Genomic DNA, 72,089 nt, shown 5'->3' with positions numbered 1-72,089 from the left:
TGGGAACGTTATCCCGGCTATGGGATCCTGCCAGCTCCAGGTGACACACAACACACACATGGCCACATTCTCATTCGAAATAGTCGGATCATAAAAGGACTCCCTGCTCAGCGCACAGGCGGGCAAGGTTCTCCACCTCGTGCAACGAGTCCACGCTCTGTCTCCAGAAGGCACATCTGACTTCCCGGGTGCAGAATTCAGGGCACAGCTCCAATCGCTCCTCGTCCACAACCAGGAGGCATTCGAGGGCATGAGAACACTGCCCTACATCTACAGAGTACGGCTCAAACTGGACGCCACCCGGGTCATTCACGCACCTCGCAGGGTCCCAGCGCCACTCAAAGACCGCCTCAAGCAGCAGCTGCTGGATCTCCAGGACCAAGGGATGCTGTCCCGGGTCACGGAACCCACGCCATGAGTTAGCTTCATGGTGTGTGTTAAGAAGCACTCCGGCGAGCTCCGGATCTGCATTGATCCAAAAGACCTCAACAACAACATAATGAGGGAACACTACCCCATACCCAAACGGGAAGAGATCACGAGCGAAATAGCCCGGGCTAAAAACTTCACAAAACTGGATGCCTCGAAGGGTTTTTGGCAGATCCAACTGGATCAGCCCAGCCGAAAGCTGTGCACCATCAACACCCCTTTCGGCAGGTTCTGCTATAACAGAATGCCATTTGGCATCATCTCGGCATCCGAGGTCTTTCACAGGATCATGGAGCAGATGATGGAGGGCATCAAAGGGGTGCGCGTCTACGTGGACGACGTCATCATCTGGTCCACCACACCACAGGAGCACATCAGTCGTCTCCAGCGTGTCTTTGCACGGATACGAGATCAGGGCCTGCGCCTCAACCGAGCCAAGTGCTCTTTTGGCCAAACTGAGCGAAGGTTTCTGGGGGACCACATATCCCGGTCAGGTGTGCAGCTGGATGCCGACAAAGTGACAGCTATTTCAGCCATGCAGCAGCCGGCAGACAAGAAGGCAGTGTTACGCTTTCTCGGGATGGTCAACATCCTGGGGAAGTTTATTCCCAACCTTGCCTCGCACACAATGGCTCTTCGCCACCTGGTTAAGAAGACAACGGAATTCCAGTGGCTGCCCGCACACCAGAAGGAATGGGAGGAGCTCAAGGTCAAGCTCACCACCGCCCCGGTATTGGCGTTCTTCGACATTACTCGAGATACAAAGATTTCGACTGATGCCAGCCAGTCCGGCATTGGGGCGGTACTCCTGCAATGGGACGACACTGCTTCATGGGCCCCGGTCGCCTATGCCTCGCGGGCCATGACCCCCACAGAACAGCGCTATGCGCAGATTGAAAAGGAGTGCCTGGGTTTGTTGACCGGCATCGACAAATTCCACGATTAATGTGTATGGTCTTCCGCAGTTCACTGTGGAGACCGACCATCGCCCCCTGGTCGGCATCATTCAGAAGGACCTCAACGATATGACCCCTTGCCTCCAGCGCATTCTGCTCAAGCTCCGGAGGTACGACTTCCAACTTGTCTACACCCCGGGAAAGGACCTCATCATCGCGGATGCCCTGTCCAGAGCAGTGAACACACCGCCCGAATCGGAGGGGTTCGTTTGTCAAGTCGCCGCACATGTAGCCTTCACATCGGCCAATCTGCCGGCTACTGATGCACGTCTGGTCCACATTCGCCGTGAGACTGGGGCTGACCCCCTTCTACAACGTGTGATGCGCCACATGACGGAAGATTGGCTCAAGGGGCAGTGCCCACAATTCTACAATGCCCGGGACGACTTGGCCGTCATTGATGGTGTCCTCCTAAAGTTGGACCGGATTGTAATCCCTCACAGCATGCACCGGAGTTGAAAAGTGCAGGCTGAGGGCCCGAGAAGCTGTGTACTGGCCGGACATCAGTGACTACATCGCGAACATGGTGCTCAACTGCCCCACCTGCCAAAGGTTTCATCCGGCGCAACCCCCTGAGACACCTCAGCCCCATGAGTTGGTCACGTCCCCCTGGGCAAAGGTTGGTGTGGACCTCTTTCATGCGCTCGGCAGGGACTACGTCATTATAATTGACTATTTTTCAAATTATCCGGAGGTCATACGCCTGCAAGACTTGACATCATCAGCTGTCATCCGAGCATGCAAAGAAACCTTCGCTCGCCATGGAATTTCGCTCACCGTCATGTCTGACAACGGGCCCTGTTTTGCGAGCCAAGGATGGTCTTCTTTTGCCGCTTCATACGACTTCACACACGTGACATCCAGCCCTTTGCATCCCCAGTCGAATGGCGTCCATATCGTGAAGCGGCTCCTCTGCAAGGCTGCTGATGCCGGATCTGACTTCTGTTTAGCCCTGCTGGCCCATCGCTCGGCCCCACTGTCCATGGGCCTCTCGCCAGCCCAGCTGTTGATGGGTCGCACCCTCAGGACCACTGTACCGTCCATTCATGTTCCTAAACCCGACCATGCTCCAGTACTGCAAAGGATGCAACAGCAACGTGCTCAGCAGAAGGTGGCAGATGACGGTCGGGCAACTGATCTTCATGCCCTGGCGCCTGGAGACAACGTCCGCATACACCTACCGGAGGGTGGCTGGTCGGCAACTGCCGAGGTTCTCCGCCGCGTGGCTCCCCGCTCATTCCTGGTTCGCATGCCTGATGGCTCCATTCGCCGGCGTAATCGGCGGGCCCTTCGTCTGGTTCCACGCTCGCTACGAGATCATGCACCGGTGCCACGCCCTCCTGTTGTCCCTGATGTCGACTTTGTTGAGCTTTCTGCCCTGCCACTCTGCCTATTCCTCTCTCGCCCGTGGCCAGGCCCATTCCTCAGCCGGTGGATCCTGACCCACCCTTTAGGCGGTCAACCCGAATTCGTCGCCCACCTGAGAGACTTGACTTATGAGCCTGTTAGCACATTGGACTCACTGAATTGTTTTACAGAACTGTTAACGTGTTTCTTTCTTGTCGTTCCAGAAGTTCTCTCTCGTTGTTTGTTGATTGCACTTGTTCTGTTATTGGTACAACCTCGTTGCTCTGTTGCACCTGACACCTTCCTCTGTATATAGTTTAGCCTCATGTACATGTTGTAAATATTGCACACACACTCAGATGCACTCAGTACACACCAATATTTATTACCATGTCGGCACATATCCTTGTGAAAAGGGGGGATGTCATGATATCCACATTAACATATCATGGTGCAATCACACACACACACTGATGGACATGTAGATGGACCAGCCAATACACACACAACATCGCAGCCAATCACCAGTGAGAGCACACGCACTATAAAACAGGGAACACCACAGTTCCCGCACATTCTACCAGGAGAGAGCTCAGAGCACAGAGCTCACAGCGTGCCACTCAGACATACACCATGTGCTAAGTGCCTCACTAAGATAGTGCTAGGGCTGGGTCCACAGGTTAGCTGGTGAAGTACGAACCACAGCCAGAAGTTAATAGTTATTATTGTACAGAATAATAAAACAGAGTTGTACCATCTACAACCGTGTTGGTTTGTTTGTGTATCGGAACACCCAACACGACAGACATGTGACACCGACAGTGCTCAGTCACCTCCCAAATAAGGCATCAACACTTCAAGCAGCCCTTCCTTCATCTGTGGTTTCTGACCTTTGTCCTGGCCGAGGCACAATTTTCATTCTTACAATGAGACATCAACAAAACCGCATTATTTCCTGGACCAGACCACAGTGATCCATAATTAGACTAAGGATTGTTTTTTGTCCTTGAGATACCCTCAATTACAACTCGAGTGAGATGATTGGTAGTACAAAGACTTTAATTAGCAGAGAACCAGACAGCTGCCGAGAAGTGTGCTCACTGCACGCTGCCCACTGAACATTACCTTATATACGGCTCCCTGAGGGGGCGGAGCCAGAGGCGGAATCCTCCAGGGTTCCAAGCCCGGTCTTAAAGGGATCATTACATTAAGGGTACAGTTATCATTCATCACTGTCCTCTCAGAATAGGAGACCCAGTCTGAGGTCTTCTCTCTGGTAGCCTGCAGCCATTTTGAGGGATTCTTTAAGTGCAGTTTAAGGGTTTTTTTTACAAAAAAAAATGTAATCTTTAAAATGGTCTTTCAAAAAAATGTGTAATATCATAACTGCGCACCGTAACACATGACTGAAAATTATGGTTCAGAGGGACCAGCCCAGCAGGGTAATCTGTGTTTAGGAGTACAGTATCCATCTTGTAGTGACAGGAACAAAATCCAAGTCTACCCGATTTGTCCAGTCCCATTTCTATCCCCCTGTCTTCATCGCTCCACAGCATTAGGCATTGACAAGATAGAGAACATGGTATTCAACAACCCATTCAACATTCCATACAATGCTCACCTAATCAGCCTTATGCATTCCCTTTGTGCCTGGCTTTCAGGCTCCTCTATTTACCTCAATATTCCTATGCAGAGCTAGCTCTGTGGTTGCTAAATGGCTGGCGATGGCTGCTGACGTCTCACCGAGGGTTATAGTAGATGGCCTTGTAGGACAACCCTGAGCGATTCCATGCCTTGAGATCCTAGTTTCAGACTGCACCACCTTAGCATGGGCACTGTTGTATCTGTCCAATTCAGACACTTCAACCAGCTCTATAATTAAAGTTTACCTAAGTGTCTTTATTTATGAGTAGAACCAAGTAGGACACAGATATAATGCAACACACTTTATTAAATATAGTTAACCCATAAATTACCCACTATACATACAAGAAAAACCCAGGATTCGACTATACTTCCCGTAAAGGTGATTTGGTAAGCTGCAGATCTGATCCCTGAGTCTCTCTGGTTCCTCTTTGTAAAGGTGATTCTCGCTGGCTGTGCCTTGCTTGCCTCCTTCCTTCTGGTCTGGCCAAGGTCACTTCACACATTCGAGTCTTTTGCTTCGAGTCTTGTGCTTTGAGTCTTTTGTTCCCAGTCTTAGCTTCCAGTCCTTTCTCTCCAGATGACTGTAATGCCTTTTTTTTTTTAATCCCCCTGTCGCCACCCACCTCCTTTCTCCACCTGCCCTGGTCTGGTTGATGATCTGTTCACAGGGCACCTGAGCCCGCCTGGGTGGAGCGATGATTGCTTAATGGGTTACCAGGAACTGTGGACAATAAGCCAATGCATCCTATGTAGGTGTGACTATCCCTTGATGGGATAACATGAACAGTGGACAATAGGCCAGTGAATCTCAAGTAGCAATGGTAATTATTTGCTGGGTTATTCAGGGGCTGCTTTAGACAGGCCCAGCAGCTTGCCTGAGTTCTGTATATTCGGATTCTGCAGGCTTCTGCAGACAGTGGTTTTTAAAGTGCCCAATTCTTTTATTTAAGATATCCAATTTAATCGGCCTTAATTTCCTCCTATAGCACCTGGGTCGTTGGCTGACTCAGAGACAACAAGAAGGGCACTGATGGAGCAGCAGGGGCATGAATACTTTTATCCTGAAAGAAGAGGCCTGGTTCATGGCCACTGCCACTTCAGGGCAACACCTCATGATTCCTTCTAATTTGTCAGTGGTTAAATTGTTGTGAGACCCTGCAGATCCTTTTGCGTACTGGCATCCATTGCCATGATGTTAGCCGTCTGATCCTGCATGACAACAAGCAGGTATTTTGTGACAGTCTCAGTTTCCACTATAACATTCAGATGATGTGTGGTTCATGCTGCAATGGAAGCTCAGACCCTGGTTGGGTTTGCAACTGTTCTTGTGAGGTTAACCACCATTTCCACACTGTAAGCTCCAATCACTGGGTGAAGCCTTGTGCCAACATGGATCTGGACTCTTCCACGTTCCTTGTTGGCATCACGTAGCTCTCTGACAAGCCTGCTGACATACCAGGCATTTCAATGTGCATGCTCAGCAGTCTTTTTGTGAATGATGCTCCATTGAGTCCTCATCCAAGTCCTCTGCAGAAGAATTTGTGTGACCTTGCTTTCCAGGGGAGCAGCCACATGTGCTATCCTTTCCTCTTGGCCTGGCTGTGGCACAGTCTCCCCCAGTAACTTATCACGTGCAGCTCCCTCCTCAGTGCTACCCTCACAATTGTGCAAGGTGCTAGAGTCTGAACCGGTGTCTGTGAGTATTAGATTAAGTGCCGATCTTCCTTCCTCCTCAGTCTGTTCTGCCTGTGAGCCTTCAGCCTCAGCCAGCACTGGCTAGGCCAAGTAGCAATTCTTGCGTATCTGAAAGCATAAAATTACAACGGGAGCATTGGGGTGAGGAAAAGAGTGTGAAGCAAGAGGAACATGGTTCCATTTACAGGTTGTATCTCATACTACATTGTTGGCTGAGGATACAGTGACATTTAAGAAATTGGATTCAACAGAAACATGCTGACATTGTTGATGGTTTCAGTGACACCGTTGGCCACAGCCTAAGTGACAGTTGGATCAATTATTCCCAGTATTGTCTCCTCCTTGTAGTGGGGGTGAACATAAGCAGCAAGCCCCCCACCAGTTATCTGCTGTGGCCATTTATTATGGGCCAACTTATCCAGAATAAAATAAGTGATATTTGTCATTGAGTGTCATTCAATGTATTTGGGTGTGCCTGCCATAGTTGAATGGTTGCCACTGCGTGCAGGCTGTGAAATATGAATGTGAGGCTTTGAGCAGTACTATATGTAAAGGGGTGAGGTAAAGACATTTATGTTAGGTATCAGTCGAGGGTGATATTGACTGTTGTTAGGCTAATGGTAGGAAATTACATGTATGTAGTATGGACAGAAGAACCAACAAATGGGTGGCTGGGGATGGTGGCACTGTTTATGGAAGCCATGTTGGCTGGGGTTTGTTGGTTATATTGTTGTGTTTTTGTTTTTGGTGACATTTGATGTTCACCAGCCTAGTAGCATTGTGGATAGCACACTTGCTTCACAGCTCCAGGGTCCCAGGTTCGATTCCGGTTTGGGTCACTGTCTGTGTGGAGTCTGCACGTTCTCCCCGTGTCTGCATGGGTTTCCTCCGGGTGCTCCGGTTTCCTCCCACAGTCCAAAGATGTGCAGGTTAGGTGGATTGGCCATGATAAATTGCCCTTAGTGTCCAAAATTGCCCTTAGTGTTGGGTGGGGTTACTGGGTTATGGGGATAGGGTGGAGGTGTTGACCTTGGGTAGGGTGCTCTTTCCAAGAGCCGGTGCAGACTCGACGGGCCGAATGGCCTCCTTCGGCACTGTAAATTCGATGATGTTGAAGATTGTTAAAATTATAAATGCCTCAATAAAATATTTTCTTTAAAAAAAGAATGCACTCACTGACCTTGACCACTCATGTGAGGTCATTAAACTTCTTGCAGTGCTTCATCCACGTCAACCATTCTGGATTGAAATCAGAGATTTCTTCACATCAAAGGCAATCGATTCTCAACTCTGATCTTTCCCAAAATGCTGTGAATGCTGGAGCAATTGAAACTTTGAAAATTGTGATCAATAGACTATTGCTGTGCAAGGATATCAAGGGATTATTTTTTGTTCATTCATTTTCACTGTAGCCATAATGGGGATGTTGACATCGCCTTGCTTCTACACCAATTTTCTTCAAGCATTCCGCAGTCCATATGACAATGTTATCCACCCATCCAATTTTTCTCTTGCTCTTCTATTTTTACCCTCACTTTCTCCTTCAATAGTTACCAGGACAAAGCTGTTGGGTCCTAATTCCAATGTATTTGGCTATCTTTCTCTCTCCAACTGTACTCAGCAACCCATTTGATTCCTGAACTGATTCTCTTGATCTAACCCGCTCTTCCTGTCCATCCAGTTGATTCAAAAGCTGTTCTCTTTGTCTCAACCTCTTTCTTCAGACTCCAACTCGTGCATCCACAGAGTGCAAAACTCCACACTTGTTTTTGTGTTTAGCGTGTTCAGCAATCATGGATTCGGGCAACAGCTTCCGCAGTAGTTAAATGGAGCTCTCTGAGTCCTCTGCTGAATTTTGTCAGGGGGTAGTCTTCAGTGCTGTGAGCCATTGATTGGGATGCACCATAGTTGCAGTACGGTTCCTTGCAAGGCCCCACTGTGCCGATTTGGTGCACAAAGGCCCTATACAATGCAGGAGGGCCTAATGTTGGCTAGTCCACACTAGTGACTGTGCTGGACATTATTTGAGCTTCATTTTAATACTTTTGGACATCCAGGGGCTACTTAATGTACGTTTTTAACAGTACTACTGTTTTGAGGTGTCCACATTTGTTTGAAGTAACATTTTCGGATTTTTGCAGTAGCCATCTTTTCAAATGGTCCAATTTGAACCCCTGCCTTAAGAGGACTCAGTTACAACTCAACTTGCTAGTCCTGTGAGAAGAATGCATGGTAAGGAAGAGGTGTCTGCTAGGCTGACATGAGGCAGCCTTCCCTTTGTTTTAAAAGTCATCACAATTCAAGACCTATCAGCTTTAAAGGAATAAGCAAACATTTTAGCCAACAGCTTGAACCCAACATGGCTTCTTAGCTTGGTATTTGTTGACAAAATCTTGGGCGAGATTCTCCGACCCCCCGTCGGGTCGGAGAATCGCCGGGGGCTGGCGTGAATCCCGCCCCCGCCGGTTGCCGAATTCTCCGGCACCGGATATTCGGCGGGGGCGGGAATCGTGCCGCGCCGGTTGGCGGCTCCCCCTCCACCACCCCCCCCCCCCGCCCCGCGCGATTCTCCGGCCCGAATGGGTCGAAGTCCCGCTACTAAAATGCCTGTCCCGCCGGCGTAGATTAAACCATCTACCTTACCGGCGGGACAAGGCGGCGCGGGCAGGCTCCGGGGTCCTGGGGGGGGGCGCGGGGCGATCTGGCCCCGGGGGGTGCCCCCACAGTGGCCTGGCCCGCGATCGGGGCCCACCGATCCGCGGACGGGCCTGTGCCATGGGGGCACTCTTTTCCTTCCGCCTTCGCCACGGTCTCCACCATGGCAGAGGCGGAAGAGACTCCCTCCACTGCACATGCGCGGGAATGCCGTCAGCGGCCGCTAACGCTCCCGCGCATGCGCCGCCCGGAGATGTCATTTCCGCGCCAGCTGGCGGGGCACCAAAGGCCTTTTCCGCCAGCTGGCGGGGCGGAAATTCGTCCGGTGCAGGCCTAGCCCCTTAAGGTTGGGGCTCGGCCCCCCAAGATGCGGAGCATTCTGCATCTTTGGGGCGGCGCAATGCCCGACTGATTTGCGCCGTTTTGGCCGCCGGTCGGCGGACATCGCGCCGATACCGGAGAATTTCGCCCCAGGTCTCTGATTTACAATTAGGTTTGCCAATGCCTTGATCTATTTTTTTTTAAATAACCGTTTTATTGAGGTATTTTTTGGTATTATAACAACACAATAAACAATGTACATGAAACTATAAACATAGTGCAAAAGCCATCTCCCTCCCTTACAGGCCACACCTTTATTAACCCCCTACTCTAAGCTAAACTAACCCCCCCCCCCCCCATTCTGCTGACGATTAATTTTCCGGGAAGAAGTCGACGAACGGTTGCCACCTCCGGGCGAACCCTAACAGTGGCCCTCTCAAGGCGAACTTGATTTTCTCCAAACAGAGAAAGCTAGCCATGTCCGATAGCCAGGTCTCCAACTTCGGGGGCTTTGAGTCCCTCCAAGCTAATAGCATCCGTCTCCGGGCTACCACGGAAGCAAAGGCCAGGACGTCTTCCTCTTTCTCCTCCTGGATTCCAGGGTCTTCCGACACCCTGAAAATTACCACCTCTGGACTCAGCGCCACCCTTGTTTTTAACACCGTGGACATGACATCTGCAAATCCCTGCCAACATGCCCAGAACATGTGGACATGGTTCGCTGGTCCTCCCGCACATTTTGCACACCTGTCTTCCACCCCAAAGAATCTGCTCATCCGGGCCACTGTCATGTGAGCCCAGTGAGCGACTTTAAGTTGTATCAGACTGAACCTGGCACATGTTGCGGACGCGTTGATTCTGCTCAACGCGTCTGCCCATAGACCATCCTCTACCTCTCCTCCCAGCTCCTCCTCCCACTTGTGCTTCAGCTCCTCGGTCTGCGTCTCATCTGACCCCATAAGTTCCTTGTAAACGTCCAAGACGCTCCCTTCACCTACCCACCCACTGGAAACTACCCTGTCCTGAATCCCCCTTAGCGGTAGGAGCTGTTTACGTAGGAAGTCCCGCACCTGCAGATACCTGAATTCATCTCCCCTCGCCAACCCAAACTTCTCATCCAGCTCCCTCATACTCGGAAAGCTTCCCTCTATAAACATATCCCCCATCCTCTCAATCCCTGCTCTCCGCCATATCCAGAACCCCCCATCCATACTTCCTGGGGCATACCGGTGATTATCACAGATTGGGGACCAGACCGATGATCCCTCTGCTCCCACATGTCTCCTCCATTGCCCCCAGACTCTCAGGACTGCCACCACCACGGGGCTGGTGGAGTACTGTGCTGGCATGAACGGCAGAGGCACAGTTACCAACGCCCCCAAACTGGTGCCCTTGCATGCGTTTCGCCTCCATACGCTCCCATGCCGACCCCTCCCTCACCACTCACTTCCTGATCATGGCTATATTCGCCACCCAGTAATAGTTACTAAAATTTGGCAGCCGGTGACCCTGTTGGCTGATGGAAGGGTTAATTCTGACTCTTTCTTATCAAGGAGCAAAAACCTTTTGAAATTGCTGATAGAAACAGAGAGCCCAGAGTATTCATTGGCACCATTCCACTATTCCTTCTGTTGTGTAATTCTTCTGAAACCTAGCTCAACACCACTTTAGAGACAGAATAAGAAAGACTTTGGCTGCACTGTCAGCACTCGAAGAAATCCGGACTCTCAAGGGATAAGAAGCCTTCATGCAGTCTTCACTGCTTTTTGTATGCATAAAATATCTTCCTTGTTAGGTCACAACTGAACGGTTGTTCAGTTGTGACCCCATGGTTACAAATTAAAAATTCAGAACCTGAGATATTTTATTTAAATTGTTTTATACCTCAAAATCTCCCAAAGTTAAATAAATTACTGATTGCACCTCTTGTTGTAGCTGATCTAACCTGGATTTCATTCTTGGATATAAATTTGGTGTTCATAATTCATTTGAATTTGTCCACTGCCTCTATCTTAATGCTTCCGATCTTTACTTTTCCATCGCATTTAGAACCATAACATCGGTCTTTGCCCAATTTTTGTTCAGTTGTGTCTTTTGACTTGGCTTGCAAAAGTCTCTAGCTCTTATTTTGTTCTGGCTATCGGTGTAGTGTCATGTACATACCTGGAATTCTATATGCTATGACCTTCTGTGCTGCAGCCACATCTCTATGTATCGAAGGTGGGGAAGTATAGTTGAAGTCCTCTTTGGGCTTGCTTGAATTGAATGACAGAATAGGCTGCAGGGTCTGAATGGCCTATACATCACTTAACACAAAAAGATGACTTTCTCTATTCGTATTGTGCAATGTAGAGGGCATTCTAAATTAACCTCATTATACACTTCAGCAACATTCTAAATTACCCATATTGTATACTCGAGGGAATAAATTACTGTCACTGCATCAGAGGAAGCTTTTTAAATTACTCCCATTATATACTTAACAGAACAGGCGAGGAGTTCAGTTCTACAGCAGTGAAACAACTGGAATGCTTTTATTTATAAAAGTTTTGTTTTAATTTTTTTTTAAATTCAAGAACACAAGAAATGGGAGCATATGGTCATCAAGCATGTTCTGCAGTTCAACTCCACTTTCCTGCCCGCTCCCCATATCCCTAAATTCCCTGAGAGAACCAAGGATGTGGGGCTGGATTCTCCGATCCCCGACGCCGAAATCGCGGTCGGCATGGAATTCGGCGTGAGGCGGAGAATCCCCGACGACGACAAAATTGGGGGCACCGCTGCTTTCATGATGCTCCGTCCCCTGAATCCGTATCCGCAGCCTGAGGCCCGCCCCGCGATGCTCCATCCCCTACTGGCCGAGTTCCCGGCGGTGTGGGTTACGTGTGGTCTCATCCGTCGGGAACTCAGCGTGGCGGCTGTGGACTCGGTCCAGTGCTGCCACAGTCGGGCGAGGGCCGATCAGCGGGCAGGGGGAGCATTATTTGGGGCGGGGGCGGGGGCGGTCCGGGGCGCACGAGCCACCTGAAGGGGGGGACTATTTTGCGTGCCGGGTCCACGGGCTGCGTCCACCATGAAGCACGGCCGGTGCAGGCCACCACCGTGCGCATGCGCGGCCACGGACCCGGCAATGCTCCAGGCCGTATCAGCAGCTGGAAACGGTGGCGGTTCTGCGCCAGTTTTCCTGGAGTAAAACACCACCATTTTCACACCGGTGTGGGGACTTAGTCTCCCAATCGGAGAATCCAGACCCTGATGTTGCCAGCTTTACATGTATTCAATGATGTAGCATCCACAACCCAATGGAGTAGAGAATTCCAAAGATTCACCAGACTTTGAGTGAGGTAATTCTCCCTCATCTCAGTCCTAAAGGATTGGTCCCTTATCGGCCCCTTATCCTGAGATTGTGCTCTCATGTTTTAGATTCCCCGACCAATGGAAACAAACTCTTGGCATCCTATCAAGCCCGTTCAGAGTTTGCATAGAATTTACAGTGCAGAAGGAGGCCATTTGACCCAACGGGTTTGCACCGGCCCTTGGAAAGAGCACCCTACTTAAGTCCACACCTCCACCCTATCCCTGTAACCCAGTAACCCCACCTAACGTTTTGAGGGGCAATTGTATCATGGCCAATCCACCTCACCTGCACAGTTTGGGACTGTTGGAGGAAACCGGAGCACCCGAAGGAAACCCATGCAGATGCGAGGAGAAAGTGCAAATTTCATACAGACAGTTATTGTTTCTATGGATTTTATTGAGATCGCTTCTCATTCTTCTAAACTCCAGAGAATATAAGCCCAATTTGCTCAATGCCTCATCATAGGACAACTCCCTCATCCCAGGGACCAATTTAGTGAACCTCTACAAGACTCCATCCAATGTAAGTATATCCTTTCTTAGAGACCAAAACTGCACACAGTTCCACATATGGTCCCACCAAAATCCAGTGCAACTGGAGCAAGGGACATCTTTACTCTTGCACTTTAATTCCTTTGCAATAAATGCCAACATGCCATTTGATTTCCTAACTGCTTGCTGCACCAACATGCTAACATTTTACATTCCTTGTCTGAGCATACAGAAGTCTCGTTGAACATCAACACTTAGAAGTGTCAACCTTTAAAAAAAATATTCTGCTTTCTATCCTTGCAACAAAAGTGAATAACTTCACACTTCACTATAATATACTCTTTTTACCCATTCATTTAACCTGTCTATATCTCTTTGCACCTTTTGTGTCCTCCCCACAGCTTACCTTTCCTCACAGCTTGGTATCATCTGCAAAACGTAGGGTGGTACAGTGGTTAGCACTGTTGCCTCACAGCAGGTTCAATTCTGGCCTTGGGTGATTGTCTGTGTGGAGCATACCCCTGAATCCCTTTATTCTTTAGAAAGGCATCTATCTTTTTCTTAAAAACGTTTAAAGAAGGACCCTCAACTGCTTCACTGGGCAAGGAATTCCAGAGATTCACAACCCTTTGGGTGAAGAAGTTCCTCCTACACTCCGTCCTAAATATACCTCCCCTTATTTTGAGGCTATGCCCCCTAGTTCTGCTTTCCCCGACCAGTGGAAACAACCTGCCCGCATCTATCCTATCTATTCCCTTCATAATTTTATATGTCTCAATAAGATCCCCCCCGCATCCTTCTAAACTCCAATGGGTACAGACCCAGTCTACTCAACCTCTCGTCATAATCTAATCCCCTCAACTCTGGGATCAACCTAGTGAATCTCCTCTCCAGTGCCAATATGTCCTTTCACAGGTAAGGAGACCAAAACTGAACACAATACTCCAGATGCGGCCTCACCAACACCCTATACAATTGCAGCATAACCTCACTAGTCTTGAACTCCATCCCTCTAGCAATGAAAGACAAAACTCGATTAGCCTTCTTAATCACCTGTTGCACCTGCCCACAAACTTTTTGCGACTCGTGCACCAGCACACCCAGGTCCCTCTGCACAGCAGCATGTTTTAACATCTTACCGTTTAAATAATAATCCATTTTGCTGTTATTCCTCCCAAAATGGATAGCCTCACACTTGGCAACAGTGAATTCCATCTGCCAGACCCTAGCCCATTCACCTAACCTATCCAAATCCTTCTGCAGACTTCCGGTATCCTCTGCCCTTTTTGCTTTACCACTCATCTTAGTGTCGTCTGCAAACTTTGACACATTGCACTTGGTCCCCAACTCCAAATCGTCTATGTAAATTGTGAATAACTGCGGGCCCAACATTGATCCTTGAGGGACCCCACTAGTTACAGGTTGCCAACCAGAGAAACACCCATTTATCCCCACTCTCTGCTTTCTGTTAGTTAACCAATCCTCTACCCATGCTACCACTTTACCCTCAATGCCATGCATCTTTAGTTTATGCAGCAACCTTTTGTGTGGCACCTTGTCAAAACTTTCTGGAAATTCAGATATGCCACATCCATTGGCTCCCCGTTATCTACTGCACTGGTAACGTCCTCAAAAAATTCTACTAAATTAGTCAGACACGACCTACCCTTTGTGAACCCATGCTGCGTCTGCCCAATGGGACAATTTCCCTCCAGGTGCCCTGCTATTTCCTCCTTAATGATAGATTCCAGCATTTTCCCTACAACCGGAGTTAAGCTTACCGGCTTATAAGTACCCGCTTTCTGCCGACCTACTTTTTTAAACAGTGGTGTCACGTTTGCTACTTTCCAATCCTCTGGGACCACCCCAGAGTCTAGTGAATTTTGATAAATTATCACTAGTGCGTTTACAATTTCCCTAGCCATCTCTTTTAACACTCTGGGATGCAACCCATCAGGGCCAGGAGACTTATACAGAACCTATAATGAGTCACTGCTTGGCTTAGCTTCCTACTACAGCAATTATCACCTATTGAAGCAACCACTTTTAGCTGATTGACAGATGACTGCTACTTTAGGCACCCTGGGCGGGATTCTCTCAGCCCGGGTCCGGGCCGCAGAATCCCCGCGACCGGCGCGAGTCGCGCCACATCATCCCGACGCCGGCACGCGTTCTCCACAGAGCGGAGAATCGGTGCCATTGGCGCCGGTGTGGTTGGCGCGCCGCCGGTCGAGGGCCACTCTAGGCAGCCGGCCCGACGATTCTTGGCCCGGGATGGGCCGAGCGGCCATCGTAAAAAAGCCGAGTCTTGCTGGCGCCGTCTACACTTGCTCTCAGCCGGCGGGAACTCAGCGTGGAAGGGTCAGGGGGTGGCCTGTGGGAGGGAGTGTAGGGGGGGTCCGACACCACAGGGAGCCTCCGATGTGGCCTGGCCCTCAATCGGGGCCCACCGATCGGCGGGCCGGCCTCTCTGGCTGGGAGCCTCCTTTCTTCCGTGCTGGCCCCTGTGCCATGTTGCATCTGGGCCGGCACGTTGAAGGAAGCCACTGCGTATGCGTGTTGGCGCCGGTGCCACTGCTCATGTGCGGATCCCGCGGCGCCCAGTTGACGCCGGGATCAGCAGCTGGAACGGCGTGAACCGCTCCAGTGCCGTGCTGGCCCTCTGTAGGGGCCAGAATTGCTGATCCTGAGGCCGTGTTGATGCCGTCGAGAAACACAACGGCGTTTCCGACGGCGTCAACACTTAGCCCCCGGATCACAGAATCCCACCCCCTGTTCTGTAAAGATCAAGCTATGTGCTGAGGCCTCTACTCACAAAACTGTTGATCCAGCCAAACAGCTTTGTATTTCTTTAAAAAATACACACGGAATTCCAGAACTTTGAGATTGTGTTTATGGAAGGGCAGTATCAGAAATACCTGATGGATCAATAATCCCTTTAATGGAAAAATGAAATTTAACTACAAATTAAAGCAACTAGCAATATGCAGAAAATTCATTGTGAATGACACCAATGTTCGGCTTTAAGTAACTCCAGATCCTGTCAATTCAATAAAAGTTATTACTGGGGTAATTAAATACCATCCAATTTGTTATAATTATAAAGTAACAGTGACCTAGAAATTGGCCGCTCAGATTCTGTGTTTCTGGGTGCCAAACTGACAGCATGGCCAGCAGGAAAGTGCACACATGCTTCTGGCACACTTAAAAGCCAGAATAATTCATTTAAATTAGGGTCAGAAGCTGAACTTGCACAGCATAACATAGCACTAACTGACAGGAAGACACTCTTAATTACCTAAGTTGCGAGGAGCAGAAGCAATTCTCTCAACCTCATGTTAAATAAACATAGGCCGCTCACATCCCCTCACCCTCAAGTTAACAATCTCCCCGACCTGTGCATCAAGGCATGACTTATTCCCTTCCTTCTTAAAACTGAGTAGCTAGGATGCCACTAGAGTAGTTTTACATAAATTATTTTATTAAGGATTGAGATGAATTATAGGGTGTGTACTGAGTAATCATTATTAACCATTAAACATGTATTTTTAGGACATAGCAGTAATAAGTAATCGAATGGGATTTAGGATAGCTAACTTGACCACAAGGACATTACTTCTGACATCTTGGGCGGGATTCTCCGACCCACCTTTCCTCACCTTCCTGATAGCTGCAGCAACTAACAAATTGTCAATGATGCTTTCAAGCAGCTCATGCACAACTTTCTGGCTCCCTGAAAATGAAGACCATCTTGAAATATCATATCCGACCAACTTTTCCGAAATTATTCTCATGGAATATGGGTGCTGTGGCTTGGACAGCATTTCTATTGCCCATCCCTAATTGTCCTTTCTTGAACTGCTGCAGTTCATGTGGTGTATGTACACCCACAGTACTATTAGGGAGGGCATTCCAGGAATTTGACCCAGCGCTGGTGAAGGAACAGCGGTATGGTTCCAAATTAGGATGGTGTGTGGCTCGCTGGTGTTGGTATTCCCATACATCCTCTGCCCTTGTCCTTTTAGGTGGTAGATCCACAGGTTTGGAAGATGTTGTCAAAGGAGGCTTAGTGAGTTGCTGCAGTACATCTTGTAGATGGTACACACTGCTGCCCTTCTGGGTCGGTATGGAGGGAGTGAATATTGAAAGTAGTGGGTGAGGTGTCAATTAAGAGAGCTGCTTTGTCCTAGATGATGTCGAGCTTCTTGAGTGTCGTTGGAGCTGCACTCATGCAGGCAAGTACACCATTAACCTCACACCCTGCTTAATCACACACCTCCATCACTCATCTACCAAACCAAAAATGTCTATCAATCCGGATTTAAACCGAACACTCACTGCATGGCCAGTTTCTTGGCACTGCTGCAAGCCTCACACCCACATCTCATGCCTTACATACACTGACAGCTAATCAACCATGACAACCACATCAGCTGAACAGATTGCAGTACAGATTACAGGATGAGATTGGGCTGAAGGGGAGGCAGAAGGAAGGGGGACAGATCTTCGTGGACATCCTAACCTTCATTGGGGAGACAGTGCTGGCCATTATTTTCTTATTGAAATCAATATTTATTTAATGCATCAAGACATGTTTAAATTACTTCATAATACACTGTAACAATTACTAGTCATGCCTGTCATCTCTGCTTCAACCACTCATGACGTGAGACTAAGTGGTCGCTCCATTCCCTCCTTGATGAGTTTTTCTGTAAGGTTCTAATCAGTTATGAAGATGTATAACCAGACCAATAGAAGCATGACACCATAGACAAATCCCATAATTGAGGCCATTGCCAGCAATGGAATTTTTGAAAATGCTTGTATCCCATGGCTAATCCTTCTTCGTAGACACCACTTTTATTTCATTCCATAATTTCTTCTGATATAGATGGTGTAAGCGTGAAGCTCTCACTTCCCCTTCCTCCGTGCAACATAATGTATTTTTTCCTTTCAGGCACCCACGAAGAGTAGCCAGGCAAGGTAGTGGAGGCTAAGAGAGTGATGGGAAAGGCACAGCATTGCCACTTGATTTTGTGTTCACAGCCACCCGCTCAGGTACTGACACTGTGCATATATTAGAGGATGGTTTTGCTGCAGAGGGCGAGTTGGCCATGAGCAGCCTGCAGCTAGAGCACAGGGCAGGGATAGCACAGATGCCAGCTGGATAAAAGGTGAGAGCACACCTGGAGAAAGTCGTCAAGGCAGAAACACGTCGGGGAGGCTCAATCCAATTTTCCACACGCTCAACCCCTTCTCCGTGTCTGCAAAGTCACCTCACTAGTACTGCACAGATCCTACCCAAAGAGTCCACAAAGGTTGAGTGGATTAAAATGTGGCAGATGGACTATAATGTGGGGAAATATGAGGTTACTCAATTTGGAAGGAAAAAAACCAAAAATTTTTAAATTGAGAAACTATTAAATGTTGGTGTTCAGAAGAATTTGTATGTCCTTGTATACCAAACACTCAAAGTTAACATGTACAGCAAACAATTAGAGAGGCTAATGACATGTTGGTGTTTATTGCAAAGGGGTTGGAGTACCAAAGTAAGGTGGATTTGCGAGAATTATATAGGGCTTCAGTGAGACCAAATCTGGAGCATCCTGTGCAGTCTCTGTATCTAGGGAAGGATGTACTTGCCTCAGTGGAAGTACAATAAAGGTTCACTAGATTAATTCCTGGGATGAAAGAGTTGTTCTATGAGGAATAAGTGAGTAGAATGACTTTGGATTTTAGATGGATGAGAGGTAATCTTACTGAAACATGTAAGATTCTGAGAAGGCAAGGCAGGATAGATGCTGAGAGGCTGTACCCTGTATCTGCCCTGGTGGGATTTGAACCCAGGTCTCCAGAGCTTTACCCTGGGTCTCAGGCTGACTAGTCCAGGCGACAATACCACCACAACACTATGTGTCACCATGGTCCAACCATCCCTGATGCTTTTGCCATATGTACGGCACACCCACACTGACACATTTCTCAGCTTGGGGCACTGTGAAGGCTGTGCCCAAAGCTCATAGAAGCACAGTGCGTGTCCTTTGCAGGCTTTGGAGATTCTGTAGCACTGGCACCAGTGGTGTGACAGAGCACTATTTCACCACCAAAATGTTTTACGGTTGCTGAATCGCCTGGGCCGCCAGAATTTCCCGGGACGCCGGTCCAACGCCCTCCCGCAATTCTCCCAAGCGACGGGAACGGCCCGGTCGAGTTTCGCGGGCCGCAGGCCTGGAGAATCGCCGGAGACACCCAAGATGGCGATTCTCCGGCACCCCCGCTATTCTCAGGCCTGGATGGGCCGAGCGGCCAGGCCAAAATGGCGGGTTCCCCCCGGCGCTGTCCACACCTGGTTGCTGCTGTCGTGAGCGGTGCGTGAACGCTGGGGGGGGGGCGGCCTGCGGGGGGGCGAGGGGGGATCCTGCACCGGGGGGGTACCTGAAATGTGGGGTGGCCCGCGATTGGTGCCCACCGATCGTCGGGCCATCCTCTCTGAAGGAGGACCTCCTTCCTTCCGCGGCCCTGCGAGATCCGTCCGCCATCTTCTTGCGGGGCGGACTTAGAGAGGACGGCAACCACGCATGCGCGGGTTGGCCGGCGCCAACCCGCGCATGCGCGGATGACGCCCGTTATGTGGTGCCGGTCGTGTCATCTATGCGGCGCTGCCTTTACGTGGGCGACAAGACCTGGCGCGTGTAGATGACGCGGCCCCGATCCTGGCCCATTGTCAGGGCCTGAATCGGTCGGGACCGGGGCCGTTTTGCGCCGTCGTGAACCTCGACGGTGTTCACGACGGCGCGGCCAGTTCGGCGTGGGAGTGGAGAATCCCGCCCATGGTACTTACTATTTTCCCGGATGAAGGGGGAGGGAATGGGGGAAAGCCGAGCTTCACATGTGCATGGTTCACAGAGGCAGCAGGCAATTTAATCATCAACTTCCTCAAGTGAAATCAAATTTTAGCATCCCTGTGATGCAGGCTTCCTCATGTTCAGGATGTCATTGATTGCTCCTACGTTATACTGAAGGGCTCAACTCAGCATGCTGTCACCTTCATCCATACACTCAATGTCCAGGTGTTTTGAGACTACATTAAGGTGTGTGCAAGATTCCAGGGCAGCTACCACGTCTATTTCATGCCAGGGAGTTCCCAATGCCCTCAGCTATTTCAGCCACCAACGCAGGTCTTTGGTTGGCTCCTTGGGGAGTAAGGGATACCCATTAGGAAATTGACAGAAGGGCAGCACGGTGGCACAGTGGTTAGCACTGCTGTCTCACGGCGCAGAGGCCCCAGGTTCAATCCCGGCTCTGGGTCACTGTCCGTGTGGAGTTTGCACATTCTCCCCGTGTTTGGGTTTGGGTTCCACCCCCACAACCCAAAGATGTGCAGGGTCGGTGGATTGGTCACACTAAATTGCCCCTTAATTAGAATAAATGAATTGGGTACACTAAATTTATTTTTAAAAAGAAATTAACAGATGACCCCCTTTCGGTTTCCACATCCGAAGCAGATCGCAAATACAAGAGCAGTCATGTTCTCACCATTGAGCAGGCCATTGGCATTTCAAGGATGACATTTAGGTGACTTTTAAAAAATAAATTTAGAGTACCCAATTCATTTTTTCCAATTAAGGGGTAATTTAGTGTGGCCAATCCACCTACCCTGCACATCTTTGGGTTGTGGGGGTGAAACCCATGCAAACACAGGGAGAATGTGCAAACTCCACACGGACAGTGACCCAGAGCCAGGATCGAACCTGGGACCTCGGCGCCGTGAGGCTGCAGAGCTAACCCACTGCGCCACTGTGCTGCCCCTGATATTTAGGTGACTTGATCACTCAGATGGAGCTGTGCAATATTCCCCAGCAAGGGCTTGTTGTTTTGCGGCACATCATTACGCAGTGGAGGTGCCTCCAAGTTGATGATGAGAGGGCCTAGGCAAACCTGCTACCTTTGAAGAGGAAGACAATGAGGAGGAGGAGGAAGCCTCTGTATATTCTGCTGATTCTGAAACGGAAAAGGATGGGGAAGCCACCAAGGCAGAGCAGCTGGTAGACAATGCCGTGTACTGAGGTTTAACACAGTGCAGGAGGGGATCATTGCCAGAAGGGTCCTCGTTCAAAATAGATTTTCATAAAGTCCACTGATACAACACTTGCCATCAGCCAGATCTTGACATACTTCTACACATAGACCCTTGTTAATTGATACCACAGTTACTCAAGTGACTGCCCATTTCCTACAAGGGAGGAAATAAATATGGCTGCTCCTGTCTCCATCATAAATACGGGCCTCATCATATTTCAAACACTCATGGCAATAAGGCTGTCACAACCTGCCCTTGACCATGAATGCCATTGAGAGTAAGGGAGGTGGCCATGCTGTGAACTTGTTCATAATTAAGCCATACTCACAATGCAGAGATTGACACAACTTAAGACTTAAAACCCTGGCACGCCGATAACAAGTTCACGTGTATCATACTTATCGATACAGCATCTCACACATGATGATGACACAATTGCATCATTGTAGCTCCTTAAAGTAACTTTCGCAGCATTCATTTCTGCCAATGGTTCTGTTTAAAAACTGGATGTCACATGCATCATTCCTGGCTTCCATATATGCCTCTGCAAACAGCACAAATCACATCCTGTAATACTTGGAATGCCAATGCTGCCACTGTATTGGGCATGTGGTGGTCACCACTGTTTGTATAATAGTTGTATTAGAGGTAATACGGTAAGGCTCCTGTACTACAGGTACGGGGGTAGATGCTTGCCTGCTGGTTCCGCCCAGTAGGCGGAGTATAAATGTGTGTGCACACTGAGCTGCTCCCGAGCAGCTGCAGGAGGCCACACATCTCTGCTTAATAAAGCCTCGATTACTCTCTACTCTCGTCTCGTTGTAATTGATAGTGCATGAATTTACTAAGCAGAGATATTACAGCGATGGAACTACGCATCAAGCCAGTTCGCCTACAGCTGCACCCTCAAGCAGCCAATGCCACGGCGGCCTTCGACCAGTGGTTCGCTTGTTTCGAAAGCTACCTCGGATCAGCGACTGAACAACCCGCGGACGCACAGAAACTCCAGGTCCTGCACTCACAGGTGAGCTCCGAGATTTTTCCCCTTATCCGGGTTGTGCCCACTTACCCTGAAGCTATGGAGCTTCTGAAAGGACACTATATCCGGCCGATCAACAAACTCTACGCCAGGCACCTCCTGCCGACGCGGCAGCAGCTCCCCGGTGAGTCATTAGACGATTTCTGGCGTGCCCTGCACATCCTGGTGAGGAACTGCGACTGCCAGTCAGTTTCAGCCACTGAACATACAGAACTTTCAATCAGGGACGCTTTTGTTACGGGCATGGGGTCGGCCTACATCCTCCAGCACCTATTAGAAGGGGGTACTACCGCTCGACCTCGCGGCAACCAGGCAACTCGCAAACTCGCTAACGGTAGCCTCCCGTAACGTACAGTCATACGCCCCCGACCGCACGGCGCCCTCATGGACATCATGGGCCCCACCAGCGGCCGCCCCCAGCCAAACCCAAACCCAAGCCTGCGCCGCGCGGCAGCCAGCCAACCCTGGGGGGGCCCAAATGCTATTTCTGCGGGCAAGCCTGGCGCGGTGTGCAATCTGCAAGACCTGCGGGAAGAAAGGACATTTCGCTGCTGTGTGCCAGGCCCGGTCGATCGCTGCTGTATCTAGGCCCAGTGTTCCTGCACCCCCGCTTGCGACCCGTGGGCACTGCCATCTTCATCCCCACAGGCCACGTGCGGCTCGTGGGCGCTGCCATCTTCAGCACCATTTTGGACGGCGCCTCAAGACCCCTGCTCATCGGGAACTTCATCTGGCCGCTCACCACCTGCCACCGCCGCCGACTAGCCCGGGGCCTACCAACACCAGCCGCAGCTCGCCTCCATCACTCACCAGCCGCAGCTCGCCTCCATCACTCACGACCAGTCCCGGCCGCACAACCTCGCAAGCACGACGACGACCGTGAAAGTCGATGGCCACAAAGCATCCTGCCTTCTTGACTCCGGGAGCACGGAAAGCTTCATCCACCCCACGACGGTAAGGCGCTGCTCCCTCGTGGTATACCCAGAGAATCACCCTGGCCTCCGGATCCCATTCCGTGGAGATCCGGGGGCACTGCATCGCCACCTTCCCCGTCCAGGGCGCAGAGTTCAGCCACTTCCGGCTCTACGTCCTCCTCAACCTCTGCGCTGCCCTGTTACTCGGCCTGGACTTCCAGTGCAACCTCCAAAGTCTAACTATAAAATTTGGCGGACCCCTACCACCCCTCACCGTTTGCGACCTCACGACCCTTAAGGTCGACCCACCTTCCCTGTTTGCAAACCTCACCACGGATTGCAAACCCGTTGCCACCAGGAGCAGACGGTACAGCGCCCAGGACAGGACCTTCATCAGGTTGGAGGTCCAGCAGCTGCTGCAGGAAGGCATCATTGAGACCAGCAACAGCCTCTGGAGAGCCCAAGTGGTTAGTAAAGACTGGGGAGAAACATAGGATGGTCATTGACTACAGTCAGACCATCAATCGGTACACACAGCTCGACGCATACCCCCTCCCACGCATATCTGATATGGTCAATCAGATTGCACAGTACCGAGTCTTATCCACAGTGGACCTGAAATCTGTCTACCAACAGTTCCCGATCCGCAAGGTGGACCACCAATACACGGCGTTTGAAGCAGACGGTCACCTTTACCACTTCCTTTGGGTCCCTTTCAGCGTCACTAACGGGGTCTTGGTCTTCCAACGTGAGATGGACCGAATGGTTGACCGGTACGGACTGGGGCCACCTTCCTGTACCTAGATAATGTCACCATCTGCTGCCACGACCAGCAGGACCACGACGCTAACCTCTTCAAATTTCTCCACACTGCTAAACTCCTTGACCTCACGTACAATTAGGAGAAGTGCGTGTTCCGCACCAACCGCTTAGCCATCCTTGGTTATGTTGTGGAGAATGGAATTCTAGGGCCCGACCCCGACCGCATGCGCCCCCTCATGGAAGTCCCCCTTCCCCACTGCCCCAAGCCCTGAAACGATGCCTGGGGTTTTTCTCGTATTATGCCCAGTGGGCCCCTTACTATGCGGACAAGGCCCGCCCACTCATCCATGCCACAATTTCCCCCCTGACGGCTGAGGCCCGCCAGGCCTTTAACAGCATCAAGGCAGACATCGCTAAGTCCACGATGCACGCGGTCGACGAGACCCTACCTTTTCAGGTCGAGAGCGATGCATCGGACGTCGCTCTGGCTGCCACCCTCAACCAGGCAGGCAGACCTGTGGCATTCTTTTCACGCACCTTCCATGCCTCTGAAATTCGGCACTCCTCCTTCGAAAAGGAGGCCCAGGCCATCGTGGAAGCTGTGCGGCATTGGAGGCATTACCTGGCCGGCAGGAGATTCACTCTCCTCACTGACTAACGGTCGGTTGCCTTCATGTTTAATAATACACAGCGGGACAAGATCAAAAATGATAAAATCTTAAGGTGGAGGATCGAGCTCTCCACCTACAATTACGCGATTTTGTATCGCCCCAGGAAGCTCAACGAGCCGCCCAATGCCCTATCCCGAGGTACATGTGCCAGCGCACAAGTGGACCGATTCCGGGCCCTACACAATGGTCTCTGTCACTCAGGGGTCACCCGGTTCTTTCACTTCATAAAGGCCCGCAACCTGCCCTACTCCATTGCGGTGGTCAGGGCTGTCACCAGAGACTGCCAGGTCTGCGTGGAGTGCAAACCGCACTTCTACCGGCCAGACCGAGCGCACATGGTGAAGGCCTCTCGCCCCTTTGAGCGCCTCAGCATGGACTTCAAAGGGCTCCTCCCCTCCACTGACTAAAACACGTATTTCCTGAATGTGGTCGATGAATACTCCCGATTCCCCTTCGCCATCCCATGCCCCGATATGACGTCTGCCATGGTCATTAAAACACTCAACGGCATCTTCGCCATGTTCGGTTTCCCCGCTTACGTCCACAGCGACCGGGGATCCTCCTTTATGAGTGATGAGCTGCGTCAGTTCCTGCTCGGCAAAGGCATTGACTCGAGCAGGACGACCAGCTACAACCCCCGGGGAAACCGAACCGACGGTCTGGAAGGCCGTCCTGCTGGCCCTGCGGTCTAAAAATCTCCCGGTCTCCCGCTGGCAGGTCCTCCCCGACGCGCTCCACTCCATCCGATCGCTACTCTGCACTGTGACTAATGAAACCCCCCATGAACGTCTCCTTGCCTCCCCTAGGAAGTCCACCTCTGGGGTTTCGCTCCCAACGTGGCTGGCAGCTCCAGTACCCGTTTTCCTCCGCAAACACGTGCGGATTCACAAGGCGGACCCGTTGGTCGAAAGGGTACAACTACTGCATGCAAACCCACAGTATGCCTACGTGGCGTACCCCGACGGCCGCCAGGACACAGTCTCCCTCAGGGACCTGGCACCAGCTGCATCCCCACCCACGGCCCCCCACCACCCGACCCCCCCCACCCCCCTCCGATTGCCCCGGCGTCACTCCCCCTCCCCCCAGCGCACCTCACTACAGCCCCCGCCCCAGGGTGATCCGTCCTCCCACTGGTTCCACCCGGGGATGAAAATGAGGACAACACGCTCCCGGAGTCACAGGTGACCAATTCGGCGCCTGCTTCACCACCGGGACAGAGGCGCTCACAGCGGAGGATCAAGGCACCCGACCTGCTGAATGTATAAATTTTCACCAGACTGTAAACTTTAAATTCTCACAAACCTGTAACTTTTATTCCACCCCCCCCCCCACCCCCCGCTAGACTCTTTTTTTAATAGGGGGTGAATGTGGTAGTCACCACTGTATAATAGTTGTATACGGCTGGCTTCGCCCATAAGCGGAGTAGAAATGTGTGTGCACACCGAGCTGCTCCCATTTCTGGTAGCAGCTGCAGGAGGCCACACATCTCTGCTTAATAAAGCCTCGTTTACTCTCTACTCTCGTCTCGTCGTAATTGATAGTGCATCAGGGCACAGCAAACAACCAATATTACTTGGACAATACAAGGCCCACTGAGCAGATACCCACACCCTGGCAACACTGCGATGTGGATGAATGTCTTCATCCAGCACTCATGCTTGAGATACATGTGCTGGTCAGCATCTGGTTATGGAGTCGGATCATTAAACCTCCCTTCAAGGTGCACCTTGAGGGAAAATGAAAGATACAGGAGCAGCTTAGTGCTCGAGCCTTTGACCTCTGGGGTCTTACGTGATATAGCAGAGAAGGAAGTTGCCTTCCTGTGCCTCAGCAATCAGCCCAAATCCTTGCTCCTGTTGATGGTCAAGGTGAACCTCGGCTTGCCGCCCTCGTAATTGCTGGTCAGATGGGCCTTCATATTTTGGCTATTCTTTCGGAGATCTCTGGTGTACAAACACACACTGAGTCATGTCAAGGTGAAAGTAACTATATTTAAAAAGTGCTCAGATGTGATAAATACAATGTGACAAGTGTGACCGTGGTGAACCCATTAGTGCTCCAGGCGATGTTAATGTTGCGAGCCTGTTACAGTGAAGTGCAATACTCGCATTGTGAGTGAGTGCAGCTGTTACTAACTGGGGAAAGCTTGGAGCATTATTCTTAAGTCTTTTTCAGAGCCAGTTCCCATCTGTGTGCCGGGGAGAGGATAGGCAGTCTGTACCTGTGTTCTCAGGTCTTTGTGAATAAACCTATTTTAATAAGAGCACGGAGAGTCCACACCAAGTAAAATAAAGAAACAAAGTTTTATTTACAGCACAATATATACACAGCCTGGTAGATCCTTACCAGGTTTCTTTCTGGTCGATGTCTTACTGGCCGACCTTTTATACATTGGTTAATAGAGGTCCCACGCCCATAGCAGAGGACTCGTACTCCGCAAGGTCCATGGGGAAGATAATCATTCTCACCCTGTAGGCCACGTGCGGGATATCACACCTATGTTAAGGAGAGAGTGGCTCCAAATTCCTCCTCTACTTTGTGACTGAAGAACAAATTATAACAAGTGAGTGATGCACTATCAATTACGACGAGACTTTGTGAGTGAGAGTTCCTGTGTGTGATGTTGCAGTTAATTTGGGATAAGTGCGGGAAAATACCTAGATGCTTTTCTGTTGGATCGCACCCTAAGTGTCACATGTGGTGGAGTTTCCCACCGGTTCTGCCGGCAGGTTCCCCACTGCTATCTAATCACACTCAAGCGAAACGCGGCCGGTGAATAGCAGGAGAGGCCAAAAACGAGAACCGCGCCGGGCCTCATACAGTTTGTGATATAACCGGCCCACTCCCGTAGGCGAAATCAGGATCTCGCCGTAGCGTGGCGAGAAACCAATTATCACCACTTAAGTCCATTTCCATACAATTAACAGGAGCCACCCCATATCCAACAGCCTCCTGTCATTCAGCGGCCTCCCCAACAAGTGCTCACGCTGGCGCCAATTAGTACTCCTTTTGAAAAACGTGAACCTGGCGGAAGTGCTTCAGTGGGGAGCCGAGGAGGTGAGTTGCCATCTTTGCTCACAGACAAAGAGCCCGGGCAGGTAAGAAGGGGCCTTTGGGAGGTTGGGGGCTGGTGACTAGTGGGGGTCCAGGAAGGGGGGCTGCCCGATTTAGGTCATTGACCTTCTTCCTGCACTGGAGGCCAGTCCTCCTGGTCACACTCCTGGCACCCACAGTTGCTGCTCAGCACTGGCTGCCCTATGGCTGACACTCCTGGACCCTCGGGGGAGCAGGACATCTCTCCTGGGCTCCACTGTGTCTAACGGCCTCCCCAGGTCAGCATGCCCGAATTATGGGGCTCGTGTCCTCAGTGCCATTGTTGCGAGCTTGCTGGGGTTGGCTGAGCAAGTGGTGCTCAACCTCATTCGCGGCGGTGCTGGTGGGCGCTGACCCAGCGAATCAGCTGGTGAGCCTTCATTTCCGGAGAGAAGCCCATGAGGCTTCATTAAGTGGACCAATTAATGTCAAGCGCTGGGAAGCTCGCAGCAATTCCTGCTCGTTACCACACTTAGAAATCTTTCCGGAGAATCGCACCCTTAATCATCTTTTTGGGCCCTGGAGAGTTTCTCACCCGTTTATTCCACACTTGAATCACTGGGGAGCTGAACTCACTGACCAGGCCAGCTCCTCAGAGATCGGGCCACTATTTTGAAAGGGTGCCCCAATCACTAAGTGAGCTTGCGGGTCCCCCAAACATATGTGCATTACCCCATACCCCCCCAATTGAGGACACCTGCTTTGTGGTCCCTGGGAGCCCCCCCCCCTTCCTGGACCCCCACCAGTCACCCGCCCCCAACTTCCCAAAGGCCCTTTCTTACCTGCTCTGCACCTCCCCACCATTCATACCGCCCTCCACCCTACTTTCATTGACATGGCCCCCATCGGGCTCTAACCCTTGGTAGTACCAGCCTGGCATCCTTGCACTGCCATCCTGGCAATGATCCTGCTGACTTTGCAGTGTCACCTTGGCACTGCCAGGTTGGCACTACCAAGGTGCCCACATTCCAGAGGGAGGGTTAGGGGGCCACCCTGCCCTATTCCTGACCATCCAGGGGCTTCCAAAGGCCTAGGAGACCCTCCATGTGCCGCCCCATCTGGTCCATGTTTGTGAGGACCAGTACTGAACGGCGCCCAGCTGGAGACTCCCTGGGGATGCCATTAGATGCCGGGAGGCCGATTGATCCCAGGCGAGTAGGCCTTAAGTTGGTTTTCAGACCTACTTAATTGTGTGGGTTTGGTCACATTATGGGCAGGATCCAGACTCCGACACCTTGCGAGACCTTGGTAGATCTCGGGAGGCGTACTGGCTGTCGGGCAGCCCACGGGAGGCTACACCTGGCATCTACTGGCCACATCACACTCCCATTCGAGCACGATGCAGCTGGTAGATCTTGCCCATAACCTTTATTTTTAAACTCACAAGAGCTTGCAGTTAAGTTATTTACTCCAAGGATACTCCAAAGATTTTTTTAAAAACCCTTTCCATGCCAAATATAGAGTATGGATAATAAAAGAACACAAATTCTGTCTGACAATTTTACAAATTGGACACAAACAAGCTGTTAAGCTGGTTGCTGCAAATCATGTGACATTTGGATGCCCGACAAAGTCTCTGGTGATTATCTAATTAAATATGGAAACAGGTGAGGGTGCCTCACAGTCATCTGTGGCTTTCTTGCATCTGATTGTTTAAGGATGGGCCAACACCGAAAAACGAATGGCATTTTCAAATTGCATGTCTCGTTCCATCCTGGAGAAAAGAGAAGACTGAAACTCAAAAAGGCTGCTATCAAATTCCTTTTGTATCAATATGGCCTCCCCATTCCAAACCAGATTGTGTGAGCCTCTGATGTGTTAACTTAATGTTCAGGTGACAGAAACTGGGTTCAGGGACTCCATCCTTACTATTCGGGAACTGGAAAATCATGAAAACCATCCGTCGTCAACCAATTTGAAACTAGGCTCAAGTCATCAAGCAGCCAAAATATTTAACCTGTTCCAGTTTTCAAGTTTACCTGAGACTCAAATCTCTTAGATATTCAACTACAAGAAACAGCACAACCTGCTGTGAACTTTCACTTTACAAGACCCTCACTTCAACATCAAATTCATTCAAGAAACCATAGGCCTGTCACATGGGAGACCAGAAATCACAAATCAGAGATTGAAGTAACTGTAACCTGTAAATGTGTTGGGTAAGTGTATGGAAATGAATAACCTTCTTTATTTTAAACTCATGCAAGCTTGCTGTTGAATAATTTAAATGGAGTACACAATCCAATGATAAGACACACCATTTTCCACACAAAACATACTGATTGTGGGCAGCAACAAAAGCACATGCATTCAGTCCATGATAGTAGCTTGAAAGCAGGTAGATATGGTAAAATATTACAAGGAAAATTTGAGGAAACCATGCCGATGATTATGGCTTATATAAAATAAGTGAAACAGATTATTTATAATGGAAAATTTGTAATAAAGTTTTATTTATCATTGTAAAAGTTGAATACAAAAATCGATGCAATGTAACAGTAAATGAATCCAGTACATGATGCATATATTGTAACAGCAGGGGGATAAGGATCTACTCCCATTCCGCACGACCTTAAAGAGGCTGGATTCTCCATTGTCGGGATCTTCCTTTTCGCCGGCAGCACACTCACGGCCATGGATTTCCCAATGGAGTGGGGGTGCCCACAATGGGAAACGCCATTGGCCGGCTGCCAGGACGGAGGATCCCGCTGCTGGCAAAGAACAAAGAAAAGTACAGCACAGGAACAGGCCCTTCGGCCCTCCAAGCTCATGCCGACCATGCTGCCCGTCTGAACTAAAATCTTCTACACTGCCTGGGTCCGTATCCCTCTATTCCCATCCTATTCATGTATTTGTCAAGATGCCCCTTAAATGTCACTATCGTCCCTGCTTCCACCACCTCCTCCGGCAGTGAGTTCCAGGCACCCACTACCCTCTGTGTAAAAAAAACGTATGTCGTACATCTCCTCTAAACCTTGCCCCTCGCACCCCTAGTAATTGACCCATCTACCCTGGGGAAAAGCCTCTGACTATCCACTCTGTCTATGCCCCTCATAATTTTGTAGACCTCCATCACGTCGCCCCTCAACCTCCTTTCCAGTGCGAACAAACCGAGTTTATTCAACCTCTCCTCATAGCTATTGCCCTCCATACCAGGCAACATCCTGGTGAACCTCTTCTGCACCCTCTCTAAAGCCTCCACATCCTTCTGGTAGTGTGGTGACCAGAATTGAACACTATGGGCGCACCGCACCAGAAAACGGATGCGCGGGGTGGAGAATCCCGCCCCCAGTGTTTCGCTGTTCAAACCTTAATCATACAGGTAGTGCGAGAGATCTCATATCTATCCAAGATGGAGCAGGAGTTCCCTGAAAAACTAAAAAAGACTACCAGTTTAATACTGATATACAGACAAGTGATATTTTTAATTTTCACCAATCAGCAAGTTACAGTGGTGTTCTGCTATCTCAGCCCAATTGTGTCAACAAGGTTAGATTACTTCATTGCATTCCAACTTAGTGCATATGATTATATTATCCATTCACTTGTTAACATCACATTGCCCAATCACTACTAATGCACAAATACATGATAGCACGTGATTTACCTGTGGTTAGTCCTGCCCACTCCTCTGTCCTGCTTGCTGTTCAAATTTCTTTTAACCCCTTCAATAATGTATGGACCATCTAGTGTCTCAATGTGGGACTCTCGTATTGTATTATATGAAAATGAATAATTTTTAAAAATTATTTTTCAAATTAAGGGGCAATTTAGCATGGCCAATCCACCGTCTCTGCACATCTTTTGGGTTGTGGGGGGAAACCCACACAGACACGGGGAGAATGTGCAAACTCCACACGGACAGTGACCCGGGGCCGGGATCGAACCCGATCCTCAGCACGGTGAGGCAGCAGTGTTAACAACTGCAACACCCAATGAAGATGAAACATAATTGTATCTGAAACATGTAGAAACAATTGAATATTTGATTGAAAAAAAATGAACAATTCTATATCATCCATATCATGATTCATAATTAACTTCATTCAAATTGTAAATTCTCAAGGTACGGCACAGTAGTCTCATAATTGCAGTGGAAACTATGAAAACAGCATAAATAGCCATGGCAAATGAGTGGAAATTCACCCGCAGTATGTTTCACACAGGCTTAAATTTGATTTTACAATGCTTTAACGATTCCATACATTACTGACACCCACTTCAGCATATTACATGTATTGGCAAATCTCCTAATATCTTCCAGAGCAAGAATAAACTTGAAAATATAAAATATATTTAATAATATATTTTTCTGAAAATATATTTAACGTCCACTCACAAATCTTTGGCCAGTCAATTTCAAAGCAAGGAATTACCGTGGAGCCAGAAGGATTAGGTGCACTCCCTAATTCCACAATACTTCCGATGGCTCGCCACTCCTATCCCCACAGCCAATGACAGCAAGACACATCGCTTGAAATTTATAATGAGTGGACAATTCATTCTGCCAGTTTATCACCCAGTCAGTGAAAATTTAAAAAAACTTTTCCCATTGTTGCTTTAAATGCTGCTCATCAACATTTATCAGTGATCTTGTGATATCTTCTACTGAGGAAATCATGTCTTCCTAGAGTTTGAAATAATTGGATGAATTATATTCTATGGTGTTTCTTGGCCTGTATTCTTCTCTGGCTCAGGCTTTGTTTCCTCTTGATCATGATCCGAAGCTATTAGTTTCAAATCAACATGTGAAGATTCTTGCTGTTTCAAAGGTTTCTGAGCTCCTTTCCTCACACCTGTCTCTGAACCTGATAATATGGAGACATTTTCTGAACTCGAATTTGCATTTGCGTCATATTTAAAGTTCATTTTTTCCTTTGCTGCTTTTTTCTTATTCTTAATTTCTGAAATTTTCTTTTCAGTGTCCTCCATAAAGACGGTCAGTAAGTTAAAAAGAAGTGCCAGCCATGCTATCCCGAAGAGGATCCAGATTGCAACCAATGCCCGGTAAAATCTATGGAATGTCCTGTGGGGGTCAGCACCTGGTGGCATAGATATGACCAGTTTACCTTAGAAATTAAACGAAAAACTAAATACTGTGAATCTACAATAAGGTAAAACAGAAAACAGGGGAAGGGCGGTACTTTTCTCATAAGATTCTCCAAATTGTTGATATAGTTTACCCCTACCAGGATGGCCATAGGAAGTTAACCCGGAAGTCACATGCCAGTTGATGGAAAACACCTATCACTGCAATGAGAATCAGCTGTGTAGCCTTGCTCGACTATAACAAGCACATCACTGAGTTCTGCTTTGTGGCAGAGAATGTTGAGGATTGTCAGAAGATACAGCAGAACATAGATAGGTTGGAGACTTGGGCAGAGAAATGGCAAATGGAGTTTAATCCGGACAAATGTGAGGTAATGCATTTTGGTAGGTCTAACATAGAAGGGAAATATACCGTAAATGGTAAAACTCTTAGGAATATAGAAAGTCAGAGAGATCTGTGCGTGCAGGTCCACAGATCTTTGAAGGTGGCAACATAAGTGGACAGAGTAGTCTAGAAAGAATACGGAATGCTTGCCTTCATTGGATGGGGCATAGAGTATAAAAACTGGCAAGTCATGCTACAGTTGTATATAACCTTGGTAAGGCCGCACTTGGAATATTGCGCACAATTCTGGTCGCCACACTGCCAGAAGGATGTGGAGGCTTTGGAAGGGGTGCAGAGGAGGTTTACCAGGATGTTGCCTGGTCTGGAGGGTGTTAGTTATGTGGAGAGGCTGAATAGACTCGGACTATTTTCATTAGAAAGACAGAGATTGAGGGGTGCCCTGATAAGAGGTCTACAAGATTATGAGGGGCATGGGTAGGGTGGATGGGCAGGGTGGAGGGGTCAGTCACCAGGAGGCATAGGTTTAAGATCTGTGGGGCAAAGTTTAGGGGAGATGTGCGAGGCAGGTTTTTTTTTTTACGCAGAGGGTGGGGTGTGCCTGGAACACGTTGCCAGGGGAAGTTGTGGAAGCAGATACAATGACAGCATTCAAAAGGCATCTTGACAAAAACATGGATAAGATCGGTATAGAGGGATCCGGCACAAGGAAGTGCTGAGGGTTTTGGCAAAGGTTGGTATCATGATTGGTACAGGCTTGGAGGGCCGATAGGCCTGTTCCTGTGCTGTATTGCTCTTTGCTCTCTTTGTTCTATACAATTGAGTGAACACTACCCCACCTATCACAATCCCCAGCCTCTTGCGACATCACACACTGCATGTCTTTGGTAGAAATTTGTCATGGCTGGTAGCGCATTGGCCAACCATTACAATCCCTGCCTCATGTTCAGTTCTATTCACTTAAAATAAAAATGGGGTGTATAACAGGTTGCTGATGCGATACACCCATTTAGCACAACCGCATAAGTGAATTCCTACCCCATTAGCTTTCTAAAGAAAAAGGACAGGTCAATGTTTTGTGTGAAAACTTTAGTCTAAACTGGAGCTTTAATTAACCAAATTCACAGGAAACATTAGTCTGTCTTTTGTCTGCTGGGAATCCAACAGTCCTTTATATTTCCAACATTTTCAATGTATATTTGAATCAGCTAAAGGGGGAAATAATACACCACTTGTATACAAAAGGCTGCACCTTGAAACACAAACTGATTCCCGGCAAAAGTAGTTTATTTATGTTGATCAAATTAATTATGAACACAATAGAAGGTGACAACATTAAGGATAGGCAGAAAACAAATTACAGGCTGCGAGGAGAAGTGTCTCAATTCCATATTTGGATTACACACGCAAATTATACATCTGCTCAGAACAATTGAGTAGTACGATGACAAGTATCAGGCTAATATGTGAAAGGTTTACACTGCTCCAGAGTACGCCTTCTAAATTAAGCTGTACAATCAGAGAGTAAGGACCATAGTTTTGTAATATTAGCTGGAATTTCAAGATTTTATGATGTAAAACACAAGTGATACTACAACAATTTTTGTAGGGTAAAAATATTTTAGTACCATGTGGGTAGGTGTTATCAAACTACATGTTTGTAAATGATGCTCACAAGCTGTCCAACAGCTCTACAAGAGTGGTTTCATTCTGAGGTTAGACCCATTGTACGTTTAGAATCATAGAATTTCTACAGTGCAGAAGGAGGCCATTTGGCCCAAGTCTGCACCGACCCGCTGAAAGAACACCCCACCAGGCCCACTCTCACGCCACCCCGATATTTGGGGTGGCACCGTAGCACAGTGATTAGCACTGTTGCTTCACAGCCCCAGGGACCCAGGTTCGATTTCCGGGTTGAACATAGAACATACAGTTGGGTTGCTGTGTGGAGACTGCACGTTCTCCTCGTGTCTGCATGGGTTTTCTCCGGGTGCTCCAGTTTCCTCCCACAAGTCTGAAAGATGTGCTGTTAGGTGAATTGAACATTCCGAATTCTCCCTCAGTGTACCCAACCGGAGTGTGGCCACTAGGGGATTTTCACAGTAACTTCATTGCAGTGTTAATGTTAGCTTACTTGTGACACTAATAAAGATTGTTATTTTGCAATCTGTTAACCTAGCCAAAAACCGAACAGCAGTGGCATGCAATAAAACCATTTGTTCAATCTGATTGCAGATACTACAAGATAAATGCATTGCAATTTAATAATAATCTTTATTAGTGTCACAAGTAGGCTTACATTAACACTAAGCTCTCAGCAGCTATGTGAAATCTAATATTGATGTAGTGTGAAGAAAGAATGTGTGCGCATTATATGGAAGTGATGATGCAAGCTTTAAATGGTTAATTTTGTGGTTTGCTTGAATTTAATGTGATCTTGTATATTCATTGAATTATAATGTGGTTAAAGCACAGGAGGCCATTCAGCCCATCGTTTACAAGCCTCAGCTAGTCCTACTCCCCTTGCATTTTGCCCGCGGTCCTGAAAATCCTCTCTTTAGATGGTTATCCAGTAATCTAATGTCCTTTTGAAAGTTCTGATTTAAGATGACTCTACCACACGCTCAGGACGTGGCCTTTCAACCAGGATCATTCTGCTCCTGCATTCTCTTTAGAATTGTTTCCTTTATTTTATATTGCCTTTCCTCGTTCTTCCAACTAAAATGTGCTGGTTCACACTTCTCTACATTAAATTTAACCTGTCACACATCCAGCCATTCCACCATCCTTTGTCATCTTAAAGACCATCATTATCCTCCTCATAGTTCACAGTACGTCCAAGTTTTGTGTTACTTGTAATTTTTGATATTGTACCATGCACATACACAATTCTAGGTTGGTAATATAAATCAAGCAAAGCAGTGGTCCTACGTTACGGTTTGGGTTTATAAGCTTACGTTTTGGGAATCTGTTTTTACATTGAGTGTAAATGAAGGGTGTCAAGTGACCTTTTCTGATGTCTGTCTGACAGCAAGCCTGAATGGTGCCTTTTGGAACCCATACCATATATTACTCTCATCAACAATCTCCAGCAAGTTAGCTAACCACAATTTTCCCAAGCTAGCTTTCGTTAAGTAATTGCAATTGTCTAAATTGTTACATTCTGGCTCTTGGCGGGGAGGAATGATGCACAGTTGAACGTCTAGTTCTTAACTAGTTAAAGTATTTTATTATAAAATAAATGAATGGTAAAGATAACTATAAGAAATATATTACAAACTACTAATACGGATTATCCTAGAGCTACTCCAAGTATGACAATCCACTAACACAACTAACTCCCAACTCCAAGGAACAGAGTCACATGGTAGATTTCCACTGCCACCTGCTGGTCGGAGGTAGTTTACATCATTATATACATGATTGCTTATGCATATCACATAAATGAGAATTAATTTTATCCACGGCCATCATTTCTAAAAGCTTACGTACCACCAAGGTTAAACTGGCCTGCAGTAAAGATGACTTTTCGATTTGCTTTTAGACTCCCTGTCTGGTTGTTGCAACTGTGTCTACTGAAACCAACAGCAGCAAGCTTTTAGCTTGAACTGCCTTTATGCTCAGGACAATTTTTTAAAGAGTTTAAGATGTTTTAAAATTTAAGCATGTCAAGGCTATCAGAAGTGTTACCTCCACTTAGCAAATGCATGAATTTGGACCAACAAAACAGCACTCAGTAAGGCGAAGGGTGTCTCTATTTAGTGCTCTTGGAATTGATTCTAATTCCTTAGCATGATTCAGTTACACAAAACTGTGATCGGCATTCAAATAATGACACCATCTATTGCAGAATTCAGTGTTTGGCTGCAGCTCTATAGTGCCATATTCATCCATCTGAGGAGCATGTGAAGACTGATTCGCTAAGCGATTTATATTGCAGGGTTGCAGCCTCCCATCAATGTGTCACAAATACAGATGCACAGTGTTAATTATCAATGATTCTGCTACTTATAAGGCCATAATGCCGTAATGAAGTGTTATGAAACTGCTGTTTAATGTTGGCAACTTAATTGATATGTTATTAACATTAACTAAGATTATTAAATTAGAGGTCTATTTAATGAAGATGCACTGTAAAACAATCTCTTCAGTCTTTGTGTTTTGTTACTTCCTGTGCTATGAAATGTAGCTAAAATACGACAGATACTTTTTTCAAATAAGAGCCAATAGCATGGCCAATCCCCCTATCCTGTACATCTTTGGGTTGTGGGGGCGAGACCCACGCAGACACGGGGAGAACGTGCAAACTCCACACAGACAGTAACTCAAGGCCGTGATCGAACCCGGTTCCTCGCCGCCGTGAGGCAGCAGTGCTAATGGCTGCGCCACCATGCCACCCTAAAATATTACAGATACAACAGTATTAATGCGTATCACATAAATATAAAGTGTCTGCAATATCAGTCTTTCAATTTTATAATATTTTTAATTGGGTAAGTATGCTATTTCTAATCTCCACAGTATTATATAAACAGGGCCCGTCATTATGTAGTTGCCAGGAGGAGAGATGCAAATTCATATTTCAACGAGGCATTTTTGCAGGATTTTCAATGATTTTGTATTTGAAGAAAATATGATCACCTTTATTCATATTCTTTTCAATTAATTAAAAAGTGTGTCATAACTCACCCACTACATAATCACCAAAACCAATGGTGCTGAGAGTGATGAATGCATAATAAACTCCCTCCCTGTACGACCAGTTCTCAAAAATGCAAAAAACTAAAGGTGGCAAGGCCAAGAATACTACAGCACCAATTACGAGAAAAAACAGGAATGTTAAAAGCTTCACTCGTTTCTGAAATAGAAAAAGATGCATTTAATAGTCACATGGCAAGTTACAAAATTAATTAGAGTAATCATGCATTTTAAAGAAAGCAATAAAATTATAAATTAAAACTAATTTTGTTAAACACAAATTTGAATTGAAAGTTACAGCATATTGTTTAAAATGTAAATGATCTTTCTATTATATTTTGTGTTTCTGTCTAGCTTCTTAGCTTATTCATTATTATATTATTATGTTACCCATACAATATGCTAGAGCTAGGTTATGCCAAAATATGTATTTTAATCCTTAATGGAATCAATTTTATTTGTATATATGTACTCACATGTATACAATCCACATAAGACCGCACTCACCTGGTTGCATTTTTACTTGTTTCATCAGAGCCAGAGGATCTCCTGCACAGGCTTCTCTTCCCAATGCCCACTCAATTAAGTTTGGTATCCCCATCAGTATCTATTTCTCATTTACATGCTGATCCTCAGTGACACTGTCCAAAAATACATTAGTTTCCAGATGTATGCTAATTACACCCAGTTAGAGCACACCACCAGTTCTCTTGACTGCTACATTGTCCCAAAATTGTCAGACCTCTTTTACAACATCCAGTATTGGATGAATAGAAATTTCCTCCACAAAATATGAAGATCAAGCTTCATTCCCTACCCGCTAACTTCATCTCTCTCCCTGGCAATGGTCTGAGGTGAAACCAGAGTGTTTACAACCTTCGTCTTGTATTTGATCCCAAGGTGAAGTTCCAATTCATTTGGGTTACATCACTAAAGCTGCTTTTCCACCTCCATCATAACACCATCACCTTTGCCCTGCCTCAATGCATCTGCTGCTGAAACCCTCATCCATGCCTGTGCTGCCCCTGGACTTGACTGCACAGCTGTACTTTGGCAGGCTTCCCAAGTTCTAATGTCCATAACCTTGAGGTCATTCAAATCTCTGCTGCGTCCTCACTTGAACCAAATGCCAGTCATCGATCACCTACTTCCCGGTTACACAATATCTCAATTTTAAAACACCCATCCGTGTTTACAGATTCTTCTGTGGCCATACTCCTCTGTAATCTTCTCTATCCCCACAATCCCCTGAGATATCTCAACTCCTGTATAATTCAGCCTCTTGAGTATTCCCCATTTTAATTGCTCAATCATTAATATTCAAATGTTGACTTCCGGTTGTGGCTATGCTGAGCTAAGTTGCACGTTCGGCAGCTCCCGCCAGAAACTGACTTGTGGGCTCTTTTGAGGGGCTCCAGCGGCATTTGTTCGACGGTTCCCAGTGTGGGAAGGTGACAGTACGATTTCCCTGGCACTGTATGGATTGGACCAGAAGTGGAGCGGTGAAAAAAGTAATTCTGGTGCAGCGAAAAGTGCGAGGGAGGAAAGCCAAGATGGTGGCAGGTGGAGACCAGGCAGCGTGGGCGCAAGAGCAGCAGGTGCTGCTTCACGGAATTGAAAGCAGAGCTGCTGGAGCCGATGAAGGCTTCGATCGACAAGCTACGAGACCCAGAAGGCCCAGGGGCGGCGATCCGGGAGGTGCGGCAGAAGGCCTCGGAGAATGAGGACGAGATATTGGGCCTGGCGGTGAAGGTGAAGGCGCACGAGGTGCTGCATAAGAAATGGCAGGAGAAGTTCGAGGACATGGAGAATCGGTCGAGGAGGAAGAATCTGCGGATTCTGGGTCTCCCGGAGGGAGTGGAGGGGTTGGATGCTGGAGCATATGTGGTCACGATGCTGAACATGTTGATGGGCGCGGGTGCCTTCCCGAGGCCCCTGGAGCTGGATGGGGCCCACCGAGTCCTGGTGAGGAGACCCAAGTCTAACGAGCCGCCGCGGGCGGTATTGGTGTGGTTCCACCGCTTGGTGGACAGGGAGTGTGTCCTAAGATGGGCAAAAAAGGAGCGGAGCAGCAGGTGGGAGAATGCAGTGGTCCGTATATATCAGGACTGGAGCGCGGAGGTGGCCAAGAAGAGGGCCGGGTACAATCGGGCTAAGGCGGGGTGAAATTCGGGATGCAGCAGCCGGCGCAACTGTGGGTCACGTTTAAGGACCGGCACCATTACTTTGAGACGCCGGAGGAGGCGTGGACCTTTATTCAGGTCGAAAAGTTGGACACGGACTGAGGGTCGGTTGTGAGGGGAGGTCGCGGGTGGGCTACTGTGGTTACTGTGCTTTGGGGGATGTTCTATTCTGTTCTGTATTGTTTCCTTGGGTGCTGGGTGGGGTAGGGTGAAATGGTTCGAAGTGGGGGTTTTGAGAGAGTGTGGGCGTCGGTGGTTGGAAGGACGGGGCCCCGTTGGGGGGAGGGGAGATGGGGAGGCCCGAGCTGGGGGAGCTGGGATTAGGCCGCAAAAGGGAGCTGCGCCAGAGAGGGCGGGGCCGGTCTGATGGAAAGCGCGGGCTTTTTCCCGCGCTAGGGAAGGAAGGGGGCAGGGCCGGGGGGGGCGGTGTTGGGGAGGAGCGCCCGCTGATGGACAGGAGGTGGGGGGGGGGGGGGGGGGGGGAGAGACTACCACACTGGGGGGTCGATGGAGTGGCGGGAGTGGCCGGGGTCAGCAGGAGGCAGCTGACTTACGGGAGTGCTATGGGGGGAGCAACGCAGCTAGGGGGGGTACTTGGCTGGGGGGGCGAGGAACTGGGTTGCTGCTGCATTGGCCAAAGGTGAGCTGGAGCTCAGAGAGAGAGTCGGGGGGGGGGGGGGGGGGTTCTGACGCTGGGGGGAATGGAGAGTGCGGGGGGTGCGGGCACGTGGCTGGCCTAGAAAAGGGGATGGCTAATCGGCAGGGGGGAAGGTGGGGGGGGGGGCTGCGGGAAGCCCCCTGATCCGGCTGATAACTTGGAATGTGAGAGGTCTGTACGGGCCCGTCAAGAGGGCCGGTGTGTTCGCGCACCTGAAGGGACTGAAGGCAGATGTGGTTATGCTCCAGGAGACGCATTTGCGGGTGGCAGATCAGGTTAGGCTGAGAAAGGGGTGGGTAGGGCAGGTTTTCCACTCAGTGTTGGACGCAAAGAATCGAGGGGTGGCGATTTTGGTGGGGAAGCGGGTGTTGTTTGAGGCACTGAACATCGTGGCAGACAATGGAGGTAGGTATGTAATGGTGAGTGGTAAGCTGCAGGGGGTGCGGGTGGTATTAGTGAATGTATATGCCCCGAATTGGGACGATGCCGGATTCATGCGGCACAAGTTGGGCCGGATTCCGGACCTGGAGGCAGGGAGCTTGATAATGCGGGGGGGGTGGGGGGGGGGGGGGGGGGAGAGACTTCAACACGGTATTAGATCCAGCATTGGACCACTCCAGGTCCAGGACGGGTAAGAGGCCGGCGGCGGCCAAGGTGCTGAGGGGGTTTATGGACCAGATGGGAGGAATGGACCCATGGAGGTTTGTCAGGCCGGGGGCCAAGGAATTTTCTTTATTTTCCCACATACATAAAGCCTACTCCCGGATAGACTTCTTCGTTATGAGCAGGGCACTAATTCCGTGGGTGGAGGGCACGGAGTATTCGGCCATAGCCATCTCAGACCATGCCCCGCACTGGGTGGAGCTCGAGCTAGGGGAGAAGAGGGACCAGCGCCCGCTGTGGCGCCTGGATGTGGGCTTGCTGGCGGATGAGGAGGTGAGCGGGCGGATCCGGGGGTGCATTGAAAGCTATCTAGAGGCTAACGATAAAGGGGAGGTGCAGGTAGGGGTGGTCTGGGAAGCGCTGAAGGCGGTGATTTGGGGAGAGCTAATCTCCACTAGGGCCCACAAGGAGAAGAAGGAGAGGCGAGAGAGGGAGAGATTGGTGGGGGAGATTTTAAGGGTGGATAGGAGGTATGCAGAGGTCCCCGAGGAGGACTACTCAAGGAGCGACGAAGCCTCCAGGCCGAGTTCGACCTGTTGACCACCAAGAAGGCAGAGGTGCAGTGGAGGAAAGCGCAAGGGGCGGTGTATGAGTACGGGGAGAAGGCTAGCCAGATGTTTGCACACCAGCTTCGGAAGCGGGAGGCAGCGAGGGAGATTGGGGGAGTTAGGGATAAAGGGGGGGAACACAGTGCGGTGGGAATAAATGGGGTATTTAGAGACTTTTATGAGGGGCTCTATAGGTCTGAGCCCCCGACGGAGGAAGGGGGGGATGCACCGATTTTTGGATCGACTGAGGTTCCCGAGGGTGGTGGAGGAGGAGCAGGTGGCTGGACTTGGGGCACCGGTAGGGCTGGAGGAGCTGACTAAGGGGCTGGGGAGTATGCAGGCGGGGAAGGCACCGGGGCCAGATGGGTTCCGGGTGGAATTTTGCCGGAAGTACATAGACCTGCTGGGACCTCTATTAGTGAGGGGGGGGGGGGGGGGGGGGGGGGGGGGGGGGGCCCTACCCCCGACAATATCCAGGGTGCTGATCTCGCTGATCTTGAAGCGGGACATGGACCCATTACAGTGTGGGTCGTATAGGCCAATGTCTCTCCTCAGCGAAGCTGTTAGCGAAGGTGTTGGCTACCAGAATTGAGGAATACGTCCCGGGGGTGATTCACGAGAACCAGACTGGTTTTGTTAAGGGAAGGCAGCTGAATGCCAATGTACAGAGGCTCCTTAACGTAATCATGATGCTTGAATGCTTGCAGTGGAGGGGGAGGCAGAGATAGTGGCGGCGATGGACGCAGAGAAGGCCTTCGATAGGGTGGAGAGGGGGTACCTCTGGGAAGTGTTGAGGAGGTTCGGGTTCAGGGAGGGGTTCATTAGTTGGGCTAGGCTACTTTCCAAAGCTCCGGTGGAGAGTGTGGCCACGAATCGGAGGAGGTCAGAATACTTTCGGCTGTACCGGGGGATGAGACAGGGGTGCCCCCTATCCCCCTTGCTATTTGCATTGGCAATTGAGCCTTTGGCTATGGCTCTAAGGGAGTCCAGGAACTGGAGGGGGCTGGTCCGGGGGGGAGGGGGGGGGGCACCGGGTTTCGTTGTATGCTGATGACCTGTTACTGTATGTGGTGGACCCAGTGGGGGGGGGGGGGGAATGCCAGAAGTGATGCGGATCCTCAGGGAGTTTGGGGACTTTTCCAGGTATAAGCTTAACGTGGGGAAGAGTGAGCTCTTTGTGGTACACCCAGGGGACAGGGAAGGGGGATAGACGAGCTTGCACTGAAGAGGGAGGAAAGGAATTTTCGGTACCTGGGGATCCAGGTGGCCAGGAGCTGGGGGGCCCTTCACAAGCTCAACTTGACGAGGCTGGTGGAGCAGATGGAGGAGGAGTTTAAAAGGTGGGATATGCTGCCACTCTCCTTGGTGGGTAGGGTGCAGTCGGTGAAGATGACGGTGCTCCCAAGGTTCCTTTTTATATTCCAGTGCCTCCCCATCCTGATCCCAAAGGCCTTTTATAAGCGGGTCAGTAGGAGCATCATGGGATTCGTGTGGGCGAAAAAGACCCCGAGGGTGAGAAAGGTGTTTCTGGAGCGGAGTAGGGACAGAGGAGGGTTAGTTAGCGTTACCTAATCTGTGTGGGTATTACTGGGCTGCCAATGTGGCGATGATACGCAAGTGGGTAATGGAGGGGGAGGGGGCGGCGTGAAAGAGGCTGGAGATGGCATCCTGTGTGGGCACAAGTCTGGGAGCGCTGGTGACAGCACCGCTGCCGCTCCCGCCGACTAGGTACACCACGGGTCCGGTGGTGGCGGCGACTTTGAAAATTTGGGGACAGTGGAGGCGCCATAGGGGTGAGGTGGAGGCTTCGGTTTGGTCCCCGTTCCGGGAGAACCATCGGTTCGTCCCGGGGAGAATGGATGGAGGGTTCCAGAGCTGGCACAGGGCAGGAATTAGAAGGATGGGGGACCTGTTTTTAGATGGGACGTTTGCGAGCCTTGGGGTGCTGGAGGAAAAATTTGGGCTTCCCCCCAGAAATGCCTTCAGGTACATGCAGGTAAGGGCCTATGTCAGACGGCAGGTGAGGGAGTTCCCGCTGCTTCCAGCACAAAAGATCCAGGATAGGGTGCTCTCGGGGGTGTGGGTTGGAGAGGGCAGGGTCTCGGCGATCTACCAGGAGATGCAGGAGGAGGAGGAGGCCTCTAAAGGGTAAATGGGAGGAGGAGCTTGGGGAGGAGATAGACGAGGGTACGTGGGCGGACGCCCTGGGTCGGGTTAATTCTTCCTCCTCTTGCGCCAGGCTTAGCCTGATACAATTGAAGGTTCTCAATTTAAGGTTCTTCACAGAGCGCATATGACAGGGGCAAGGCTGAGCAGGTTCTTTGGGGGTGGAAGACAGGTGTGGGAGGTGCTCGGGGAGCCCAGCAAATCATACCCATATGTTCTGGGCGTGCCCGGTGCTGGATGGGTTCTGGAGGGGTATTGCGAGGACGGTGTCCAAGGTGGTGAACACCCGGGTTAAGCTGAGCTGGGGGTTAGCACTATTTGGGGTATCGGACGAGCCGGGAGTGTAGGAGGCGAAAGAGGCCGGTATTCTGGCCCTTGCGTCCCTGGTAGCCCGGCGGAGGATTCTGCTACAGTGGAAGGATGCGAGGCCCCCCGAGAGTGGAAGCCTGGATCAGCGATATGGCGGGGTTCATTAAATTGGAGAGGGTTAAATTTTCCTTGAGAGGGTCTGTGCAAGGGAAACGTTCTAACGGGGCGTTAGGTGGTCAGCAGCAGCAGCAACCCAGAGGGGGTGGGGGGAGGGGTGTACTTTGTGTTTTCTACTGTGTTTATTATTGCTTAATGGGGGTTTGTATATTGGGGGAATTTGTGATGTAGTCGTAAGATGTTTGAATAAAAATATTTCTAAAAAAAAGATATTCATATGTTGAGCTGCGTTGGTCTGAAAGGTCCAGAACCCCCCCCCCCCCCCCCCGTCAAACCTCTCCGTCTTAGTCCCTCACTTTCCTCCTTAAGACATTCCTTCAAACCTCTTTGGCCAGACTTTTGGTCATCTGCCTAAAATCTCCAGCACAATTGTTCAGAGGAAGTTAACTCTTCTGGGCAATTGCTGGGTAAACCCTCATGTGGGAACCTCGGAGAGGGATTCCCCACAGCCTCATAGGGGTACCCCTTAAATGCAACGCTTGGGAACCGGAAAGTTATGGACCATTATCTTAGAGTGGGATCTTCAATTTATAAAGTTGTTGTGTATATTACTACTGTATAGCTAATATGAATTGTGATTTTTCTTCTTTACTTTCTCTGAATCTAATGGTTAAGAAACTGCTTGCAGTCTAGCCCCAGAGCTATACTGCCACCTGAAGCAAACCTGTTCACATTGTCAATTTAGCTGCCTCCATTATATGTTCAAATCATAGAATCTCTAGTGTAGAAGGAGACCATTCGGCCCTTCAAGTTTGTGCAGACCCTCTGACAGAGCACCTTATCTAGGCCCACTCCCCCGCCCTATCCCTGTAACCCTTGGACACGATGAGGAAATTTAGCATGGCCAATGCACCTAACCAGCACATCTTTTGACTGTGGGAGGAAACTGAGCACCCAGTAGAAACCCACACAGACTTGGGGAGAATGTACAAACTCCACACGTACAGTCACCCAAGGAAGGAATTGAATCTGGGTTCCTGGCGATGTGAGGAAGCAGTGCTAATCACTGTGCTGCCCCCTGCTGCAACTCTAGGATAGGTGCAACATAAGTAAAACATATTGTCTAATTGCAACCAGTAGTCTGTGCCAGCACAGGTTACATCATTATCAACATCAATTGACATCAATTAATGAGCCAACCTAGGTCCGGTTTTGAAACCACCACAAAAACTACAGTGGCAAATTATAATGTATGTTTTAAGGCAACAATATACTCGCAGAGTATTCACTTTTAAGTAGCAGAGTTTAAAGGTCACCAAGAAGCCCACTTTAAGGGTCATAAGTGAAAATTCAAGCTGCAATAACATGAGATATCTGATTGTGGGAACCTAGTTCAATTCCGGCATTTCCACAAAACCTCACTGCAGCACTTCCATGGCAAGACGAGTGATTTCCTTCACAAATGGAGAACACCTTGTAGGCCATTCAGTATTTCAAGGGTGGAGGCCTCAATCGCTTCCCTTTTTCAAGCAATGTAATTTATTATTTGATGGGTTAAAATTAAAACTTTCCAAAAAGGAGCCAATTGAAATGAGCATGCATCAGATTATATCTCATTATGTTTATAGCTTTTAATTCTTATACAAGTGACAGGCAACGTGCCTCAATGACTACTGACCAGTGGCCCTGACTTCAGTCGTAATGAAGTGCTTCGAGAGGTTGATCATGAAGCGCATCGCCTCCATACTCCCAGAACGCCTTGATCCACTGCAATTCGCATACCGCTGCAACCGGTCCACATCAGACACCATTTCCCTGGCCCTACACTCATCCCGAGAGCACCTCAAAAACAAGGACTCCTACATTAGACTCCTATTTATTGACTACAGCTCCGCCTTCAACACCATAATCCCAGCCAAGCTCATATCAAAGCTCCAGAACCTAGGACTTGGCTCCCCACTCTGCAACTGGATCCTCGATTTTCTGACCAACAGACCACAATCAGTAAGAATGAACAACAACACCTCCTCCACAATAGTCCTCAACACCGGCGCCCCGCAAGGCTGCGTACTTAGCCCCCTACTCTACTCCCTGTACACACACGACTGCATGGCAAAACTTGGTTCCAATTCCATCTACAAGTTTGCTGACGATACGACCATAGTGGGCCGGATCTCGAACAACGATGAGTCCGAATACAGGAGGGAGATAGAGAACCTAGTGGAGTGGTGTAGCGACAACAATCTCTCCCTCAATGCCAGCAAAACTAAAGAGCTGGTAATTGACTTCAGGAAGCAAAGTACTGTACACAGCCCTGTCAGCATCAACAGGGCTGAGGTGGAGATGGTTAGCAGTTTCAAATTCCTAGGGGTGCACATCTCCAAAAATCTGTCCTGGTCCACCCACGTCGACGCTACCACCAAGAAAGCACAACAGCGCCTATACTTCCTCAGGAAACTAAGGAAATTCAGCATGTCCACATTGACGCTTACCAACTTTTACAGATGCACCATAGAAAGCATCCTAACAGGCTGCATCACAGCCTGGTATGGCAACTGCTCGGCCCAGGACCGCAAGAAACTTCAGAGAGTCGTGAACACCGCCCAGTCCATCACACGAACCTGCCTCCCATCCATTGACTCCATCTACACTTCCCGCTGCCTGGGGAAAGCGGGCAGTATAATCAAAGATCCCTCCCACCTGGCTTACTCACTCTTCCAACTTCTTCCATCGGGCAGGAGATACAGAAGTCTGAAAACACGCGCACGAACAGACTCAAAAACAGCTTCTTCCCCACTGTCACCAGACTCCTAAATGACCCTCTTATGGACTGACTTCATTAACACTACACCCCTGTATGCTTCATCCGATGCCAGTGCTTATGTAGTTACATTGTATATGTTGTGTTGCCCTATTATGTATTTTCTTTTATTCCCTTTTCTTCTCATGTACTTAATGATCTGTTGAGCTGCTCGCAGAAAAATACTTTTCACTGTACCTCGGTACACGTGACAATAAACAAATCCAATCCAATCTTTTAAAGGTACAGTGTAGATTTTTTTTTGCATCTGTACCTCTTTCACTCCTTTCTTGGACAGATAAACGCCCACTTTTTCTGAGTGGGAAGTTAGATTTTTGCCAACATGGCTAAGAATAATCACGTGCACGGGGATTCCAAAGAGTGCATAGAAGACACAGAAGATCTGACCTCCAGCTGTTGTCGGGGAGATGTTTCCATAGCCTTTGGGATGAGAGAAAATAGGAAGGTTTAAAAACAAAACCCCACATACCAATTGTTGTCTGCAAAGCTGCACTTTCTTTCAGTAGGTTTTGACTGTTAGGTGGAAGGAACAGGAAATACTTTCATTAAAAAAACATTCTTAAGCAAACATTTTAACACCCTTGTACATGCCAACATACATCAGCTAAACAGTGAAACCTTTTTCGGTTGAACGATTGTAAATCCAGTCGGTCACTTTTAAGTACAGCCTTCCTTGTTGACTTTAGATTTACAAATACTTTACCTTTTGGGATGGGTTTTGTAATAGCCTGCATGGGGCCTACAAGGTGGGAATGATTATCTTCCCTGTGCGGAGTACGAGCTTCCCTGCTGTGGGCGGTGGATCTCCATTAACCTCTGTATAAAAAGTAAGACACTGACCAGAACAGAAACCCAGTAGGGATCTACCAGGCAGTATATGTATTGTATTGTAAATAAAACTACACTTTATTTTACTTGATGTGGGCTTCCCATGTCCTTATTAAAGGTTTGAACATACAAGTTCCCTAATGGAAAAAAGTGTTCTGCGATTGTACAAGGAATGCATTATGCAGATCTGTACATACAAAAGATATTATAAATACCACGTGACAACACTTGTGGCATGGATGAAATGGATCATCAAACAGTACATCTGGTTCAATAGATGAGGTGCAAAAACATAACTGCACCCTTTGGAAGAGTTTCTGGCATTTAATATATTCAGTGCTTAAACAAACTAGAAATGAATTACCACCAATCCTTCTGGATTGTTGTGCATCAAGAATGTTTGGAGAATTTGATGAATAGTTTAAAATAGCCTCTTGTGTTCTTGCATTAATGAGTTTCAGCCACGACAACTACAACACCCAAACGTATTGCGCAACACTCAAGGACACACTTCCCTCCCTCTTGAAGGAGTTAGCATGCAACTGGAAGTTGCAGGGATTAGCTGAAGAGGAGAAGCACACCTGCATTCCTTTATCCCATGAAGGAGATGATGCAGGTCATTATGGGTAGGGCTATTGCAGAGGCCATGGCTAACAATGGGACTTAATCGGTTAAAGATAGCAGTTTCCACATGCCTAATCTTTGTTCGTACAGTTCACGTTTCCGTCGTGCCACAATCTCTCTACAAGCTGCAGACGGCATAACTCTATCTACTTTCTCCTCTCCCCCCTTGCAGTCTCATCCTTGTCCCTTTTTCCTTTCAAGTTCCCACTAACCGAAACCTGTCCAGGCAACAAAGGAAGATCAGGGAGACAATCCTGAATAGGACTCATTTGATTCCACACTTTTAGCCACCAGCTAAGATACTAACACTGTACATCATTTGGAGGTCGGGGTAGAGGTGCTATCTACAAGTGAGAAGTTGGGCAAAAGCAGCTGGGACACAGGCAGGGATAGCACATGTGTCAGCTTGCCAGAAGATGAAGGCACACATAGGTTCTACTGTCAATGACTCAGATGAAGTCAGTAATCTACCAGAAGACAGATTAACGGGTGTACATACTGACATGCTTGGTGCAAGGCCTGCATTCAATGTCAAGTAGCAAGGAGGAGTTCAACACCTACTTGGCACAGGTTGGAATCTATCCTCCGTTAGTCAGCATGGAAGAAATGGCCAACTCCATCAGCACACCTTTGGACCCAACAATAATGCAGTGCCAATGGCTCAGCTTTCCTGTATCTCAGTACTGTAGTGGAGTTGAGACTGCTGCCTTTATGCCTCTGAATACCAGTGCTCGAAGGTGCTTCCATGATGTCGCAGCAATAGAGCAATCTGACCTCCAACAGATTACCCAGTATTGCTGAGGCGCTGCCCCTGGGGGAGTGGCAAAGGTTTTACACATACCTGCTGTTATTTCTCAGGAAGGCATCATTTGTGTTCCCACCCTGCTACTCTAACAGTGCCCTTGCTATTGCCCAACAGCCAGCCAGCTCAGCCTGCTGCTCCCCATGTGGAGAAGATGATCCTTCGAGTTTCAGTGGTGCATGGAGTCATCCTCCAAGGCCATCCGCGGTCTCTTCCATCGAAGGTCAGCAGCCTTCCACAGAATCATGCTGCTCAGTCCAGTGAGCACTCTGCAGGAGCATTAGGTTAGAGAAGATAAAACACAGCAACTTCTAGAGCATCTTCAATAAAGCCCAAGATCTTTACAGGAGCATTATAAAACAAAGTGTGACACTGAGGCACATAAGGAGATATATGGGTAGGTGACCAAAGCCTGGTCAAGGTGTAGGTTTTAAGGAGTGTCTTAAACAGCAGGAGTGAGGTAAGGGGGTGGAGAGAGGCTGGGTATGTATTCCAAAACGTAGCATCTTGACAGCGGAAGGCATGGCTGCCTAGGGGGAATGATTAAAATTAGGGATGCCCATGGAGCCGGAATTAGGGGAGTACAAATATGTTGGGAGTCTTGAGGGGCAGTAATTATAGAAGGGAAGCACAAAGCTATAGAAGGAATCTGAAAATACAGATGAGAATTTTAAAATCAAGGTATTGATTAATTAGGAGCAAAGATAGTTAAAGAAACAGAGAAGTGATGGACGAACGAGACTTAGTGTGAATAAGGACACAGCCAGCTGAATTTTAGATGACGTTGGTTTATGGAACTGGCACGGAATACTCAAATATTAGGCAACATGGGCTTGGATATGGGTTTCAACAGCAAATGAGCTGAGGTAGGAGCAAAAATCAGGTGATATCCCCGAGGTAGAGCTGGGTAGCAAATTCTCCTCCAAGGTTTACTCCATCCTGACTTGTAACTATATTGTCATTCTTTCATTGTTGCTGTGCCAAAATCCTGGAACTCCCTTTCCAACAGAACTGTAGGTTCACCGACAGTAGGTGAGTTCCAGCAGCTCACCACCACCTTCTCAAGTGCAATTAGGGACAGGCAAGAAATACTGATCTTGACATAAGCACATAAGAACTAGGAGCAGGAGTAAGCCATCAGGTCCCTCGAGCCTGCTCCACCATTCAATAAGATCATGGTTGATCTTTTTGTGGCTTCAGCTCCACTTACCCACCTGCTCACCATACCCTCAATTCCTTTACTGTTCAAAAATCTATCTATCTTTGCCTTAAAAACATTCAATGAGGTAGCCTCAACTATTCCACTGGGCAGGAAATTCCACAGGTTCACAACCCTTTAGGTGAAGACGTTCCTCCTCAACTCGGTCCTAAATCTGCTCCCCCTTATTTTGAGTCTATGTCCCCCAGTTCTAGTTTCACCCTCCAGTGGAAACAACCTCCCTGTTTCTATCTCATCTATTCCCTTCATACTTTTATGTGTTTCTATAAGGCTCCTCCCTCATTCTTCTAAATTCCAATATCAGAAATACTCACACCCCAAAAACAAATAGAAAAAAAAACTTTCCCCCCCACTCAAGAGGGTTTTAAAGCCCTCCACCCTCTGAAATAATTATTTATATGGATGGTTTAGAGGTCGCCTCCATTTTGAGGTGCCCCCTCAGTCTCTTGCCTGCCTCAGCAACATTCACCTTTCTCGGTAAGGCTGTTGAGGTATATAGAGCTACCGGCCACATGATAGGTCAATGCTTGAAAAGCCAAAAATGTTGGAAATACATAGCAGGTCTGACAGCATTTGTGGAGAGAGGAGCATAGTTAATGTTTCAGATCCATGACCTGTTTTGGTGAATATGGAATTGGGTTGAGGTCACTGGTACTGCCCTTGGGTTAGTTCTTCACTTACAGCTTTGGGGAAAAAAGCAGATTTGTCAATTGCACCCATCTTCCTCCTATCCAACCTCCTTATTCTCCCCCGTTCCAAAACCACCCCCTCCTCATGCTTCTGCATTTCCTTAGCCTTTCATCTGATAGGTGATGACAAGGATTGTTCCATCATGGATGATCATAGTTTGAGGCAGCATGCAGCAAAACACCACCATCTTCAGGTTTCAGTGGCAACCTCTTTAGTGAAGGAGAAGAGAAACATTGGTTGTCTTGCCTCCTGCTAAGGGCCCTTTTCCTCCTCCCTCTTCCAACAGTTTGGCATGCTCTGCGTGACCTCTATTCATTGTCCCAGTTATGTTTGATTCCAACAGGAATTCTTACTGCTGCACATATGCCCAAAGGCAACAGGTTTATGAAGTAGCCTTGAAATCAGAAAAAAATACTTGAGCATATCAATGCTTAGACTGTTCCTTCCAGATAGAATTAAAGAAGGTGGGAGAAAATGAGGATAATCCCTGAAAATGGGCAGAGAGATCATGATGCCCCATTAACTTTAACATGTGCCCATTTAAAGTAATGCAGGCAATACACAGTGGTGGTGCCAGGGGAGAAGGAAAGAGAATGGCCAATATTACCTTCTGACTCTCTGCCCATTTATCATGGCTGGAAATTAGGCATGCGGGTACTACAAGTATCAGGTCCATGTACAAATGCAGCATGACCTGCACAATATGACAAATGGCAAGTAATATTTGTGCCACACAAGTGCCAGGAAATGACCATATCCAACAAGAAAATATCTAACCATCATCCCTTGACATTCAATGGCATAACTATTACTGAATCCCCCACTATCAACATCCTGGGGTTACCATTTACCAGAAATTGAACTGGACTAGCCGGCACAGTGTCACAGTGGTTAAGCACTGCTGCCTCACAGCACCAGTACCTGGGTTCAATTCCTTTTTTTTTCTTTAAATTTAGAGTACCCAATTAATTTTTTCCAATTAAGGGGCAATTTAGCATGGCCAATCCACCTCACCTGCACATCTTTTGAATTGTGGGGGTGAAACCCACGCAGACATGCGGAGAGTGTGCAAACTCCACATGGACAGTGACCCAGGGCCAGGATTCGATCCAGGGACCTTGGTGCCGTGAGGCAGCAGTGCTAACCACTGCACCACCGTGCTGCCCAACCTGGGTTCAATTCCGACCTCAGGCGACTGTCTGTGTGAAGTTTGCACATTATCCCCATGTCTGCGTGGGTTTCCTACGGGTGCTCCGGTTTCCTCGCTCAGTCCAAAGGATGTGCAGGTTCGGTGGGTTGGCCATGCTAACTTGGTCCTTAGTGTGGGGTTGCAGGAATAGGATGGGGGATTGGGCCTAGGTAGTGTGGTCGTTCAAAAGGTTGGTGCAGACTCGATGGGCTTAATGGCCTCCTTCTGCACTGTAGGGATTCAATGATTCTGTGATATAAATACTGTGGCTGCAAGAGCAGGTCAAAGGCTGGGAATTCTGCAGAGAGTAACTCATCTCCTGACTCTCCAAATCCTATCCACCATCTGTAAGGTACAAGCAGGAGTGTAATGGAATACTCTCCACTGAGTATTCCACTGAGGGTAGTTCCAAAAACACTCAAGAAGCTTGACACCAGCCAGGACAAAGCAGCCTGCTTGATTGGCACCCCTTGCACAAACATTCACTCCCTCCACCACCGACAAATAGTGGCAAGTTTGTACTATCTACACGATGCACCGCAGCAGCTCACCAAGGCTTCTTAGGCAGCACCACCTAAACCTGTGACCGCTACAATTTAGAAAAACAAGGGCAGCAGACACATGGGAACACCACCACCTAAATGTTCCCCTTCAATCTACTCATCATCCTGACTTGGAAACATATGGCTATTCCTTCACTGTCGCTGGGTCAAAATCCTGGAATCCCTCCCTAACAGCACTAGTGGGTGTACCTACCACAAAGACTGCAGTGGTTCAAGAAGGCAGCTCACCACCATCTGCCCCAGGGAAATTAGGGATGGGCAATAAACGCTGGCCTAGCCAACGACACTTGCATCCCGTAAGTGAATTACAAAAGTGAGGAATGCATCAGGCTTGACTGTTAGGCTACTTTGCCCATGGTCAAATTGCCTGCCAGCACTCACTGTCTGTGCTTGCACATGGAGAATGATTAATTGGATATGGCACTGAGGGAGCTCTTGGCTTCTGTGAAACATGTGATAGCCCAATGTAAGTCAGTACCTGCAGTGAAACAGAGGGAAAAGGGAATTGAACGTAAGAGAAACAAAGCAAAATTGGAGAAATGTTTGAAATCATAGAAACTTGCTTAATTTGCACTGTGTTGGGTATGCCTCTTCAAAGATTAATTCAATAAGTCCAAATCTCACCTATTGTTGACACCACTGTAACTGCAAAAAAGAAAGAGCTGCTAAAATCCCAGTTACTGTGGGAAGAGTTGGAATCATTTCCAATAGGATTCACTCCGTGTTTTATAGCTTCAGTTATTGCCTGTAGAGGTAGAAAACATAATGGATATTATTAAATCCCAATGCAAAAAACTTTTTCTTCAAACATCAGTACTAATCTTTGAAACAAGGATAAAGTAATTGTTTTACTGAATGTGATTTATATCTGAAAACTGCACATTGGCCTGAATACTCCTGCCTTATTATTTTCCAACATAAGTTTAGCATTTTTGCTTTGAAGGAGTGATTGATGGCTGAAGTAATTGCCATAGATATCATGTATATGGATTTTCATAGCTCATTATGTGCAGTTTTGGTCTCCTTATCTGAGGAAGGATGCTCTTGCTCAAGAGCGAAAGTTTACCAGACTCATTTCTGGGATGGTGGGACTGACATAGGAGGAGAGATTGAATCGGTTAGGATTGTTTTCGCAGGAGTTCAGAAGAATGAGGGGAGGATCTCATAGAAACGTATAAAATTCTAATAGGACGAGACAGTGTAGATGCTGGAAGGATGTTCCAGATAGTGGGTGTGAACAGAACCAGGGGTCACGGTCTGAGGATGTGGGGTAGACCATTTAGGATAGAGATGAAGAGAGATTTCTTCACCCAGAGAGTGGTGAGCCTGGGGAATTCCTTACCACAGGAAGTAGTTGAGGCCAAAACAATGCATGTTTTCACGAAGCAGTTAGATATAGCACTTGGGGCGAAGTGGATCAAAGGATACGGGGGGGGGGGGGGGGGAAGTGGGATTAGGCTATTGAATTGGATGATCAGCCATGATCATAATGTATGGCAGAGTGGGCTTGAAGGGCTGAATGGCCTCCTCCGGCTCCTATTTTCTATGTTTCTATTCAATAATAGTCTCACCAGTGGCTTGATAGGAAAAATTGCAGTCAAATGATTCAAGAGTAAGTGTAGCAACATGAATAGAAAGTTGGCAAATGGACAGGGAACAAATGGAGTAAATTTGCAAATAAATTATTAAGTTGATGCAGAGATTAAGATGCAGTAATTGGCATTTATAAAATATGGCTACAGTGTTTGAATCCTGACATTAAAAATGTAGCTACAGGACTTGAATTGTTACCAGGGGTTATATTCAGAAGTTAACAAAATCCTTTAAGTGTCTCAGTATTTCTGCAAGACGGCAAACTAGGAATGCAGATGAGCTTTGGTCCAAGAACATTTTCAATTTAAAAAAAAAATTTACCCAATTTAAGAGTACCCAATTTATTTTTCCAATTAAGGGGCAATTTAGCGTGGCCAATTCACCTACCCTGCACATCTTTTGGGTTGTGGGGGCGAAACCCACGCAAACACGGGGAGAATGTGCAATCTCCACACGGACAGTGACCCAGAGCCGTGATCGAACCTGGGACCTCGAACATTTTCAAATTTAAGAAGAAGTTGTTTTTGTGGTGTACAATAGACCACGCCAGTCTGTTTCAATGAGCCACAGACACACCTCTTAAAAAAGGTCAATGCAGACACATTTGGGCACGGTAGCACAGTGGTTAGCACTGTTGCTTCAAGGTGACTGGGTTCCGGGTTCGATTCCCGCTTGGGTCACTGCCTGTGCAGATTCTGCACGCTCTCCCCACGTCTGCATGGGTTTCCTCCGGGTGCTCAGGTTTGCTCCCACAAGTCCCAAAAGAAGTGCTTGCTAGGTAAATGGGACATTCTGAATTCTTCCTTTTTGTACCCAAACAGGCGCCGGAATGTGGTGACTGGGGGATTTTCACAGTAACTTCAATATAAGCCTAGTTGTGACAATAAAACGCAAGCAGACATATTGACAGGATTTGCGTACGCTAGACCCTGGGCAGGTCACGTGGCCCACGAACGATGGCCCCACACTACCATACCATCTGAAAAAGTGACTGTAAACATCAGAGCATCTATCCTACAGTGGAATGAGAGTAAAGATGATGCTGGCATGCCGAGAAAGACGACTAGCACCAGATCGTTCTTTGGTTGCTGTAGCTGTTCAACTTTAATGAGCAAAGGGTGTTGGATTGGGAGAGGGTAGGTTAAGGGAGAGAAATGTTGGTAGGAGTGGCCCAGATGATTCGCATTTGGGTAAGTTATACAAAGGGCACTCAGTGCCTGATTGAAGGAGCCGGCATTGAGGAGGGGGTATGGTATGCCCTGATAGTCACGTCCTTACTATTATTGCCAACCCCCTTTACCCCGCAATCTCCTTCCTGCTATTATTCATCTGTGCAGGGTTAATAATGCTTCTGAAATAAAATAGGGGCCAATTCATCTCTATACTGTGCCTATACTGTAAGAGAGTACTGCATGTATAAATATCCAGAGTACTGCATGTATAAATATCCAGAGTACTGCATGTATAAATATCCAGTGTACTGCATGTATAAATATCCAGAGTACTGCATGTATAAATATCCAGAGTACTGCATGTATAAATATCCAGAGTACTGCATGTATAAATAATGTGCAGCTGCACATCTTTCCTTTATTCTGGGAGAATGTCCAATGGAACATAGCAGCAGGATCACTCAGACCAGCTAATGGGCTTTAATCACCTCTAAAGATCACCCCTTCACTTTGACTGACAAATGAAACAGTATTGTTAATTTTGATATGCCGAATCGGCTGTCAGACTGCAATGTTTCAAACCACCACGCAGGTGCAGTGTAATTTGGGAATAATTTTGAACAGAATGAAACCTGATTATCTCAAGTCCCTCAAACAATGCAAGCTTCTCCTCCCCTGCTCAAATGTCACAAAGAATCAGTGAATGGTTATATCGCAAAAGGAGGCCATTTGACCTGTCGTATGTGTGCTGGTTTTCTGAAGGAGCAATTCACCTAGTACCATTACACCTTACCCTGTAACCCTGCACATGCTTCCTTTTTACATAATAATCTAAATTTCCTCTTGAATGCTTCAACTGAACCTGCCCCCACCATACTCTCAGACAGTGCATTCCAGTTCCCAACTACTCATTGTGTGAAATGTTTATCTCCATTGTTGCCACTACTTCTTTTGCCACTTAACTTAAATCGATGTCCTCTGGTTTTTGATTATTTCACAATGGGAACAGTTTCTCGCTATCTACTCTGTCCAGAGACCCCTCGCGATTTTGAATACCTCTATCAACTCTACTTTCAACCTGCTCTTCTCCAAGAACAACAGTCCCAAACTTCTCCAATCTTTCTACATAACTGAAGTTCCTCATGGAATCATTCTCGTAAATTATTTCTGCTCCATCTCTCATGTCTTCACATCTTTCCTAAAGCGTGGTGCCCATGATTTTACATAATTTGCCAGATGAGGACGAACCAGTGTTTTATATATAGAATCGTAGAAAAGTTACACCACGGCCCTTCTTGTCCATGCCAGCCCGAGGACACCCAGATGCCCTTTTTAGTCCCAATTCTCTGCAGCCAGTCCACAGTTCTGTAGCTTAGAGCATTTAAGGTGCAGAGCCAGGTACCTTGGATGTTTAACATAATTTCCTTGCTTTTGTACTCTTTGCCCCTATTGAAGCAGCTTTGGATTCCGTATGGTTTATTAACCACACACTCAACCTGTCTGCCACCTTCAATGATTTCTGCACATATATATTCAGGTCTCTGCTCCTTGCTATCACCTCATCAAAAAAACTCAAACATGTTAGTTAAACATGATTTGCCCTAAACAATCCGTTCTGGCTGTCTTAAATCAATGAATTTAGTCGCTAATTATTTGTACTACCTGTCTTCTTGCACCCAGTGCACCCTTCCCCCCACTCTCTATGTACTAGCACCCCACTCTGATGATCACCAGCACCCCAGTCCCCAACTCCCAACTGGTTACAAGCACCGGGGTGAATTGTCCCCTATTTTATTTTACAAGGATTGGTCACCCTGCACGGGTGAATGAGAGCAGCAAGGAGGTTGTGGGGGACAAGCAGGTCGGCAGTAATGGCAAGGACATGACGGTCAAGGCATACTACTGATCCTTCAAGCAGACACGGAGTTCCTTTGAACAAGGACTAACAAGACAAGGGAATATACAATTCTTGGTAGGACGCGAAGTACAGAGGATAAGAAGGACCTTAGTGTGCATGTCCATAGATCCTTGAAGACTGCAAGACAGGTAGATAAGGTGGTTAAGAAGGTTTATGGGATACCAGCCTTTATTAACCGAGGCATTGAATACAAGATCAGAGAGGTTATGGTGGAGTTGTGTAAAATGTTGGTTGGGCCACAGCTGGAGTACTGTGTGTGGTTCTGGTCACCACACTATAGGAAGGAAGTGATTGCACTCGAGAGGGTGCAGAGGAGATTCACCAGGATGTTGCGTGGGATGAATTGTTTCAGCTATTAAAATAGACTGGATAGGCTGGGGCTCTTTTCCTTGGAGCAGAGAAAGCTGAGAGCAGACCTGATTGAGATGGATAAAATTATGAGAGCCATAGATAGGGTGAATAGGGAGGAACTGTTTCCCTTAGCAGAGGGGCTAATCATGAGGAAGCACAGATTTAAGGGCAGGAGGTTTAAAGGGGATGCGAAGAAAAACATTTTCATCCAGATGGTGGTTGGAATCTGGAACTAACTGCTTGAAAGGGTAGTAAAGGCAGAGACCCGCCAACATTTAAGAAGTATTTAAATGATCACTTGAAATGCTATAGCATGCAAGGCTATGAAGCATGCAAGGCTACGAACCAAGTGTTGGAAAATGGGATTAGAGTAGATATGGGCGGCACGGTAGCACAGTGGTTAGCACTGTTGCTTCACAGCACCAGGGACCCGGGTTCGATTCCCAGCTTGGGTCACTGTTTCTGCGGAGTCTGCACGTTCTCCCTGTGTCTGCGTGGGTTTCCTCTGGGTGCTCCTGTTTCCTCCCACAAGTCCCGAAAGACGTGCTTGTTAGGTGAATTAGACATTCTCAATTCTCTCTCTGTGTAGCCGAACAGATGCCAGAGTGTGGCGACTAGGGGATTTTCACAGTAACTTCACTGCAGTGTTAATGTAAGCCTATTTGTGAAACTAATAAAGCTTATTACTATTATGTGCTTGATAGCTGGTGCTGACAAGATGAGCCAAATGGTCTCTTTCCATGCTGTAAAACAATCTATGAGTCTCCAAGGGACTCCCCACTCCCAAACCACAGGAACCCACAAGAAACCATGCTGAGGTTTGCTTATTCTGCTCCTCACAGTGAGCTGCCCCACCTGCTGCTGGGTTATACCAACAGTAGCGGATGAGGTCCTTAAGTGGGCAGTAATTGGTCACTTTCGAACCTCAACTGGTATCATACTGTAAACTATTTGAGCCATTTTAAACTATGGAACTAAATGTAAATTACTGTAGGCAAACTACTTTGGTTTCCTATATTATCTATTCTTAAATATGAATTCTTGCTTCAATTATTTAAAATGTAATTACACCATGGTATATCAATTACATGGGACTAATTTAATGTGGGTTCAGACAGGTGGACCAATTTGGAGATTTTTGATGTAATTGTCATCTTTCCTATTATTCTGCATAGGACCGTGTCATGCCAAGAGTGATGTAAATCATTTTTCCAAAGTTATATGTCCTTGCAAGGCACAGATGCACCTCCTGTACCTCAGAATACCATGAAAAGCAATTGCCGCAAACTATCATTTCATTCCTCTCATTCGAATCTCATTAGCTATAATGCAATGAAATGAACTGCACAACCAGACTGGTGCCACTTCTACTCAATAAGCTTCACAGGGATTTAATTTATTGTGAGGCCAGCAATTTCATGCGTTAAATGTTTAGCAACAAATGAAAATGAAAGTAGAATTAACTTGGTTGCATTACCTATACAAAGAGGTGTGAAAATGGATACAATTGATTCTCATGCATTCAGTCACTGAAAGAATACAACAGTTGCTGTAAGGCCCCTTTGATTATACCATTAAAAGGAGTGTACTGACATAAATTATAAATGCCTTTTGAATTGTTTTTTGGCTGGTGTAGTATCCTTTAAGGGACTGCCTTTTTATTTTGTCCCTTAATTTGTCAATTTAGTTTTACTGGTTTGCCATAAAATAGGATGAATTAACAATGAAAAGAGCACTGAGCCCATCCAGCTCACTCTACTGTTTAGATCCACAATCAGCATCTGCCCAGATCTGTTGCCCTCCTGCCTTTGACAGCAACTCAGTATTCTTGACAACTGCTAGCATTCACAAGGCTAAGTGGCAGTCCATTTCTCATTTCATTTTAAGCATGAAATACAATTAAATGTTAACTTTCATTGCGGTGCACATCTAGGTACTGAAGCAGTATGTGTGCCGAGGAGCAATTATAAGATGGTCAATGAATATTTGAAAACAGAAATGCATTAAAATATAACTTTACTTGTAGCATCTGTACATCCTGGAATAGACGATCATTTTGCTAACATCAGACCTAACATTGGCGGTGAACATGGTCATTCCTCTCTCCCATAATCTTGGGCGGCACGGTAGCACAGTGGTTAGAACTGTTAGTTCATAGTGCCAGGAACCAGGTTTGATTCCTGGCTGGGTCACTGCCTGTGCGGAGTCTGCACGTTCTCCCGTGGCTGCGTGGGTTTCCTCCGGGTGCTCCGGTTTCCTCCCACAAGTCCCGAAAGACGTGCTGGTTAGGTGAATTGGACATTCTGAATTCTCCCTCAGTGTACCAAACAGGCGCCAGAGTGTGCCAAATAGAGGATTTTCACAGTAACTTCATTGCAGTGTTAAGTTAGACGAGCTGTCACTATTGATAAAATGCATTGCTGGTTGGCTTTGGAGTTCAATTTAAGATATAAGTTATGAACTGACCCGATTCCTGAGAGAAGGTGTTCCTGACCGCACACATGTCCTGGACCTCTAGGGCACACTTCAAGCTTAGCCTCTGGTGATATCGATATTGAGGGGATGTGGATGCTGCCGAACCCAATCTCCAAAACAAAACAGGGCATAACAGTGGCACAATGGTTCGCACTGCAGCCTCACAGCTCCAGGGAGCCGGGTTCAATTCTCAGCCTGGGTCCCTGTCTGTGTGGAGTTTGCACTTTCTCCCCATGTCTGGGTGGGTTTCCTCCGGGTGCTCCGGTTTCCTCCCACAGTCCAAAGAAGTGCAGGTTAGGTGGATTGGCCATGCTAAATTGCCCCTTACTGTCCAAAAGGTCAGGCGGGATTCCTGGGTTATGGGGATAGGGTGGAGGCGTGGGCCCAGGCAGGATGCTTTTTCCGAGGGCAGGTGCAGGCTCGATGGGCCGAATGGCCTCCTTCAGCACTGTCGAGATTCTAAGATTCTAAAACCGCGGAAGAGGCGGTGAACACCGGGCTCTGCTCCACACAATACCGTCTGGTCAGCTGTCTGTGAAACACATTTTGGGAAGGGGGGTAGTGATACAGGTCATATATATCTTCAAACAGAATGGGCTGGGGTTTACTTTTCAAGTATAAAATGAATCGGAACGAACCGGGGTTTCAAAACACACAAGTTCACCTGTGACAATCCATCGTTTTGTATGCGGGCGTGGCTGCCGTCCCAGTAAACCCAAACCGAGTATGTGTGGAGTTTGGATAGAACATCAAAACTTCCCCTCGATGTCTGAGGTGGAACTAAAACAGCACTCCCCTCTCCCCGTGCATCTTTAGTTAGGGAATACTTAACTCCACCAACTCCTCCAGTGCTTGGCGGGCCGCGGGCGAGGTGCTGCTGATGTTCAGGAATTGCGCTTTCATCCTCCACACCCTAGCTTTAAGTTCGCTTTCTTCCTTCAGTTCCAGCGCCTGGAAGACTGCAGCCCCGATCAAGAGGTAGGCGAAGTAGCCCAGGAAGAGCAGCACACAGCTCCGGGAGCAGCGACTCCGCGCGCACATCCTACCGCGTGTCTGAGGGAGCGGGCGGCCTGAGGCGAGTGGAGAGCGCTCAGTGGGTGGGAAGGGAGATGGCTAGATAACACTTCCTCTTTTAATTTCAACGCAATTCTTTCACAACTTTAACATCCCTTTCAAGTAAATAACATATTCTCTTTGGAAAGTCACTGCTGAAGTTGATCGTGCAAAAAAAGAAAAAAATCCATTCCACTGCATAATTCTCCACGGATTTCCGAAAACAATGTTTCCACTTTGGGAACTGTACCCTGCTGTTAGCGTGTGCACCGGGCTTTCCCAAGAGTGCCGCAAAGACTGAAAACAAAATAAAATTGGAAAGAGAAGTCCTCTGTTTGGGGGTGGGTGATAGCGGTGTGCTGAGTAAGGAACTGAATATCAGAGGTTGGACGCGATCTTCCGGCCTCGTTACACTCGCGCTCAGACCCAACGAGGCCGGTGAATAGCGGGAGAGGCCAAAAACGAGATCTGCGCTGGGCGGCAGACAGTTTGCGATGCAACCGGACTGCCTCCGTAGGCGAAATCGGGATCTCGCCATAGCGTGGGGAGAAACCAATTATCACCACTTAAGCCCCATATCCATACAATTAATGGAAGCCACCCCTTATCCAACAGCCTCATGTTATTCAACGGCTTCCCCAGCAAGTGTTCACTCTGGCGCCAATTAATACTCCTTTTGAAAAGCGTGAACCTGGCGGACGGGCTTCTGTGGGGAGCTGAGGAGGTGAGTAGCCATCTTTGCTCACAGACAAAGAGCCTGGGTGTGCTGGGCTTGCTGCCCCAGTGCTTGGCAGGCGTTGGGGGAACGCTCCCCAAAGGTGGGCCACCATGGGAGGGTTTGGGGAAGGGGCTGGGTGGGACACCAACAGGGGAACCCTTTGATCCCAACACCATTCTGGGGGCAACCCTTGTCCCTGCCCCTCTGCTGCACCAATCGCCCATAACTCACACCGACCGCTGAGGGCTCTGGCTGCGCGGATGCTTGGACACTATGTGGAAGGCAACACCACACACAGAGCAGCAAACCAAGGGGATGGGATACATGTCCACAGCCGGAGGCTGGATGAGGACCATGGACCGGGGGGGGGGGGTTTACGTGGAGAAATGGGCAAAGGGTCCGGAGGCCAGCCCACATTGCGGAAGAAAGTGACAGAGGCACCACCATGGTTGTGCAAGAAGTAATTTAATGTGCTGTACAATACACCATTCCCGATAGTGCCGCCGACCCAGCCCCCACCCCCTCCCCCCTACCCCGGCGCCCTTGCTGGTCCTCAACGTGCCTGACCCTCCTACCTCGACCACTATGCCTTGGTGTTCCCCAGGATGCACATCCGAGGTGGAGGCAGCCAGCTACTTACCTCGTCCCGTGGCCTTCAATGCCCTGGCAGGGGACTTCTGGGGCCGGAGGGTCCAGGCTCACACGTCGGCAGCACACGCACAGCCGTGCCACCCTGTCCAGTGTGCTGCCCACGAGATGCGGCCTCATCAGAGGCGTGAAATCCGGGAGCGATGGAGGCCACCGTCATCACTCCATGGGACGGGTCCGGGTTAGCACTCAGCGCCCCCTCCTCCCAGTCTTGTGCTAGGTAGCCAATAGGGCCATGGGGTTCACCTTGGGATGGAAGGGCAGCTGCTTTGAGCCCCGGCTTCCACTGCATCATCTGGCTCTGCCAACCCTGGTGATTCCCCATGGTCCGTACCATGGTGTCGAAGCCCTCAGCGATGCTCCTCAGTGACTGGGACAAGCTCCGCAGCGCCTCAGCCATACCCACCTGAGAGCGGGACATGACCCACAAAACCACATCAAAGTTAGTCTGGTACTGGGTCACATCTCCCAGCGAGTCAGACATTTTGCCGAGATCCTCAGCCATGGCCGTCACCGACACTGCGATGGCCTTGGACACCTTCACTCATGGTGCCGACGCCATGCACCAGGCTCTCCACTGCGATTGCCACCCTAGCAGTGTTGGCTTGGTGCCACTCCTTGCCAGCGCCATCTCCTGCGCCCGCAGTCTCTGAGACTCCTCCAAGCGACTTGGATCTGCTAGAGTGATGCTAACATCCCCCTCTGAATGTCCCGGCCACTCCCTATCATCTCTATCAACTCCGGGTAACCCACTTCCAGAGGCTCAGCATCAGACTGGGACTCAGCTGGGTCCTGGGATCCAGCAGGACTCCGACTGTTGTCTCGCCTGGGGGTTCCTGCCTCCACCTGATGTACATCAGCAGCAGTGTGATGCTCACCAGATTGTGCCCCAGGAGCCTGGTGACTAACATGTCCCACCAAGATGTGTGGAGATGCGCTGGTGGAGGATGGGGATGACAGCTGTGCCGCGACCATTATGGTAGCATCCTCGTAGCTCTCCTCCGAGGTGTTCTCCACGGAGTAAGGAGAGGGGACCACCACCCAGGATTGGCAGGCCCCGTCGGCTGGAGGACCTGCAGGAGGATGGACATGTGGTCAGTGGGAGGGATGGGTCAGTCAGTAAGTCAATCGCTACTCACATTTGACAGGTCCTCCAGGTGGAGCTTGGTGGTTCCTCACCTCTGTGGCATCCGCCAGCCTCCACGTTGGCGACCGCCCTGTCCTCAGCCACATCGGTCACCTCCAGGGTCCCGCTCCTCGAAGGGGGTGAGGATTCTCAGGTCCGGCACACATCCACCAGTCTGGGTCCTCTCTCGCCATTTGTGGGAGAGCTTTTCCTGAGGCGACACAGAGAGTGCATCATTAGCTACACGCACGGTTCAGTGGTGGGAGAGGGGGTGTGAAGGTGGGGTGGGGCTGGGAGTATGGGGGAGGGAGAGCTGGGGGTCACTTGGAGAGTTGGGGGGTGGATGCTTCCTTGGGGGTGAGGGGTGTTGGTGTCTACTCACTTGTGCTGCCCGGTGTAGGTCATTGACCATCTTCCTGCACTGCTGCCCAGTCCCCTTGGTCATGCTGCTAGAACTGACGGCTGCCGCCACCTCATCCCAGGCAGCACTGGCTGCCTTGTGGCTCACCCTCCGGGATCCCCGGGGGAACAGGACATCCCTCCTGGCCTCCACTGACTTGAGGAGCCTCCCCAGGTCAGTGTTCCCGAATCTTGGGGCTGGTCTCATTGGCGCCATTATTAGAAGCTGGCTGGGATTGGCTGAGTAAGTGCAGCTTAAGTGTTGCTCGACCTTGTTAGCAGTGGGGCGGGCGAGCACGGCCCCGATGAATCAGCTGGCGAGGCATTATTTGCAACGAGAAGCCCATGAGGCTTCGTTAAGTGGACCAATTAACGTTGAATTGTGTTGCCAGTTTCGCTGGGCCGAGTGCCGGGAAACACACGGCAATTTCCGCTCGCTAAAACACTTGGATATTTTTCCGGAAGATCGCGTCCCTTGTGTATAGCAGCCCACCAATCTAGGACTGAGGAGCCTCGGTAAAACAGACCTCAATGGAAATTGGGGGTGGGGGGGCGGGGGGGGGGAACCTAGTCATACCTAGCACAAGTTGTTGGAGGCTAATCATCTGAACCCCAGGATATTTGGACCGAGGATTTTGCTGCTGGAGCTTCTTCACAGGGCCATGTCCTACACCCAACCATCTTCAGCTGCTTGGTCAATGACCTTCCATCCATCATAATGCTAGAAGTGGGGAAGTTCGCTAAGATTGCACAGTGTTCAGTAACATTCACAATTCCTCAGATACTGAAGCAGTACGTGTCATACGCAGAAAGACCTGGACCAACATTTCAGGCTTGGGCTGCTAAGTGGGAAGTGGGAAGAGAGAAATAGAGAACCTAGTGGTGTGGTGTAACGACAGGAATCTCGCCCTCAACATCAGCTAAACTAAGGAGCTGGTCATTGACTTCAGGAAGCGAAGAATCGTACACACCCGTGTCTGCATCAATGGGGCTGAGGTGGAGATGGTTGACAGCTTAAAATTCCTAGGTGCGCACATCACCACGATCTGTCCTGGTCCACCCACGTCGACGCTATGACCAAGAAAGCACAACAGCGCCTAGAATTCCTCAGGAAACTAAGGAAATTTGGCTTGTCCACATTGACTCTTACCGATTTTTACAGATGCACCATAGAAAGCATCCTATCTGGCTGCATCACAGCCTGGTATGGCAACTGTCGACCCCAGACCGTAAGAAACTACAGAGAGTCGTGAACACAGCCCCGTCCATCACGTGAATCTACCTCCCATCCGTTGACTCTGACTGCACCTCCTGCTGCTTGGGAAAGCGGGCAGCATAATCAAAGACCCCTCCCACCCAGTTATTCTCTCTTCCAACGCCTTCCAACGGGAAGGAGATACAAAAGTCTGAGAACACGCACTAACAGATTTAAAAACAGCTTCTTCCCCGTTGTTACCAGACTCCTGAATGTCCCTTTTATGGACTGAACTGATCTCTTCACACATCTTCTCTACTGAGTAGTACTGCTTCCCCTGATGCCTGTGTCTATGTGTTTACACTGTGTATTTATTGTATGTCCTATGTTTTTCATGCATGGAACGATCTATCTGGACTGTACGCAAAACAATACTTTTCACTGTACCTCAGTACACATGACAATAAATCATATCATAGATTATCATAGAATTTACAGTACAGAAATCAAATCAAATCAAATCAACTTGAGTTTTAACTGGCCTGACGCAATTCCATTTTTTTGCCCATTCAAAGCCCCACTCAGACCCAATCTGAACCACTCCCTCATGCTAAAATGTCCACCACAGATTCCATTTTTTGAGGTATTTGCTGAATTGCCTTCTGATATTTTATTTGTGCCATACAAGTGCTAGACGATGACCATATCCAACATGAGAGAATTTTAATCTCCCCTTGACATGACAATGCTGAATCACACACCATCAACATCCATTGACCAGAAAGTGGACAGGGCCAGCCGTATAAATACTGTAGCTGCAGGAGCAGGTCAGAGGGTGGAAATTCAGTTGCAAGTAACTCACCTCCTGATTCCCCAGAGCCTGTTCACCATCAAGTCAGGTGTGTGATGGAATTCTCTCCATTTGACTAGGTAAGTGCAGCTCCATCTCCTACACCATATGGACTGTCGTGGTTCAAGAAGCCAGCTCAGCAGCACCTCACAGGTGATTAGGGAGGGGTAATAAATGCTGGCTGTAGCCAGAGATGCTGACATCCAGGGAAAGAATAAAAATTGTCTGGTGTTTTGGCACCAACACCTGAAATGATTTTCTACTTTGAATAAATATTCTTATTCGAGATGCAAACAAATTACTGGGATCTGTTTAGTGCAGTGGGGGCCGGGTATTTGAGATCCAGTAATGACAATGTGAAGGAGGCTTTAGGCTGGCTTGAGCTCCCACTGATCAATTCATAACGACTCACTTAATTTCACCAGTCCCCCAGGCAGAAGGGAAAATGCTGGAATCAAGACAAAGCCTGCTGAACATACATAACAGGCTGGTCAGCACCTGTGGAGAAAGCTCTTAACAACTGAAAATTGAAAAATAAACATTCCAGTAGAATTCAAAAGAACTACTACAAGCAGAGCAAATTAATTGAGTGAGCTGCTTGAAAGAAAAGCAGGATTCTGTTAGATGCTGTAAAAGTCCATTTCAGCGAACACAATCAAGAACATAGTTCAAAAGCCCACCAAAACTCAAAAAGCTATCCTTGTCCCTGGAGTGGTTGCGCATGTGCCCTCAGTCTGCATTGCAGCCACCCACGTATGCGCAGTTGACCCTTGAAGCCGCTCCCATGCATCTTATAATAATAATCCCTATTATTGTCATAAGTAGCCTTACATTAATGCTGTAATGAAGTTACTGTGAAAATCCCCGAGTCGCCACATTCCGGCACCTGTTCGGGTACACAGAGGGAGAATTTACAATGTCCAATTCACCTAACAGCACGTCTTTGGGGACTTGTGGGAGGAAACCGGAGCACCCGGAGGCACACACGCAGACAAGGGGAGAACGTGCAGACTCCGCACAGACAGTGACCCAAGCCGGGAGTCGAACCTGGGACCCTGGCTCTGTGAAGCAACAGTGCTAACCACAGTGCTACCATACAATGCCAGTTAGAGCACCTGTGAAAAAACATAGCCATAAAAAAGGATGACGAGTAACAGAAAAGAGGATATACATGAAAAAAGCTAATGAGATAAAACGCAAATAGTACAGCTAAAAAAAAGTCGGTTTATATTGCATTGATTGACTTGAATACAAATGTAAGCAGATGGCTTTATTTTTTGAGCCCCCTTTTGTTTCTTTGCTCTTCTTGCGTTAACCTACAATTTACATTTTGTTCGGGCCTTCCGTTGCTGGCACTTGTGCCTCTCGGTACGTCGGTCCAATATCCCCTTTTCCTTTCTGTGGTGTGGATGTTTCCCTCCCCTCTTTCTCTGGAAAGAGCACCCTGCTTAAGCCCAAGCCTCCACCCTATCACTGTTACCCAGTAACCCGACCTAACCTTTTGGACACTAAGGGGCAATTTAGCATGGCCAATCCACCTAACCTGCACATCTTTGGACTCCTGTCCTGGCTTGAGACAATTCACACCTCTTTAACCTGGACTTACCTCTCTCTCTGGATCTGTAAAGACTTAATTACCTGCAAATGCTCGCATTCAAAGTATCATCTTGCATCATTGACTTTGTCCACATATATGTTTCTGGAACCTACCTCTTCATTCACCTGAGGAAGGAGCAGTGCTCCGAAAGCTAATAATTTGAAACAAACCTGTTGGACTTTAACCTGGTGTTGTAAGACTTCTTACTGCATCTTTGAACTGTGGGAGGAAACCGGAGCACCCAGAGGAAACCTATGCAGACACGGGGAGAAAGTGCAAACTCCACACAGTCACCGGAGGCTGGAATTGAACCCGGCTCCCTGGAGCTGTGAGGCAGCAGTGCCAACCACTGTGCCACCTTGCCGCCCAAAGGGACTTGCCTGCACTGTGGGTTGCTGAGATGCAACTCCTCAGGATCCAATCGCAGAGACTCCTACAGTTCTCAGTCTTAGATGTTCTTAGCATTAGTGCGAGATTGTGATCCATCATTGTTCGCCTCACAGTCCTCAACCCGGTCCAGCCCACAGACCAATTCTACCCTCTCTCACCTCATATACTAAAGCCCCGGTCCTTCAATTATGTCCGAAATACATTGGTTGCAAACTATTTATGCATGATCTACTGGCACCCTTGATAAGGGGACAAGCAGACCAAATAAATCTCCATGTGAGGTCTGCCAAATGCTTCAAGCAACCGCACTCACACCTCTTAAACCCTACATTTAAATCCTCCTTGCATTTAAGGCTAATGTGCTCATTGCCTCCTTATTTTTTAAACAGGGGCTGTTTAGCACAGGGCTAAATTGCTGGCTTTGAAAGCAGACCTAGGCAGGCCAGCAGCACGGTTCAATTCCTGTAACAGCCTCCTCGAACAGGTGCCAGAATGTGGCGACTAAGGGCTTTTCACAGTAACTTCATTTGAAGCCTACTTGTGACAATAAGTGATTTTCATTTCATTTCATTTCATATTTGCTGCCTTCACTTCAAAATGATAAATCACCAAGGGAGGCCATTAATAGTGGACCAGACATGTCGGGCAGCCTCTGGTTTTCTGCTGTTAAGAAGATAGTGAAGAGCTTCACTCTCTCTACCCTCAAACTGTATTTGCAGTGTTAGTTGCCACTCACCGAGCAGATTTGACTCCCGTCGTGTACTCCTTGCATTCACCCACTTGTGGGAGCTACAATGACCTTGTTGAACACATTTTCAGAGTTCAGGAATGATGTATGGCCACACGGCACACTCACAAATGATGTAGAGTGCTTGATCATGCACATATGGATCACATGATGGGGATGCAGGAATAGCATCTTTTCCACGGGTTCTGGCGCTATTCATTCTTTCATATTTTATCCTGTTTATGCAGCACATGCTTGCCTAATCTGGGAGTTGATATTCCATAGTTTGTCCCTGGATGATTTTTAGTGGAGTATTGGAGAAAAAAATGCCAAGGAATCCCAAGAAAGTTGGCAATAAAAGGGGGCAAACGGATGCAATGGGGATGGGGTTGCCTTCTCAATATGGCGACCTGATCCTCGAGTGGGTTTTCGAACGGGCTGCAGGTGATGACTGCAAACATTATTAAAGTGATAGACGACAAAGTGGGCTGTTGACCCAGAATATTAGTGCCCATGCTGCAGGATACTAATTAAAGGCTCGATGAGATGGAGGAAAGAATTCTGGACATCAAAAATGTTGCTTCCTTGGCACAGTGGTTAGCACTGGGACTACAGCGCTGAGGACACGGGTTCAAATCCTGGCCCTGGGTCACTCTCCTTGTGGAGTTTGCACATTCTCCCCTGTGTCTGCGTGGGTTTCACCCCCACAACCCAAAGATGTGCTAGTTAGGTGGATTGGCCATACTAAATTGCCCCTTAATTGGAAAAAAAAATAATTGGGTACTCTAAATTTATTTTTTAAAATGTTGCTTCCTGAGCTAAAGTTTGCATTCAATCCTTGGAAAACCAGTTAAGTGGAATGTCAGGAATCTTGGAGGATCTGGAGAACTGAATCCGGAGGAAGAAGGTCTGGGTTGTTGGTCTGCCAGAAGGAGTGGAGGGTAAGATCCCCTTTTAAGGCTACCACATTTCCTTAAGATGGATGTGAAAGTTGGGTGTTTCAAGTTGGAAAGGATGCCTCTTATATAAGGGTATATCGCATCCTGTCTTTGAGGCCTAGGGAAAATCAATGTCCCAGGCACATAATCACATGCTTTGCAACTTCATCAATCACCAGAAGGTTTTGGAGGTGAGGTGTGGCAAGGCTTGGATCCACAATGAGGGCGAGGATCTAATTTTTCCTGGACATCTCGGCGGTGACACAGCAGAAGCATAGCGGCTTTGATGAAGTCAGAAAACAGCTCAGAACAACTGGAGTGACAGTCCGCAGCTTGTTGAAATATTTGGACGTTCTCCCTGTTATAGTGGCTCATATCTGATCTTATGTTGTCATATATCATGTTTTAGGGAGCTGTTAACAATTGAGCACTATGCTGAATATTTTATCTTTAAGAATCGCAGGGACCTCCATTTATGATAGCACCATTGCCAGGAGGTGGGTGAAAGGTTTTAGGCCTTCATGGGTGGGCCCAAAATGCAGGAAGTGCATTTGGCTCCTATTTTCTTTTGACTTATCTCTTATTTTTCAAGGAGCATGTCTCCTGATGGTAATGACGGCATGGCCATAGGGTTAGCCCTCTGGTCCTCACATTTGATGAGGAATGTCCCCTTAGATCTATTGTTGTTATGATTTTTTGTTGTTGTTTTGGGCTTTGTAAGGTATTGATTGGATCCTGCAATGGAACAGATAGCTCTCTTATCCGAGAAAAGGGCGCTACAGGATGCCTGTGGTGCGTTTGGTATCACTTGAGATGGGGAAGGTGTGTTTTGGTACATGTCGGAATGTGGTGCAAAAAGTCTACCCTATATTTCTTCTGGTGGATTGTGCAATAGCGATAGCTTATTTAAAACAATGCCCCGGAATGTGTGTGGAATTCTTGATCCTATTAAAAGGAAAAAGATGCTGCCCTTCCTGAAAAAGGAGAAAATGAACGTAACCTTGTGACAGGAGATTAATTTAGATGACAAGGAGCACTCAAAGCTAAAGTGGGATGAGATGGGGCAGGTTTTCTTCATCTCATTCTTGACCAGTAATAGGGAAGTAGCAATTGCGGTCAGTGAAAATGTTCCCTTCAAGGTGGAGAATTATGTGATGGGCAAGGGAGTTAGCTATGTGATTGTTAATGGCCTTGAATATGGAGAATCTGTTTTGATTATGAATTTGCATGGCACCCTAAATTATGCCCCCGGAGTTTGTTACTAAAGTGTTCATGGATTTTGTGGGACTGGCTTCAGCCTATTCTTTTGTGGGTGGGGACTTTAATTGTCACTTAAACCCCCTGGTGGATAAACGTCCAGGAACCTGAAATCCGCCCCCCTCCCCCCACCCATCAGGCAGAGCAACGTCATCGGTATAATAATAATAATCATCACTTATTGTCACAAGTAGGCTTCAATGAAGTTACTGTGAAAAGCCCCTAGTCGCCACATTCCGGCGCCTGTTCGGGGAGGCAGGTACGGGTGTTGCACCCACGCTGCTGGCCTTGTTCTGCATTACAAGCCAGCTGTTTAGCCCACTGTGCTAAACCAGACCCTTATGTATGTATATGAGGAGGTGGGGGTACTTAGATGTGTGGAGAACACCATATCCTAGAGATAAAGAATTCACAATTTTCTCTGCTCCGCATCAATGTCATACTAGAATTGACTATTTCTTCATGTTGTCCTCCTGCTCCATGGGTAGTATTGTGACCATGCTCCTGTTTTCCTTGCGTTTTTACTCGAAGGCCTCCCTGCCCAATCTAGGTCATGGCGTTTTAACATAACGTCCTTCCATAGGGATAAATCCTTTACAACGTACTTTAAGAAGGAGGTTGAGTTTTTTTACCCAATCAATTCCATTTTGTAGGAAACTTGCAAGGAGACGTTGTTAGGGACTTTCTTTTCAGTCAACAAAGGCGTAGAATGCTGGAACGTCAGCACTGATTGTATTTAGATTGTCTGAGGCGG

The 72,089-nt window shown here is 48.2% G+C and overlaps 1 protein-coding gene across 1 annotated transcript; it reads right to left on the bottom strand.

The window, feature by feature from the left end:
• Positions 1–29,891: 29,891 nt before the first annotated feature.
• On the bottom strand, positions 29,892–61,502 carry LOC140399701 (potassium channel, subfamily K, member 16-like). Its single transcript, XM_072489235.1, has 6 exons — positions 61,270–61,502; position 59,717; positions 53,553–53,673; positions 47,267–47,433; positions 37,540–37,708; positions 29,892–32,500 (listed from the first exon to the last, which is right to left on the bottom strand). Exons 1-6 carry the CDS (start codon positions 61,476–61,478, stop codon positions 32,118–32,120), a joined length of 1,050 nt encoding a protein of 349 aa, XP_072345336.1. The 5' UTR covers positions 61,479–61,502; the 3' UTR covers positions 29,892–32,117.
• Positions 61,503–72,089: the final 10,587 nt, after the last annotated feature.

The sequence above is a fragment of the Scyliorhinus torazame genome, chromosome 2 (genome assembly GCF_047496885.1).
Source record: "Scyliorhinus torazame isolate Kashiwa2021f chromosome 2, sScyTor2.1, whole genome shotgun sequence".
NCBI classification, from domain to species: Eukaryota; Metazoa; Chordata; class Chondrichthyes; order Carcharhiniformes; family Scyliorhinidae; genus Scyliorhinus; species Scyliorhinus torazame.
This window is presented reverse-complemented; position numbering and strand designations above follow the sequence as displayed.

Excerpts from the sequence above, each read along its gene's own strand:
- LOC140399701 (XM_072489235.1), bottom strand. The coding sequence starts at position 61,478 with ATGTGCGCGCGGAGTCGCTGCTCCCGGAGCTGTGTGCTGCTCTTCCTG. Across the intron at positions 47,434-53,552 it reads TACAGTGGTGTCAACAATAG|GCTATGGAAACATCTCCCCG; the intron begins GTGAGATTTGGA and ends CTCATCCCAAAG. Across the intron at positions 32,501-37,539 it reads TTTTGGTGATTATGTAGTGG|GTGCTGACCCCCACAGGACA; the intron begins GTGAGTTATGAC and ends CTATGCCACCAG.